The 72,089-nt window shown below is 39.5% G+C and overlaps 2 protein-coding genes across 2 annotated transcripts; both read left to right on the forward strand.

Annotated features, from left to right (window-relative positions):
* Nucleotides 1-26,446: 26,446 nt before the first annotated feature.
* LOC133798097 (flavonol synthase/flavanone 3-hydroxylase-like) lies at nt 26,447-29,240 on the forward strand. Its single transcript, XM_062236290.1, has 4 exons — nt 26,447-26,992; nt 27,194-27,521; nt 28,516-28,783; nt 28,936-29,240. Exons 1-3 carry the CDS (start codon nt 26,538-26,540, stop codon nt 28,774-28,776), a joined length of 1,044 nt encoding a protein of 347 aa, XP_062092274.1. The 5' UTR covers nt 26,447-26,537; the 3' UTR covers nt 28,777-28,783; nt 28,936-29,240.
* A 14,360-nt stretch (nt 29,241-43,600) lies between these two features.
* Nucleotides 43,601-47,619, forward strand: LOC133822358 (uncharacterized). Its single transcript, XM_062254660.1, has 5 exons — nt 43,601-44,196; nt 44,288-44,342; nt 44,535-44,730; nt 44,892-47,115; nt 47,310-47,619. The coding sequence occupies exons 1-5, from the start codon at nt 43,601-43,603 to the stop codon at nt 47,617-47,619; spliced, it is 3,381 nt and encodes a 1,126-aa protein (XP_062110644.1).
* The last annotated feature ends 24,470 nt before the right edge of the window (nt 47,620-72,089 follow it).

The following is a 72,089-nucleotide window of genomic DNA, read 5'->3' on the forward strand; positions in this document are numbered from 1 at the left end:
TTAAATAATATAAATAAATTTCTTATTAAAAATATCTTATAATAAGAAAATTATTAATCTCTCTCTATATTAATCCAAACATGATTAATATTTATTTTAACGTATAGTTTTTCAAAATAAAAACTATATAGTTAAATAATTAATTAATTTCCTATAACTATCACATAATTATTTCCTTGCCCTGGAAAATTAATTCCTTTGCTAATAAGTTCTTCTCTCTACAAATGTTCCTTATGACATCCTTACCCTTGACAGTGTACGACAGAAGTGACCTGGGAACCATGGACTTATAATGCGAAGCTCCAATAAACTAGATTATTAATCAAACTCTTTAATCTAATAATCTTATTTATTAATTCCATCGTTACTCCACTATAAGTATGGAATTGCACTCTAAATATTTATAGAATTATATTTACAGAGTTTTCTTTTTAGTCTATTGATATAATCAATAAATGTAGTTATGTCCTCCAATAATTAGTTCGTTAATTAGAGCTGGTCAAAATTATCGTTTTACCCTTCTAATTACCTCTTATTCCTTAAGTACCATTAATTCACTAGCGAATAATTAATTTATAACAAAATTATAGATTTGAGCTCAATAACTATCCAGTTCGAGAATTAACCCTTAAAGGAACTAATATTTGATATGTTAGGAAAGTATGGATTCCATTATTGTAAATCATGTTCTCAGTCATTCATGATATTCAATCTCCAAAACAAAATTCATTAGCCTCATTATACTAAGAACCCTTAACAAATGAATCAAAAGATCCAATAAGAACAAACAGGAGTTCATGACTACTCAGGATTTAGACTGATATACAAATGATCATCTATTATGATACGAATTAAGTTTTTGTGGAAAACAATAAGTTTTTTAAAGATAGTTAATTCATATCGGTCATGTCATATATAATTTGTATTACATACAGTACCTTTACCAAGATGTCTATCCACATAAGTAATTCGAAACTAGACTACTTGCATCTTGTATGCTTAGTAAACTATACAAGTAACCATTCATTAAAGATTCCTTACTTTAATATGTAACTCACTATTTTATTCATTGTATATGATCTTAATTCTCTTGTACTAATACAAGATCATATCCTCATAAATGAATATAGAATTTTCTTGCTATTCATATAAATTATTCAAATAATATTTATAACATTCAAATATAATAAAATTGTAGTTTTTTTTAAATCAATAAAATTTCTTACATGTTTTTAGTGCATAAATCCTAACAGAAATGAGGCTCTAAGGAGATAAGCTTACCGACTCGATTGAATGTTATTACGAGTGTCAAAGCCTACCGAGAAGAAAAATATGTTTTTTGAATCCCGAGGCTTGTTCTCATTGTGGTGGAGTGTTCGATAAGGAGACATCCATTTTGTCAGCTGGTAGAAACCGTCCTCCTTCCATCCACCTTTCTTAGGAGAAACTTTCATCTGGAAATGGTAGTGAAGCTCCTCGGGGATCGGAAGAACCCAATCTTTCTCTTTGCACAACACGTAAAACGCCGCTAATAATCAGTAGACGTTGGGTATGTGCTGGAAAGGTGAGATCCGAATCCACACCACCAAGTCGATGAAATATTGGTGGAGTGGAAGGGTTGGACTAGTTTCTAGATGGGCTTGGCTTCAAGCCGGGAACCCATTATAAGCGTAACATGCTCTCTCTGTCCTATAGTGCTCCTCTATAGCACCGAGCACCTCCAAAGTTGTCATTTCAGAAACGATCCTCTTTGACTCAAAGTGGGTAGCCCTGGGATGAGGTGCTCAGGAGTCCATAGTCGGGCCCAATGGTCTTTGAGAAGCAGCAGCAGGCACCGCTCGAGCTTGTTAAGGTTGAGCCATTAGACCTGGGAGTGAAACTGCTATTGTAGCATCCCAGAATTCCTAATAAGACTTAATGCCTTGATTAGTGGGCCAATAGGGCATTATTGGAATATTATTTGTTTATATGTGAACTAATTGAATATTTATGCGATTATGTGAATTGCATGGGTTATATCATTGTATGACTGATTAAGCATGTTTAAGTGTATTAAATGTGCAAAACAGGCCTGCTTTTATTTAAAGGGGCATATTTGTAATTTTGACCCGCTGAAAGTATAATTGTGATTGAATGATATTATATGATTGAGACCAAATTATTATGTGGATATATTTGAGATATTCGGTAAGAGTCAGTCGTTTTGAGCAAGATAATGGTTTAGTCACAACAGAGATTTATACCAAGCTCGAGGTGAGCCAAGGGGTATTTTGGTAATTCGATGAGTTATCGAGACTCATTAGAGTATGAGTCGTATTTTGGGAAAATAGGGATATTCTGGGATTGGCAAAATTCATTAGGAATTATAAGTGTGATTGAATGATATTATATGATTGAGAGTATAATTGTGATTGAATGATATTATATGATTGAGACCACATTATTATGTGGATATATTTGAGATATTCGGCAAGAGTAAATCGTTTTGAGCAAGATAGTAGTTTAGTCACAACCGAGATTTATACCTAGCTCAAGGTGAGCCAAAGGGTATTTTGGTTGTTATCCCCAAAATTTGAAAACGATGACGTGGCAATAGAAGTGACAAATGGCAAGGAATGGCTGGGTAATTTGGCTTAGGAGTGACTCGGTAGATCAGTAAAGATTTTTGACTGACCAGTCAAGTGTCATGACCGACCAGTCATGACCTTAGCCGACCAGCCATGTGCTTGTCCGCCCAGTCAATGCCCTTGGCTGACCAGTCATGTGCTTGTCCGCCCAGTCAATGCCCTTGGCCGACCAGTCATGTGCTTGTCTGACCAGTCAGATGCTTGTCTACCCAGTTAGGTGCTTGTCCACCCAGTCATGTGCTTGGCTGACCAGTGGAGTGCTTTGGCCCTTCATTTTTCCTCCTGAGTGTGATGTGGACCGACTAGACAGAACAGTGCTACGCAAAGGATCCCAGTAACGGTTTCAAGAAGAATCAGTCATACCTGTGCGGGAATCTCTCAGATTATCCCACAAAAATAGTGTATTGTTGTATTTTGAATATTATTATTAACTGAATATAGTGAGAATAGTGAAATATCCCGATTATGGGGGACATCATTTGTACAATCCTGAGCCTATAAATACAAGGCCCATGGCATCATAAAGAGGATTCAGATTTGAATTTTCTCAGAGAATATTTGTATCTGGAGAGAAATATTGTATTCATTTCATCTGCACTAAAGAAACTCAGTTGACTGTAGATCTATAATCATAACTCGAAGTGGACTAGGCTATTACCAACACATTGGGGCTGAACCACTATAAAAATTGTCTGTGTCGTATATTTCTCTTGAAGGTTTTTTGTCGTTTTGACGTCTACCCGTCGTTGGCCAAAAATGCAGTCAACATTTTGGTGCTTTCATTGAGAGCCTGAAGAGAAAGATAGATAATCACCGTAGCATTATGGTGCCTAAGAACACCAATGCGGCCTCTAAGAAGCCAGGTTCCTCTAAAGAGCCTGCTAGATCAGAAGGTCCTAGCCCTCAAGACCATGAGACTGAGCCTAGAGTCTTGCTCGAGGACGTGACTCCAGAGGTTGAACAACTTCAAGAATCCATGGGGGCTTTCCAGGAGGAAATGGCATAATTCAATGCCAGACAGGAGTCGTTCGCTGAAGAAATGGCTAGGCAGAAGGCTGCATTTGAGTAGCAAAGATGGGAGATGGACGCTAGGAGCGAAGAAATCAGGCGATAGCAGGAGGAGGCCGATAGGTGACATCGCGAGGTTGGACTCGCTCTAGAGGAAGCTACGCAGCTGGTCTAGGCCAATGCCCAAGCTGCAGCACGAGGAGCAACCACCCAGGAGCAAGGACCACAGAAGCTGGTCGCAAAAACACTGACAGACCCACTTCTCGAGGACCAAATAGGAGTGGTAGTAACCCACCCGGTCGGGAAGAAGATGGGGTCTGATCGGGCACTGCCTCAACCCAAAGGGGGAACTCCAGAACCCCCTCAAGGAGCCACTGATCAGAGACTTCCAGATCCGGAAGTCACAAGTCAGGCAGTAAGAAAACTCCACCTGAGCAGGAGCAAAATAGGGCTCCTCGAGGTAAAGAAACTTCACACTTCAAAGACGGGCATGGTCGTGATGAAGCTGGTAGTCATCACACTAATTAGTTGAAGGATAAGAAGGACAACAGCCAGCGAGGAGGAAAAGACCACCCAGCGCAGACAGGAAGGCCACCACTGCATCCCAACCAGCAGCGTAGTGGCAAGGAGCATTTCCCGCATGGCAAGCCTTCCGAAAAAACTCGGAGTACGGTGTTCGATTGGTTAGGGAGGCATATCTCTCAGAAGGATCTAAGAGACGTCATTGTTGACAGGAGAAGGACCGTCCCGGTCAAAGGGAGAGATCCGAACCGACCTACCAGTCAAGTAGAAATACTAGATGATGGTCTGCCGGATAGGAGAGCCCGACCAGGCGGTCCCGAGAATGAGTCCCAAGCAGTGGCCCCAGGCATCCAAGCCCAGCTTGATGCTCTGACAGCAACAGTTCAGGGTCTGTCAAAATGACCTTCTGCAATCGATCCAGTAGACCACATGAGTGGCAGCCCATTATGTGCTCGAATTAGAGCAGCCCAGCCACTAGCGAAGTACAAAGCACCGGTACTGCCAGTTTATACAGAAAAGGCAGATCCGATAAGGCATGTAGGGAAATTCGAAGACCAAATGGAGCTGCTCAGAGTGAGTGATGACTATCGGTGTAGAGTTTTCCCCACTACATTGTCTGACACTACCCAAGAGTGGTATTGGAAATTTAAGCCAAACTCCATCACTTCTTGGGAGAGTTTCAGGAAAGAGTTTTGTAGGCGGTTCAGCGCTGCACGGACCCCTCCAGTTTATGCCAATCACTTGGCAGATATTAAATAATGGAAAGATGAATCTATCAAAAACTACATACAAAGGTTCATGAGAGAAGCCAACCGAGCAACCGCGGTTGAAGATGAGGGGAAGATGGTGGCCATTTCTTTTGGCATAATCTATCGGAGTCCTTTATGGGACAGTATTCATCGCAACCCAATTTCAACGTTACAACAATTTCTTGACCGGGCAGACAAGTATATGAAATTGGATGACACGATTGAGAAGGGAGAGAAAGACCTGAACAATTCGAGCGGATCGACTGATCCTCCCAAGAATGGTGGAAATGATCAAGGTGGTGGTAAGAAACATGGGAATAACGGGTCTGACCGCCACAATGAAAAGCAGGCTAAGTCAGGATCAAATGACAAGCCAACTAAGTATGAACCTTGGTTCACCAATTACACCACTCTTTCGGCCAGCCGAGCGGAGATATATCTCGCAAGTCATCAGGAGGTCCCCTACCGGAAACCCCCACCCATCAAAAAGGAGATGAGTAAGAGAGATTTGAATAAGTTCTGTCATTTCCATGGAGACTATGGTCACGACACGAATGAATGCAATCATCTCAAAGACGAGACAAAATTTCTCCTCTGGTCGGGGAAATTGAAAAAATATCGAGCAGAAAAGACCCAAGGAGAGGGAAGTAACAATAATCCTAGGTTTAAGCGGCAATGATCCCCACCTTTGCAACCCGAGCCTGTGGAATTGACTTTAGACACCATATGTGGAGGTCCACATCTAGCTGGGGATAGCAACAAAGCAAGGGAGAGGTATGCTCGAACCCTTCGACATGAGTTGGATGCAACATCGACGTCCGAGGTCATGACTGTAGAGGAGCAGCCTCCGAAGAACCCACGATACGAAAGTGAGGGCTCACTTTCACTGAAGATGGTGCACGACATGTGAGAAATCCTCATAATAACCCTCTCGTCGTGACAATCCAAATAGCAAATATGAAGGTGAAGAGATGCCTGGTCGACACAGGGAGTTTTGTGAACATTATCTACAAATCATCCTTTGAAAGGATGAAACTATCAATCAATGACTTGAAGCCATGCTCTCAAGTCATCTATGGATTTACTGGAGAAGGGTTGTCACCAGGTGGAACGATCAAGTTACCAGTCACAACGGGGGATGCTCCCAAGCATGAGACAGTCATGACAGATTTTTTGATAGTCGACTGCCCATCCGCCTATAATGTGGTTATTGGTCGACCACTACTCACAACCTTGCATGCGGCAATCTCTATATGGCACCTTTCTATGAAGTTCCCAACCAGTGCAGGCATAGGTTGCGTCCGAGGAGACCAGAGAGAGGCTAGGAAATGTTATAATGCCTCGGTAGCTAAAGCACGAAAGGGGGCCAAAGAAAACAACATGATTGTATGTTTAGATAGAGAGGAGATAGAGGAGATGGATGTTGACCAAAGCTTTACAGTCGTAGCCGATCAGGAAGGAATGTTAGAAAAGTTTGGCCAAGAAAGCACTCTTGGTTTAAGTGAACAACAAGCCCCATCCGGTGATGAAGTCACCAAATAAGGTGTTGCCCAAAGCGAGGGAAGGGACTTCGATCCTCGCTTTGGGGATTATGATAGTGAGGTGGGACCTACAGAAGAGTTAGAGGAGGTTCCAATAGATGAGAATGACCCGACCAGAGGGGTCAAGGTTGGAAAAAAGCTGAGGATAGAAGTAAAAGCACAGCTGGTAGAATTTTTGCAGAGGAATCAAGATGTCTTCGCCTGGTCTCACAAGGATATGGTGGGTATCACATCAACTATGATCACTCACGTGCTCAACGTGGATGAAAGCTATCCAGCAGTGCAGCAGAAGAGAAGGTTGCTTGACAAGGATCGAGCAAAGGCTCTCAAAGAGGAGGTGGAGCGGCTAAAGGAAAACAGGTTTATAAGGGAGGCCTATTACCCTGCATGGGTTTCAAACCCAGTGTTAGTGCCCAAGTCCAATGGAAAGTGGAGGACTTGTGTGGACTTTACCGACCTGAACAAAGCATGTCCAAAGGACTGTCTTCCTTTGCCAAGAATAGACCAGTTGGTGGACACGACCTCTGGTCATGAAACATTGTCCTTCATGGACGCTTACTCAGGGTATAACCAGATTAGTATGCACCCTCCCGATGAGGAGCATACCAGTTTCCGAACAGACATAGGGTTGTATTGTTATAAGGTCATGCCATTCAGCTTAAAGAACGCGGGGGCCACATACCAGCGTTTAGTGAATGGCATGTTCCATGAATTAATTGGCAAGAACATGGAGGTGTACATAGACGATATGCTGGTGAAGTCAAAGGAAGCTGAAGGACATGTACAAGATTTGGAGGAAAGCTTTGCAGTATTGAGAAAGTACAGCATGAAGTTGAATCCTCTCAAATGCTCGTTTGGAGTAAGTTCGGGAAAATTTCTGGGGTTTATTGTGAACTCGCGAGAAATATAAGAAAATCTGGAGAAGATAAAAGCGCTCGCAGAAATGAAATCTCCGGCCAGAATTAAGGATGTGCAAAGCTTGACTGGGCGGATTTCTGCTTTAAGTAGGTTCATCTCTAAATCGACGGACAAGTGTGTCCCGTTTTTTAACTTGCTTAGAGGAAGCAAGAAGTTTGAATGGACAGAAGAATGTGAGCAAGCTTTTCAAGCCATAAAGGAACACTTAGCTCAACCTCCTATTCTTTCAAAGCCAGTTGATGGGGAAGATCTCTTTGTTTACCTAGCAGTCACAGAGCACGCTGTTAGTGCTGCTCTAGTGCGAGAAGAAGATAGAGTGCAGCGTCCGGTGTACTACGTTAGCAAGTGACTGATAGGAGCAGAGTCCAGGTATCCCATGATTGAGAAGTTGGCCTATTGCTTGGTACTTGCTTCTCGCAAATTGCGACCGTACTTCCAGGCACATCCCATTAAAGTCCTTACCAACCAGCCTCTACGTCAAGTCTTGCAGAAGCCAGAGTCATCCGGTCATTTACTTAAATGGGCGGTTGAATTGGGTCAATTTGCGATCAAGTATCAACCAAGATCTGCTATTAAGGGTCAGACTTTGGCGGATTTTATTGCTGAATGTACTGGAATTCCTGATAATCATGACCAGCAAGACCAGGTGACTGGGCAGAGAGAGGATTTTCCTACTTGTAAAATTTTTGTTGATGGGTCGTCGAACGAACATAATGATGGGGCAGGAATTATATTGGTCAGACCAGAGGAACATCGAATTCATTGTGCACTAAGGTTCAGATTTAATGCTTCTAATAATGAGGTGGAGTATGAAGCCCTCCTAGCAGGCTTGCGCTTGGCTAGAGATGTTCGCGCCCGGTCGGTCGAAATAAACAGTGATTCCCAATTGGTGGTCTACCAAGTCTTAGGGGAATATCAAGCAAGGGGCCTGCGCATGGTGGCGTACTTGAAAAATACCAAGGATCTGCTAGCACAATTCGAAGAGTATACTATTAAGTTGGTACCACGGGAGCAGAACTCTAACGCAGACGCTTTAGCAAAATTAGCTAGTGCAAAAGAGGCAGAAACTTTGAATATAGTACCAGTGGAATATTTAGCAGAGCCAAGCATTAATGAACAAGAAGCCATGCTCATCACAATAGCTAACACTTGGATGACACCCATTATTATTTACCTTGAGCAAGGAATCCTCCCAGATGATCGTAATGAAGCAAAGAAGATTATGAGGCAAGCTGCTAGGTACATTATGATGGATGGGGTGTTGTATAGAAGAGGGTACTCTTTGCCTCTACTAAGGTACATAGCACCCGACCAATCAAAAAACTTATTGGCTGAAGTGCATGAGGGTTCTGTGGAGATCATGCTGGGGGGCAAAGTCTATCTAAAAAGATTTTGCGGCAAGGATTTTTCTGGCCTACAATGAATGAAGATTCCATGGAGTATGTGAAGAAGTGTGATAAATGCCAGAGATTTTCTAAAGTACCCAGGGCACCTCCGAATGTATTGAAGCAAATGCAGAGCTCGTGGCCTTTTACAGTATGGGGCATTGATCTGATCGAGAAACTACCCAAAGGGAAAGGAGGAGTACAGTTTGCAGTAGTTGTTGTGGATTATTTCACCAAGTGGACCGAAGCCGAACCACTAGCAACAATCACCTCAAAGAAAGTGTTGGATTTTGTGGTTAAGAATATAATATGTCGCTATGGTCTGCCCAAGAAGATAGTCTCTAACAATGGCACTCAGTTCGATAGTGACCTATTTACCGACATCTGCACTAGGCATGGCATCACGAAAAATTTCTCCTTGGTATCTCATCCGCAAGCCAATGGGCAAGTTGAAGCCGTAAATAAAACTTTGAAAGATACTCTAAAAAAGCGTCTAGAGCGAGCTAAGGGTACTTGGGCAGAAGAATTACCAGAAGTTCTTTGGTCATACAGGACCACTGCTCGGACAGCAACTGGTCATACCCCTTTCTCCTTGGCATATGGGTATGAAGCCATGTTACCTGTGGAAGTAGACCCACCATCTCATCAGAGAACCATGTATGGCCAGGAGGAGAATCACCATTTGCTAGCTGAATCTTTAGATTTCCTTGAGGAGAGACGAGAAAAAGCAAGCTTGAGAGTTGCTGCTCATCAGCAAAAGGTGGCCCGCTATTTTAATTCCAAAGTCAGAGATCGAAAGTTCCAGGTCGGGGATTTGGTCCTCAGAAAGGTGTTCATCAGAGACCCGATGACTGGAGTGCTAGGACCAAACTGGGAGGGACCGTATCAGATTGAGCAAGTCTTACCACCCGGCACTTACAAACTCGCTCGATTAAATGGAGAGCTGATCAGGAACTATTGGAATGGCGAGCACTTAAGGAAATATTATCAATAAATACTGCTTACAGAGTAGTAGCTTTGTCTCAAGTGTTTAACTTGTTATTTAAGTTTGTTTGTGAATTGGCTATTTGCTAACCAGTCATGTTATTTTGAACAATTTTGTTTTCTTTGAGACTCGTAATTAGACACGCTCTGTACTTTTTTTTTCTTACGAGTAATAAAAGAGATCACGCGCAGCGCAGTCGAATCTTGCTACAAATTTTGCATATGTGTTGATTATTCTTGCTTTGGCAGTGTTCAACTGTCATTACAACTTAAAACAAAAAAGGTTTTCTGAAGGAAATACCGGGCAATGTTCAACTGGTCGGTATCCATCAGATGAATGACCAACGTTTAAATAGTTGCATGTTTTTGCAGTGTTTAACTGCTGAAATATCCTTTGTATGTTCAATGTGTTTCACGAGTAATAACTGCTCGGACAAATTCGGTCAAGTAGCAAGTGATCAAGGATTTTTCAACCCTCAATCACTTGGGGGGCACATAGGGTATGCTGGTATACAATTCAACACAAGCAATAAGAACACGAGCAAAGATATTTGTTTTCAGGCTGAATTGTAAATCTTTGAAGTCAAAAAGGGTCGTTAAGCTAACTTGTTTTACAAAGCTTAATTAACTTGGAATTTTTTCAAAATTTTAAGTTAAGAACAACTATTCGTGTGTAAATAAAATGCTATGCTCATAAAATGTTAGAGCAATAAGAATGTGAGAAAGTATGCTTAGTAGTAACTTATGAAATGTTTATAATTTCTAAGTTAGAAAACTAAGTACTCATATGAAAATATAAGGCATCTATGTAATAAAACTTTTAAATGATTAAGTCTAAAAAAGTGAAGTGTTCATGCCAATAGCTCAGCCATACGAGCAAAAGTACAGTAGCAAAATACAAAATAAAGGTCTACTAGTATGCTAAAGAGTCAGCTGGTTGGATGGAGTCTCACTGGTCGGATGGAGGCTCACTGGTCGGCTATGAGGCTCCCTGGTCAGGTTGATCAACACCTTCCTCAGCATCAGTTGCTTCTTCCGGTCGGAACGATAGCGTGGGGGAAAACAGTGTGGTACCAGCAGGATTAGCTGCTTCCTCAGCATCCTTTGCCTCGCATTTGGCAAGCTCTTCTGCCTTGGCCTCCTCTGTGAGAAATTCGAGGTTGATAGGTTTGTTCAGCTTCCACACCTGGTAAAAGCAATTTAAACAAATCTCCTTGTAGCGAGTGAGATCGGCTTCTTTCTCTCGCTTTAGCTCCTCGTTCTCACAAGTCAATCTCTCTAGCTGATTAGTCAATGACTTGTTGATTTGAGTTTGTTTTTGGTTCTCGTCAGCCAACCCCCCAAGAGACTCATTCCGCTCAGCCACGGTCTTCTCTGCCTGCTCCACCTTGGATTTGAGATCTTTTTCCAAGGAAGTTAAAGTCTCCACTTTAGTTTAGGCATCCGGTAGTTGATCATTTAAGACCTTGATCAATTCCTTGTAGTCTACTGCTCGATGCTGAGCGTGGCTGGTGGTGATAAGCGACTGCATGGAAAACAGGAGGTTATTACAAGTAAAAATGATTAATAACAAACTGTCTTGTGATAAAATACTTACATTCATTAGCTGAGCGAGCCCTCTTTGTAAGATGACTTCAACACTAAGCCGAGGTAAGGATTCAAAGCTTTGAATCGTTGAAGCATCATGAAGGGTTTGGTCAAGCAGTTCCTTCCCAATGTTACCAGCAGTGCGAAGGGCCTCACTCAAGCCAGTCAGGCGAGTGGGGGTTAGGCTCGCATAGGGAGAAATCGACGAAGGGGTCAGCTGCGGGATTGTAATCGGCTCCTCGGGTTGTCTTCCTTGGCTTGTCAAGGTTGTCCTTGGAACTTTGCTTGAGGGGTTTGAGCCACTTCCTTCCCCATATTTCCTTTTTTGGGCAAGAGTGGTGTTGAATTGCCTAAACATCTCTGAATCTGCAAAAGAGTAAACACAAGACTTGTTAGTAATAAGTAAAGCAATATGTGGGTAAATACTTTACAACTACCAAATAGCTCTATAAATCCCATATAACCAAGTTATTTAAAATCAAACATCTCACTATGACTATTAGACCTGAGTTTAGGATTTGGTCAAGGAAGTCATCCTCTTCATCAGATGATGAGCTTAAGTCTCTATGAAGCTGGATGGTCTTTCCTTTCCCAGGCTGTGTGGGAATAACATGTCTGTGTTGATCCTCTGACTGGAGTTCCCTAATGATAAGGTCGCCTGGTCTACGAGAGTAGGGAGACGGTCCAGGAGAGAACTGATCAGTCACTACCTCAGTATCGGTGTTTGACTGGCCAGTTGCATTCGCTTCCTCAGTAGTACTCTCTACTATGATGTTCTGGTTACTTGGTAGCAGCCCCACCATCTGAAGATTATCCACAGTAACCAATTCTATCATGTTATTCTCCTCGGTGCACATATTAGCCAATTCTTCTACTCGGGAACACATTTCCTTGGTAGGCAAGGGCTGGTGAAATGGACCCGCATGTGTAAAGGCTAAGTTGTTGGCTCTGATGTCTGAAGTAAGAAAATACTTTGTATAGTATTTTCCAGGATTTCACTTATGAGAGATACCATGGAGGTATTTAATCCCTTTATGCCTGTGGAAGAGGTGGAAAAAACCTGTATTCTTGTGGCTTGGGTTAGTCCTGAAATCAAAGAGATAATGCACTTCATGAGGAGTGGGTGGATCTCGGCCTTGTAGGAAGTAAAGGATGTATAGAGCGGACAACGCCTGAATCCCATTGGGAGCAATCTGGAAGGGAGAGACGTTGAAATAGTCCGCTACTGACCGAATGAAAGAATGCAGCAGGATGGTAGCTCCTGCGTATACGTGGTACCTAAACCAAGCACAGTATGGTTCGCCAGGCTTGTTGGCTCTCTGATGAGGGCGCAGACATATCACGTTAACCCCTCTCAGGCCCAAGGCTTGAATGTGTTTGTCGAACATGCCGGGGTTAAGTTTAGAGGGTTTGGCTGTAAACCAAGAAGGTGTTTCTTCTCCTTTTCTTGGTTTTTGAACGGCTAATCGCTGGATCTCGGTAGTAAATTTCTGAGTGATTTTTCTCTGAGGCTTGCTGGGTTTTTGTGTCTGGCGAGGCGGTCTTGAAGAAGCCGCAGTTCGGACCTCACTGCGTTCCACTACTTTTTGTGCCGCTCTGCGAGATACCTAAGGGTCCTGGTCCTGAGGAAGTCTGTTAGATTTCTTTACCCTCATTTCTGAATGGTCAGCCTGCTGATTGAGAAACTGTTCTTCGTGGAGGAGATATAAGGCTAATCAGCGAAGGATCTTTTTAAGACGGTGAGGGCAATCCTCGGGGGTGCAATGGCTAGGAGACTTTGACGAAGAGTCGCTGCTTTGAGGAGTATCGCTCGATTGCAGAATGGAAGTGTCCGAATTTGTATGGTTGTCACCTCCCCTATAGTCGAAGCGATTCATCTACAAAAAATAAAAGGGGAGGTGAGTGATCGAACAAATATAATTCAATCAATGTAAAGGAAAACTATTTGTTTACTACTCAGAAAATATTTTTTTGGGTAGTAAAAATATATCTTTACTCCCTAGAACGAACATGCATGAGGGAAAAAATGATAAGTATAAATTTGGTGCCTAAAGTGCGTGATGTCCAAGCGGATGTCTTGGGGTGTCCGGGCGGATGGCCTTGGTGTCCGAGCGGATGGCCTGGGTGTCCGAGCGGGTGGCCTGGTGTCCGAGCGGATGGCTGGGTGTCCGAGCGGATGGCTGGGTGTCCGAGAAGTGCAGCAGGCGTGTGCGTGACACCTGATCAGTGCAACTGTGTCACGCCGAGGCATCCAAGCAGCCCGTGCCTGTCCGAGGAGTGCATCAGCGTGTGCGTGACATCCGACTGGTGCACCTGTGTCACGCCGAGGCATCCAAACAGCCCGTGCCTGTCCGAGGAGTGCAGCAGCGTGTGCGTGACATTCGACCGGTGCACCTTTGTCCCACCAAGGCATTCGAGTAGACTGTGCGCGCGTGTCCGAGGGACCTTTCGTCCGAGCAGTTGATGGTGCATCCGAGGGGCTGGGGTCAGTCCGAGGTGTTCCGATCGGTGGTCACAAGGTTGAACCAAGTGTGCTTGAGACCGAGCAATGAGAGGCGTGACCCATTCATTTTGGGGCATGCCTGAATTTTCAAAAAAAAAAAAAGGCCATGGCCGATCGCCCATGAACACCTTCCTTAAACCCATTTCGGAAAAAAAAAACCCTAAATCCCATAGGACACAAACACATTTCCTCACCCAAAATACACAACAACAAGATCAAAATGGGGGATTTGAAAGGTTTCAAAGGTTCTAAGGGACCCTATCTATCATCAAATACCCATGAACACATATATGCAATTTAGGTTGAAAAATTCATTTTTCTTCAAATTTCCATGAAATTGAAGACAAAATTGAGTTACCCATAACCTAAACAACATCAAAACAGCCACAATACACATTATATACCAAAGATTCATGCACAAATTCAAGGGGAAAGTTTCTTATGGGGATTTCGGCCTAATCATTTGCTTTGAAAAAAAAAACATAAGTGGAGATGAAGAAGAAGGACTTACCCAATCTTGAAGAACCCTTGGATTTGCTTGAAGAGATTGGAGTTTTCCTTGAACTCCTTGAACTTTCGGCCAAGAAGAGAACTTTTGGGGTATTCGGCCAAGAGAGAAAAAGATGAGGGAGATGGAAATTTTTTGCTCTTATTTTTTTTTTTTTGCTTATGAGAGTATGGGTGCTTATGGGTCTATTTAAAGGGAAAAAGTGGAGATTTCCACTTATTCTTAGACCCTTGGAATTCCCTTGAGTATATTTTCTCCCCATGATTGAGAGCAGTTGACTGCAGTGATCGTGGTCTGTTATGGCGTCGTGGTTTGTTGCATAGGCGGGAAAATGAACAGTTGGATTTTTTATTGTGCCGTCAGCAGTGGAGAAAAAAGTTTATTATGTGAGAACATCATATAATAAACTTGGGGGGCAAATGTTATCCCCAAAATTTGAAAATGATGACGTGGCAATAGAAGTGACAAATGGAAAGGAATGGCTGGGTAATCTGGCTTAGGAGTGACCCAGTAGATCAATAAAGATTTTTGACTGACCAGTCAAGTGTCATGACCGACCAGTCATGACCTTAGCCGACCAGTCATGTGCTTGTCCGCCCAGTCAATGCCCTTGGCTGACCAGTCATGTACTTGTCCGCCCAATCAATGCCCTTGGCCGACCAGTCATGTGCTCGTCCGACCAGTCATGTGCTTGTCCGCCCAGTCAATGCCCTTGGCCGCCCAGTCAGGTGCTTGTCCGCCCAATCATGTGCTTGGCTGACCAGTGGAGTGCTTTGGCCCTTCATTTTTCCTCCTGAGTGTGATGTGGACCGACTAGACAGAACAATGCTACACAAAGGATCCCAGTAACGGTTTCAACAAGAATCAGTCATACCTGTGCGGGAATCTCTCAGATTATCCCACAAAAATAGTGTATTGTTGTATTTTTATTATTATTATTAATTGAATATAGTGAGAATAGCGAAATATCCCGATTATGGGGGACATCATTTGTACGATCCTGAGCCTATAAATACAAGGCCCATGGCATCATAAAGAGGATTCGAATTCGAATTTTCTCAGAGAATATTTGTATCTGGAGAGAAATACTGTATTCATTTCATCTGCACTAAAGAAACTTAGTTGACTCAAGTTCATCTGATCTTGAGTGTAGATCTATAGTCACAACTCGAAGTGGACTAAGCTATTATCAACACATTGAGGCTGAACCACTATAAAAATTGTCCGTGTCGTATATTTCTCTTGAAGGTTTTTTGTTGTTTTGACGTCTACCCGTCATTGGCCAAAAACGCGGTCAACATTGGTAATTCGATGAGTTATCGAGACTCATTAGAGTATGAGTCGTATTTGGGGAAAAATAGGGATATTCTAGGATTGGCAGAATTAATTAGGAGTTATAAGTGTAAGGCGAGACAGGAGTGTAAAATGTCATTTTCTCCCTTATGGGTTTAGAGGGGAGGATTAAGTGGCCAGGGGTAATTTGGTCTTTTTAAGACCATTATGTATAGGCTAAGGCGTAGTTATTAACTCTGAAAAAATAGAACTCTCCATCTCTCACGTGTCCTCTCCCTCTCTCTTTAAGTTTGGAATTTTTTTAGAGAAATTTGATTCCGAAGCTTGGGAGCTTACTTGCTAAGGGACTTAGGAGATTTGGGGAGAGTTTGGAAGCTCTAAAGCTTAGGATCTAGCTGGGAAATATTTTAACATAGGGTGAACTGTTAGGCTCGGGAGAAAAGGACCGTGATCGGGGTCACCATATGTAACGCCCTACCTCCTTAGAGCCGTTACTAAGTGAGTTTTAAACGTGCATTTAACTCGCTAATCGAGGTTTTTAGGTCAAAAGTGTAATTAAATCATAAACAGTGAAATAAACTTTGAAAATAATTCCATTTACTACAAACCGTTGAGAATTTGACACTTGGGATCCCAAAATACTGCTTAGAAATATTTACAACATATAATTTACAAATTTGAGTCGACTAGACGACAAAATCTAGGTTTTAATACAATCATCTCCCAAAACCACTGGCTGTGGCAGCCAGGCAGGCCAAACATGTACACGTCGCTTCACGCTCTCCGTACTCATGGTTGGTTGACTATCCCCTTGCCCTTACCTACACCACAGAGCACCCATGAGCCGAAGCCCAGCAAGAAAACCCTCACAAACAGTTAACATGTGCATAACAAACACTTAGCATATAACCAGGCCACCAATAGGCTAAACACATACGGCCATGCTGTCCCAGGCGCTTTACCAGGCCCTGGGATCGCGGTCCACACCGTGAGGATATCCCAGGTATCCTTTAGGGTCTCACCCTGGCAACTCGCACTCCACGTGCTTAACACTGCTCCCGTCCCCTTGCCGTACTCGGCCTTGCACTCAACGTGCCAAACGCTGTTCCCAACCCTTTGCCATTCCCGGCCCCTGCCGACCTCGGCCTGCACCGTTCCCGACTCTTGCCAAACATTCATCTAATCGCATTCATAGCATAACAAACATATACTGAATACTAACAAATTCAATCAAAGGGCTACGCCCTGGAATTCAGACATATTGGGCTCAGCCCTGCATACAAGCTCTATGGGAACAGTGGTTTTCTTACCTGTATCCCGAGCTTTCCGATGTACCAAGGCCGCGAGCACGGTCCTCTAACCCGAGCCTCACTGGAGACCTAGTCACAACACATATAAAACATCCTTTAATACAAACCAATCCAAAACCACTTCCCGGGACCAATCCCACACTCTCGGAATCCCCAAATTCCTAAAACAATTCATCGGAAACATCCCCTGAACCCCCGGAGCAAAAGCTCAAAATTGCAAAATTCCATGTTCAGAAAATAGCCTAGCTTTGCAGCGCTGCCCTAGAGGGCCGCGACGCCCAACAAGTTAGAGAGCACTCCCTTCCCAAAAACAGCCTCGCGCCGCGGCGCCCAAGAACAAGGCCGCGGCGCTTCTTCGCGAACCCAGAATTCTGGGTTTTCTCTTGCATTTTCCCCGAGCCAAAACACTCCCAAATCAACCCCAAAGCATACCTAAGTCCCAAATTTAATTCAAAACCCTACATAGACCATCTAACAACTCAGAAACATCAAAACACAAGCCCAAACACACAATCAAATCCCCAATTTCACAAATTGGCTTGAAACTTTATGAAACTTAAACTAACAAACTAGAAACTTGATTTACAGCAGCTAATACATAACAGAGATGCATAAAACCCTTACCTCAATTAGAAATTCGCCCTTGAGCCTTCTCCAAGTCCAACTCCAAGCAAATCCCTCTTATTCCCAAACTGAATCTAAGCAAGCTTCATCCCCAAGAATCCACCAAACAACCACACATATCAGCTATTAACCTTACTATTTCTCTGAAAAAGTCAATCAAGATACTGAATAAGACTTACCTTTGAGCCTGGGTCAATCCCCCAATTCCCAGCCTTGAATCCCTTGAACTTTAACCTAAAATCCTTCAAGACCAGTCACCTTAGAGAGAAAGAAAGAAAGCATCGATAGAGAGAGACAAAGAGATTAGGTTCCCTTTTTGTTCTTCTATCTTCTTTTGCTAGCTGATTCTAGAGTCCCTGCTCCCAAATTGAGCTTATCCATTTGCCTAAAATGACCTCAATACCCTTCCATCTAACCCATACTCTAGCTAATCCTCAAAGACAACTTAGACCTTTCCCAACTTCTTACAAATATACCATTTAATCACTTAAGGTAGTTATCCTCACTGGTTACTCAAACCACTAAAATACCATTAACCAATACTTACAAACCCCCAACCTCAAGTTATAATGTTCCCAAAATACCTCTAGGCTCCTCCCGAGCCGGGTATTTGACCTCGTTGTGGCTTTTAGACTATTTAGCTCCCTAGGATCGTCTCGGAACGTGCATCACGAATATATCTCCGTTATATCAACAATATCACATATATTACATTTATGCCCTCAACGGGCTAAAATTACCAGTTTGCCCCTAACAACCAAATGGGCCCACAAGCATATTTATTTCACCTAAACATGCATTCTAACCACATATTCATTAAGTTCACATAAATTAATACAGTTTAACAATTATTGCCCTCCAGGCACACTAATCAAGGCTCCAAACCTTATTAGCAAATTCTGGTCGTTACAACTATCCCCTCCTAATAAAAATTTCGTCCTCGAAATTTACCCAAGCACGTCAGACAGTAAACCCCGTACCTCTGACCATAATTTCCAAAGTCCACCGCTTTTACTCTACTCCTCGACCACACTCTTACAAGTGTAACAATCTTGTTCCACAAGATCTTGTCTAATAGCCATACTTTCGTAAGCCCCCTGCTTACACCATAACCCTGCTGAAACTTTAGGGTCTGCTTAGCTCACAATGACCACCTCATTGTCTTATTCTTGATTCCAGAAAGCAGCCATAGTGACGTGGGGCGTCACACCATACGTTATTCATTCAGGAATTTAGGTAAGAAAATTGCACTTGGACTATGGTTAGGGCTTGAGCCCCAGTTATCGAACATGGTTGTAATCCTACTTCGAATGTTTTATTGAACATGTTGATTGTGTTGTGAATAACTGTGTTAAATGATGACTATACATCTGATATATCAGATTGAAAGGCTCAACTTATAAGTCGAGGGTGGCAACAACATGCTGGACGCAGGCCGGTGTAGTTTATTTAGCATATCTGATTGAGAGGCTTGACTTATAAGTCATGGGCTAGAACATCGTGCTGGACGCAGGCTGATGTGGTTAAGCCAAACTAGAAGTATGATTGTAACGACCCAAAAAAAATTACTAATAAGGCTTAAGGGCCTTAGTGTGTCGGGAGGGCATAATTTGTTTATGTGTTATTTAGATGACTAAATGCATGATTATTTTATAAGCATGCTTATATGATTATTTGATATATGAAATGCATGTTTATGGGTATTAGTATGCATGTAGGCCCTGTTTAGCTTAAAGGGGCATATTTGTAATTTTGGCCCGTTGAGGGCATAAATGTGATTATATGTTATAATTGTGGAGAACACATTATTATGTGGACATATTTGCAGTGTACGGCACGAGGCAATCCTAGGGAGCCAGTTAGCGGGAAAGTCACAACGGGACCCAATACTTGACTCGGGGTGTGCCAAGAGGTATTTTGGGTATTAGATATTTATTTGGGTTATTAGGTTATGAAAATAAATATTTAGATATATATTTGAAGTTAGAGAGTTTAGGAGGGAATATTTGGGAAATTTACCATTTTTCCCCCAAGGACGTTTTTGGTACCCCGAGCCTTGGGATTAACTTAAGTGACATAAGCTAGATAAGATAAAAAAATAAGAGAAATAAGTAGAAGCTGCCTAAACCGACCCTTCTCTTTCTCTCAGCTCACTCATCTCTTTCTCAAAACTCGCTTAAGCTAAACCATTGAAACCAAAGGGAAATTTTAGCTAGAAATACAGGGATTTAAGCTGGAATTTTGGGGAGTAACTCAGTAGCAATTTGGTGGATTCAATCTTCAATTGAGGTAAGCTTTGAATTATGATTTTAGCCATTTAATTCTGTAGTTCTTGGCTGAGTTTTAATGTTCTTGGGTTTTTGATGTTAAAGATTGAATTGAAGTTTTGGATGAGGATTTAAGCTAGGTTCTTGTTGGGTTTTGCTGCTGGGAACATGTTAGGGTGTTTGTGATAGTTAAATTATGTCATTGGGATGGTTTTGGGTTAATTTGGTTGAGGTATTGTTGTTGAAAATGGGGATTTTTCTTGGCTCGAAGGGGTCGGACTGCGACTTTATTCTTGGTGTGCCACGACCCTCTAGAATAGATGGGAGCTAAAAAGAAGGGCAGGCCGCGGCATGGGAAGCTTAGGGTTGCGGCGCGTGTCTGTTGCTTGGGGAGGCTGGGCCTCTGGTTGGAAGCGGGCCGTGGCATGGAGGGCTTAGGGCCATGACTCTTAAGGGAATTTTTAGCTTTGAGAAGGTTTTAGGTGCAGGAAATTAACCTAGGGTGCTCAAGATCGATTCCACTACCATGTTTGGTGGAATTCGATGTCCCGAAGGCTAGAACTTGGTTCGAAAACCTTTATTCACTTATTATTGATGGAATCCTTTATCATGGTTGTGACTAGGTGTTCGCTAATGCTTAGGATGGGATTGTGCTCGAGGGTCGACTTTCTTAACCAAAGCATTCAGAATTAAAGGTAAGAAATTTGCACCCGGTTGTGTGACTATATTGGGACTAAGGGTTCCCTATACTTGTATGTAACATTGTATGATGGTATTATGCCATGTGAACATGAAATAAACGACCTAAGAGTGTTGGAATTAATATTGGCGCACAGGACGCGACTCGGCCACTGGTAGCTGAGGACATCTTAATATTCACTGAGCTCGGTTTAAGCGGACCGGAGTCAGTGGGATAAACAGAGGGTGCAACCTAAGGGCGTTGACCCTGGTTATTGTATGACATGGTTATTGATGTTAATTTGATGAATAAGATATGCTGAATATATGGATGCTAGATTGTGGTTTTACTAATTATTTTCACTGAATATGTGAAGGCTATGGACTGCTGAATATATGGTTATGCTTAATGAATTATTTGATTATTGATATTGATCATGCTATGATGCTATGGTTTTCTTGCTGGGCCTTGGCTCACGGGTGCTATGTGGTGCAGGTAAAGGCAAGGGTAAGTTGGACCAACCCTGATTTGGAGAGCTCTAGAGGCAAAATGTACATAGTCAGCTGCTCGACCTCCACGGTCGAGGGATGGACAGAGACAGAAGAACCTTAAATGTCTATTTTGCCCTTAGAGTTGCTTGTAGTTGTATATAACCCTGAAATTTTTGTAAACTGACCTTTAAACTCCATTTCTTTTGGGATCCCATGTATGAAATGTTTATTTAAATTAAATGTATCTTTTATGACCGAAATCTTTTAACCCTAGTTCAATAATGGTTTTAGTGACACATTTTCAACTAAACGACTTGATTAACAAGTCTTGCACCTTTATAAACACACAGTGTAATGATCTTGGCTACCCAGTGCATTACAATGATGTACACTTGAATGTCCCTATGACTGCCTAGAAAACAAAGCGCAAGATGCACCAGGCCACATCTAAGGTTGGTTAGTTAGGAATAGGGCAATGGGCCCGCAGTGTGACTCTATAGTCACATATGTGGGTTAAAAAGATCAACTTATTAAGTCAAGGGCATCTTTAGCATGCAGAAAGCAGGCCAAAATGGCAGGGCCAATATAAGAAGCTTGACTTATAAGTCGTGGATGAAATTAACGTGCAGATTGCAGGCCGAATTGGCAGGGCCAACATTGAAGCTCGGCTTATAAGCCGTGGACAACATCAGCGTGCGAAACACAGGCCGTAATGGCGGGACCAATATAGAAGCATGATATACACTTGCACGACTCTATAGCCGCTTGGAACATGGAGCGTGGTGCACGCTTGGCCGGCTCTATAGCCGTTTCTAAACGGAATAGTGCGATAGGCACCTGTGTGGCTTCATAGATACTTAAATGGATTAAATTCAAGCACACGTATGATTATTACTACTAGGCGTGTTAGTTATGATTTTGTAATTTGTTGATTAATTTCTTGTGGGCAGGTTTATGTTTTCTTGCTGAGCCTTGGCTCACGGGTTCTACGTGGTGTAAGTAAGGGAAAGGGAAAGCTGGACCAGCCATGAGTTGGAGTACCTCAGGGGCGGAGTGTACATATATGGCCTGATCGACCGCCACGGCCGAGGTTATTTGTTGGAAATAAGGTTATACCCTGATTTTGCTGCTTAGGTCAGCCTTTTGTATTCATTTCAAATCTGTAATAGCTTTAAACTCTTTTTGGGATCCCGTTCAAAGACTTAAACCCTTTTTAGTGAAATGGTTACTGTTTGACAAAAATTTTAAATACTTGAACCCTGTGTAAGTTTCAATTACACGTTTTAATTCCAAGTGACTCGTTTAGCGAGTTAAGCACTATTTTAATTACACAGTGTAAAAATCCTAGATTAGTAGGACGTTACAGTTATTCTCGTCAAAGAAGATGGTTGTTCAGAGTTATTGATTGCTCGAGTTCGTTTAAAGAAACCCCATCGTCTATCTTCTAGAAGTTCTCAAAGTTTGCAAGCCGTAGTCGCATAAGACACAACTAGGTCCTCGCGCTCTCGACTCTCCCTTTGCAACTCCAGGTTTCGCGATAAAGGAGACTCCTTGGTGGCTTATTCTTTTGGCTCATCACGGAGTAAGGATAGGAATTCGGTGTTAAAAGAATGATATCCATGTATTTGTAACTCCTGAAGTTCGGAGTCACGGGACATCCGAAACAAAAATGAGCACTTAATCACTTGGCGAAAGAAGAAACACCAAGATACTTCGATTAAACAAAAACAAAAGGAACTGCTTACAGTAATCAAGGAAATGAAAACCCAGAAAGGGGAATTGGAACCCTAGTTCTCGCTAACCCCAGAAACCGCAAATATTGGTGTGTAAATAGAAATCTAGTGCAAATCATGAACCGATGTACGATATTTAGAGCTCTATGTAAACAAATTAAGGGGAGGAAACTTACGTGCTAAAAATTGTCGGTAAGTCTGGTAAGTTTTTCTCACATGGATATAACAACGTCCTTTTACTTCAAACACCATCGCGGAACTATTGGGATGACCGATTTGCTCCAAAGTAGACAGTAAGCAAGAGGTTGGCAAGCATGAACAAGAGAGTAAGTTGCAACTCAAAAGGTAAAAATATTTTTGATAAGAGGAAGAAGAAGGCAACCGTGAGTTTAAATAGACCAGACCGAAGTTTTCGAAGGGCAAGTACCCAAGTACCATTCGACGACCCACCTTGAGAAGGATAGCCTCGAGACGCCCGTTGAGTTGACAGCCTACCCCTTGGGTCATGCGAGTAGGGGAAGTTGCAGAGTCCTTTTCTTTAGGATTTCGGGGACCCCACACTGCAGTAAAAACAATATAGAAGTTGAAGGCCGCCCAATCGTCTTAATTATCTGATAACACGTGTCAAGTGTCTTCCTCCCCCCCCCCCCCCCCCCCCCTTCTCCTTTATTAAGAATTTAATGTAATAATTCCGCCTATAAATAGCGCATGAATGGGTCATTTGTAGGGATTTGAAACCCTAATTTTTAGACTCCAATTTTACCTTGGAGCAACACAGTCCTCTGCTGAAGTTATAAAACCCTAAGGAGCTTGTGATTTAAGCAAGCTTTCCTCAATACAAGTGACTTGTGTACTAGACATCGTTAAAGGCCGAACCACGTAAAAGATCGTCTGTTTTTCTTATTGTTTTTTGACAAGCTATACTCAATTTCTATAGTTGACAGATATTTGGGTCAACACATATTTTGTATAAATATATCATTTATCATCACTATCAATTTTTTCGATTATAAAGCTTTTACGTTGCTAAATGTTGATACAACGGGGCTTATGCTACAATAATTTTTTTCATATAATAATGTTTTATATTACAATATAATTATAAATTTGTTCAATTGCAATTTTTTAAGTTTATTTGAAAATAAAATAAATAAATATTTTTTTGTGAAGGGTATTAAAATAATGCTCATTAGGATTTTTACCATCAAACTATTACCAATCTAAATTGTGCTCTCTAACTTTTTCATCCTGGTAAAAATTCTCCTGAACTATTCACAATGTTGAAATGTGAGGGCTTCCGTCTAATTAAACTAATAAAATGATGATGTGGTAGTTTGTACACTAATTTGGTAGTGGTAATGATTCAGGGGCAAATATCATATTTATTCTTAGAATGAAATTTTGTGGCATTAATACTTATGTAGTTTATTTTGCTGCACTTAAATCCACATGTAAATTTTTTGGCGACAAAAATCTCTGTCATTACATATTTGGTGCAGACATTGGTCCCTCAACCATGGAGTGTGTCAAGCGGTACATGCGATAGCACCCGATTGGCGACGAAATTGCTTTTGAGATTTGCGGCATAAATACCTATGTAGTTCATTTTGTTTCACTTTAATGCCTAAGTAAATTTTTTGTTGCAAAAAATTAAATAAAATCATTTATTCACTTAAAAAAAATATTAAAATCTAATTAACAAATTATTGAAATGCTAATTAAAACAAAAACAAACAAAAATTCATCTAAACAAACCTAAGAATTTAATAAAATTTTAAGATAGAAATTTTTATTGTTTTTGTTTTAATTAACATTAATAATTTGATAATTGGAATTTAATAACTTTTTATAGTTAGATTTAAATTAACAACTTATTGAAATGCTAGTTGAAACAAAAATAATAAAAAAACAATTTTAAAAAACTAAGAATTTAATCAATTTTTAAGATGAATTTAATTTTTTTTAAAGATCAATTATTTGTTAATTAGATTTTAATAATTTTTTGAGGTAAATAAATTTTATTTAATTTTTGGCAACAAAAAATTTAATTAGGCATTAAAATGTAACAAAATGAACTACATAGGTATTTATGCTGCAAATTTCTCAAAAGCAAATTTCGCCACAAATCGGGTGCTGCCATGTGTATCGCTTGACACACTTAAAGGTTGAGGGACCAACGTTCGCACCAAATGTATAACGACAGAGATTTTTGCCACCAAAAAACTTAAATAGGTATTTAAGTGCAACAAAATAAACTAAATAAGTATTAATACCGCAAATTTTCCTTCTTTCAATTATACGCGTAGCATTGACGTGGTAATGTCACATCAACGCCCAAACTCCACATCACTATTTATTTTGCAAAATTGAACAAAAGTCTTACATTTTAATAACATGAATTGTTTGAAAGAATTTTTAACAAGTCAAAAAATTAGGAGGACACGATTCAAGTATTAGTAATAATTTGAGTGATAAATATCTTGTTTAACCTTCAAATCATCATTAAAATCATATGATATGAGATAATTTTTATTTTTAATATTTGTTTTAATTTTATTTATTTAAGGGTTTATACATTTTTGGACCCTGTGTTTTTCCCCATTACCTGTTTGGACCCTGTGTTTTGATAAATTACTTTTTGGACCCTATGTTTTATAAAATGGTTAAAATAGAACGCTAAATTTGATTTTGGTCAATGTTTTCTCAACTAAAATCACAAATAATTTATCAAACTAACAATTCAGAACAAAAATAAAATCATTCTGCTTAAAAATTGTGTTTTTATATTCAATTTTTTCTTCATTAAAATTGAGTTTAGGCTTCTATTTTAACCATTTTCCAAAACATAGGGTCCAAAAAGTAATTTATCAAAACACAGGGTCCAAACAGGTAATGGGGAAAAACACAGGGTCCGAAAAGGCATAAACCATTTATTTAATTAATTTTATATATTTCTCCATATTTATAAACATATAGTGTTTTTTCTACTCAAGTCACACACTTTTTTTTCTTTAATTACACATTTTTTTTATATTTTTTTAGACTCTATATTTTGACAAATTACTTTTTAGAATGAGTATTTTGTAAAATGATTCAAATAGACATCTAAAACCAATTTTGATGAAGAAATGAAAAAAAATTTGAATATAACAAAACAACTATTGAATAAAATGATTGTGATTTTGTTATCAATAATTAATTTGACAAATTATTTATAATTTTAGTTGAAAATGTTTTCACCAAATTCAAGTTTAGTAGTTTATTTAAATTATTTTATAAAGCATAAGATTAATAAATAATTTGTCCAATCAAGGAGTTAAAATAAATAATAAAACAAAACATGTGTACTAGTATAAACTTTTTTTTTATTATTATTTTTTAGTCTAAATGTAGAAAAAATGAACCTCACCCCACACTTGTAGTCCAGCAGTTTTATAGTTGTACTGCCACGTTCTGGGTTATCTCTATGCTGCCAAACCTGTCGTATAACATCTGTGTGCCGCTACTTGTGTTGTTTATTACGTGACTGCTTATAACGTATCCTCTTCTAAGTTTAAAAAATAAAAAATCAATACCTGCGTGGGTAGTGATACTTGCGGTAAGTATGGGCACGTTAAGTCCACCTAAATTAAATAAATTAAATTAAATTAATTAATTTTTTTAATTTAAAAAAAAAACTCGGGATATTCAATCTATATAATAGGCATAACGTTTAGCTAATAATAATATCACAAACTCAAGCTTAAAACACTCCTCTCCTAAGTACGTGAAGGTTTGTTTCTCTGTCTCGCTTCGCTGCCGGCCGGCCATGGGAGAAGCAATAATCGATCCCGGGTACATTCAAGAGGAAGAGCACAGACCAAAGCTCGTAATCCCTCATGAGTACCTCAACGACGAAGAAATCCCTGTCATTGACCTTTCCATAGACGAGGACATTGTGCCCAGAATTGGTGGCGCTGCCGAGAAATGGGGCTTTTTCCAGGTTGTCAACCATGGAGTTTCCAATGAACTGATCGCCAAGATCGAAGAATTGGCCTTCAAATTCTTCAATCTACCCGAAGAGGAGAAGAGGAAAGTGAAGCGAGACGAGATCAACCCCGCCGGGTTCCATGACTATCCTCATACTAAGAACGTCAGGGACTGGAAACAAGTCTTTAACTTCTTTCTACAAGATGAGACTTTGTGGCCAACTTCATACGAGGATGGTAACAAGGAGGTCATGGTTCTCACTAATCAGTGGCCTGATAACCCTCCTGAACTTAGGTAAATTACTTTAATTTTTTTTTTCATTTATGATCATCATATTACAAAGACCGTATATATATATATATATACATGGTTGATTAATCAATGATTTTGAATTTCGTATATATATTTTTATTCTTACCGAATAATTATGCGGGAGATCGATATATACTACAACATGTATAATAATATATGGTTTTTTTATTTTTGTGTTTTCAGAGAAGTGTGTCAAGAGTACGCTCGAGAAATGAACAAACTAGCTTTCAGATTGTTGGGACTTATTGCAAAAAGTTTGGGCTTGCCTGAGAACAGATTTGATGACTTCTTTAAAGAGCAAATGACCCTGGTTAGATTCAATTACTATCCTCCATGTCCTGTCCCTGACTTGGCTCTAGGAGTTGGTCGCCATAAGGACTCCGTTGGCATAACCATTCTAGGCCAGGATTCTGTTGGAGGACTTCAAGTTAGGAGGAAATCGGACCAGGAGTGGATCCCAGTCAAACCCATTCCTAATGCTTTCATCATTAACATTGGGGATCTTATTCAGGTACAATTTTGTCAACTATGTATTAGAATCTCAAGTTAGTCCTTGTGGTGTACTGTGAGTATTATAATTCCCACAATTTAATATCATATCAGATTTCACATAATTACTAAAATATAGTATTCTAAATTATTAATTCTATTTTATTTGTTGAGTTCTTGTAATCTCTAAAATTTATAACAACACAACCATAAAAAAATTACGAAGATCATATAATGTAACAGTAAGTTTATTATAATTTTTCATAAATTTATAGTTGGGATTTGTATTAAATTTTTATATTTTTTATTAAATATTTATTTAATCAAGAACAATTTAAATTTGTAATTTTTTAAAAAACAATTTAATTTTTGATAAATAATGTGCATAATTTTTTTTATTATTTGTTTTTATAAAAGAAAAATGTACAACTAAAACCAAATATAAAAAATATATGGGATACAGATATAAATAAATATATATTTTAATTTATTGAAAGATGTATTTATAAATATAGCTTCTCCATAATATATTTTTGGGAAATTATTATACCGCATAAAATGTGATTGAGCACTCGTACCCCTAAGTAGTATTGATTTTATGAATGCAAATTTGTCAAACTATATATTAATATTTTATTGACATCATTATCTTTTATAATCTTATCTTAAATAGTATAAAGAAATTTTCGTCAAAAAAAGAAGAAGAAGTTCCTTTTAACTTGATTAATGTTGTGTCAAAATAATATGATTGACACGTGGCAATCCAATTTGCTTACGGCTTTTAGTGATGGGTGAAAAATTAAAGAGAGTTGCTAATTTGCACCTTAAGGTGTCCAAACACTATATGAGGTAGTAATTTATATGATTGGTCATTGATATTTCATAATATTTATTAAATTCAAATGTGTGAGACCTAAAATTGGATTGCACCAATAATAGTATATCACCTATTTGTGGTATTGAGTACCAGTGGTGCCCTTAGCCTTTCTCGAAATTAAAATGGGTTTGTTGAACAGGTTTGGAGCAATGGCAAGATCGAGAGCGTGGAGCACAGGGCAGTAGTGAATACTCAGAAGGCGAGGTTTTCACTTCCATTCTTCTTTGCCCCAGGACAAGACCTAATGGTGAAGCCCTTGGAAGAACTACTGAACGGAGAGCCCCCTAAATACAAGACTTATAACTGGGGTAAATTTTTTGCTAATAGAAACCATGGCGACTTTAAGAAAAGGGATGTGGAGAACATCCAAATTACTCATTTTACCCTACAGGATAAATAAATATTGGGTAAGAGAAAAATATGATTAATTCAACCAAACTTTTTTCTAATTTGGTTAATATTTGATTTAAATATTTCCTTATATATATATAATTGACTAGCTGATGATTTTTGTTTATAATAATCCTTATTAAGTCTTGTTTCCTCACCTATCTTTCAGGAGTAGTTGAGTGTGGTGTTCTAGACCGAGAGCATAGAACTTTGCGGACTGGAGCATCGAAGTTCTATTCAATAAGGCTGGTGGATTTTCGTAAACTGTACTTTTTTTTTTTATTGTATGATCATTATGCCCACTTATGGATGCATATGCTAATTGGTATAATAAATATCCTAAGTGTGATTGTAATAATGGTGCATAGGGAGCTATCTATGCATATATGTATCAATTTATGCATTATCTATGTTTAATATATTGGTGTCTACATAATTGTGTGGATGAGTTAAATTATGTTCTCTTGAACTTTACTATTCGTGTTGGATTTCTACGCAAATTGGATTTATTTTTTTAAAAGAAAAATTATTTGTATTTAAGAAGTAAATAATATCACTGTTGTTGCCGTGGGACACTAAAAGGTATAAGAATGAAAAAAACGTCATTTCAACATGAAAAAAATAGAGAAAATTTACATAAATGCCTTAAAAATATAAATTTATTCCAAAAATACTTTAAAACAACTTATTTTCCCATTATATCGTGCCACATCAGCATAGTATACTAGATGTTGAAAAAAAATTGAGAATTCCCACTACTCGAAATTTTTATATTTTCTGAGTTGTAAAAAATTATATTTTAATTATTTTTAATAATGATAAGATACCACTAATTGGTCATTTTTTTTATACATAAAAAAGCTTTATTCTTAGATCATATTATTTCAATGCTTTTTGGTTACTTCCAAAACTTAATTATAGACATCTTATTATATCAATTAGTTATTTTAAGTTATATTATGATATCTAACCATTTAGAGGAAATTACACCTCATGCCCAGTTTTTGAATGCCCCTTTCGCAACTACCCTAATTTTCAAATATTTCAATTTATACCAACTTTTTTTTTTTTTTAATAAAAACTCTTATTCTATCCTTTGTTAATTTTCTCACTCCAAGCTGATCCAAATATTTGTTCCAACAATCACCAGTGAAACAAAAGTTATAAATTATATCATTTATAATATATTAGGTAAAAACAATGTAAAATGCATATTTGCTTAGTTTTATATAGAAAATGTATTAATTTTTTTTTTCAACTACCATATAAAATTTAAATAAATAAACAGTGTTATATATTATAAAAGAATGACATAAACATAATTTTTTTTTAAATTAACCAAAACATTGTCTACAGTTTTTTTTTTAATATGATAATCTTATGCTTTTTAAAAAAATAAAAACTATTAAACCAAGAATATGTTACATAGACACTTTTTATTTATCAAGATATATTGAATTCTATTTTTAAAATTAAATAATTTTTTTCTAATTTTCTTTTAGAAAAAATACCTATGAATTTCAATATAATAAAATATCAAAATTAAGTCTTGTGATTTAAATTTTAAAGAGTCGTAGTTTAGATTTTTAAGGATCATGGTTTATATTTTATACAATCGTGGTTTAGATTTTAAGCCTAGTGGTTTAACTTTTAAGCATTGTGGTTTAAATTTTAAAAAGTCGTGGTTTAAATTTTAAGTCTTGTGGATTAAATTTTAAGTCTCGTTGTTTAAATTTTAAAGAGTCGTTTAAATTTTAAAGAGCCGTGATTTAAATTTTAAATGATCGTGGTTTATATTTTATATGGTCGTGGTTTAGATTTTAAGCCTAGTAGTTTAACTTTTAAGCCTTGTGGTTTAAATTTTAAAGAGTCGTAGTTTAAATTCAAGCCTCGTGGTTTAAAATTTTAAAGAGTCGTAGTTTAAATTTTAAGCCGTGTGGTTTAAATTTTGAAGATTAGTGGTTTAAATTTTAAAGAGTCGTGATTTAGATTTTAAATGATCAGGGTTTATATTTTATATGGTCGTGGTTTAGATTTTAAGCCAAGTAGTTTAACTTTTAAGCATCGTGATTTAAATTTTAAAGAGTTGTGGTTTAAATTCAAGTATTGCGGTTTAAATTTTAAAGAATAGTTATTTAAATTTTAAGCCTTGTGGTTTAAATTTTAAAAAGTAATGATTTATATTTTAAGCTTTGTGGTTTACATTTTGAAGAGTTGTGGTTTAGATTTTAAGTCTTGAGGCTAAACTTTTTAAAGGGTCGTGGTTTAGACTTTATGTCTTGATCTTTATATTTTAAATGATTGTTGTTTATATTTTAAGATTTATGGTTTACCTTTTAAACCTTTATTTTTATATTTTAAAAAATAATTTTTTATAGATTGAATACATTCCTATAAATATAGTTGTCACACACATATATATGACACACTACAATTAGAATGTATTTCCAATTTAACTATAATATGACACATATAATATACATTACAATAACACTTATATCCATGTTCTCAAATAAGGATAATTTGGGAAGTCTCATGATAATAATTGGTAAAGTTCAACTAAATATATTTAGTATCTAATTTAGTTAACTACTACTAAAAGTGGGTAGTTATCAACTTTCTCATACTATTTAAGATACACTTTCATAACCATTAAGAATATTTCAGAAATTAATGAGTTGTCATATAGTATAATAAATTACCATATAATTTATTAATAAAAATTAATTTAGTATTCTGAACAATAACTTTTAAAAGACTTTTTTAGTAACTTATATAATTTACATGTCTTATTATTTAAGATAATTTTACGTTACTTTCAAGTCTATTTTAGAAACTAATTAGTTATCGTATAGTATAAAAAGTTACTTCTATAATTCCAAGTTATCATGAATAACTTATTAGAAAATTGTACTATTTAGTATAATTCATAGTTACTTTCAAAAGCTACTTTTTTGTTGCTTTTAAAATCATTTAAGAAACCAATTGATACCTTTTGATATATGAATAAATTTTTGGGTATGCCACAAATTTAAAACAACCAACGAACTTAGCGAGTTACCAAATATAGTCATCGTATGTTCTATTTAAAAGTTACCAAACAATATCCTAAAAAATATTTTAACAATGTTACTTGAAGTGTTTCAAAAATAGCTTTAAAGTTAATTAGACTATCATATGGTATCTTTTAAATGTAAAATAAGAATATATTTTTTGGTATATTAAATTTTGTTTAAGTTTAAAATTTAGTTACTTTTTGGTTAACAAAATATAAAAAAGAAACTAAAATGTTGTCTTTTTTTATTCTGGTCATCTTCTCCAGCAACGATGAAAAAAATATACTTCCCACATATCAAAATAACCACCTTGAAGAGTAGGTCGCAACCAACAAGAGATGTGGCCGAAAAAATCTTTTGAAGTTAAGGACAAGAAAGAGAAATTGAGAACTCGGTAAACATGAAGGAAAAAAAATCAGCGAAAACCTCAAAAAACAAGTAAACAAAAAAAATATTGGTGTAAATGAAGTAACGATATTTTTGTAAATAAGATACAAAACATGGTGTTAAATGTAAATTTTTCCAATTTTTTTTTTTTGCTAATTTGTTACATTTGATAGGGAGATTCTTAAGCACAACACATTGTGTTGCACTGTCGTTTTTCGCATGTAGATAATTAGAATTTCAAATTTTTTATGACAATGTAGTTATAGAGAACATTTTGCAACATTTTGAGAAATTCCAAATAATCTATAGTGCTGAAAACAGGAGAGAAACAAGTTGTTTCACATGCGTATAAAAAAATACGTGCAGCAAACTGTTTGAACTCTATTTTCGGTACTGTAAAATATTCAGAATTTCTGAAAGTTTTTGCATGATGTTTTAAATAACTACAATATGCACCGTCATTAAAAAATTGAAATTATAGTGATCCACACGTGGAAAACCACCATTTGGGTGTAGGTACAACACAAAACGTGTATTGTATCAGAGATTTCTCTTGTATTCATAATAATTAAATAATTACATATTAAAAAAAGGAATATTTACATAAAGTGATAAAAAAGCCACTTTTAAAACATTTATACGGATGCACGTTTTTTTTAACATTTTACTATTCATTGTTTTTTTCTTTCATTTTTACGGTCTCTCCTCTCTGGCTCCGGCGGTGCTCTCGCAGGTGGGAAGTCGGCAAGGATGTGTGGGTGCTGGTGGAGGGGCTCGCGCGAAGGGACTCTCGGATGGTGGTTGCGACGAAGTGTGGGAGAGACTCAGCGTTGGCATCAACGTTTTGGGTGCTGGGTATGTGGCTTTCTGATTGGGAACTCAGAGGCTGGTTTTGCGCGCAGTAAGGATAGGTGCTTGGGGATCTAACGAATTGGAGCTAAGATGGGGAGAGGTGAGGGGTCCTGGGCTTGCGCAGAGGTTTGGGTCGGGTCGGCTTGCACAAGTGGAATCGCGTCTGTGCATGGACGATAGAGCTCGGAGCTAGGATGAGGTTGCGAATCTCAGGGGTGCTCAGAGCTTGGGACGGGATGCACCTGGGCTCGATTTTGGGGCTTGAGTGAGGATGAGGCTAGGGGTTTTGGGTACAAGGTTTGTAACGCCCTGGTTACCCCAGAACAGTTACGGTGAACGGTGAACCGGAAATTTGACTCATTGCCTGAGTCCTTTGGTTAAAATGTGTTCTAAGTGTTATTAACAGGTTAAGGTGCAAACCAATAAGAAGGAAAGGATATGTTTTATTGATACATAAAACTGTTCATGGGCCCACAATAACATTTACAAGTTATTTACAACTCAAAAATGTCATTACTATTCCAAAAGTTCAAACCCCGCCGACCTAAGCGGCAAAAATAGGGTAAACCCCCTAGTTCCTCTGAGAACTCCTTGGCCGTGGTGGTCAAGCGGCCGCATATGTACACATCACCTCCTAAGCTCTCCACTCAAGGCTGGGTGAGCTTTTCTTTTCCTTTACCTGCACCACATAGCACCCATGAGCCAAAGCCCAGCAAGAAAACATAACATTATATGTAAACATCATCAAATGATTATCATTATAATCACACAGAGCTCATAGCTTTCAAACAGATGAGTGAATATCACTTGACGTCCTGATAAACCATACTGAGTGACTGACAAACAGGTCACTAATTCAAATGGAAGAGTGGCTGCTAGGTAAGCCACTAGCCTTCAATAGGTTCTGGTAAACCATACTGAGTGACTGACAAGCAAGTCACTATTTCAAGTGGAAAAGTGGCTGCTAGGTAAGCCACTAGCCTTCAAGCGCTTATATTATTCATCGACCTTGAGGTCGGTCCAGCATTAATGCTCTTTGAGTCATTCAATGCAGAAAGTCGATTAGATCTAATCTTTATTGGCTTGCGTTGAACATGCTAAGGCCGTCCTGAGTAATGAGTCAGCGCAATGTGACCAGTGCCCAGTACCACTGCCGAACCTGACTAATGAGTCAAAACTTCACAGTTGATACTAGCACCTTTGCCAAATCTGACTAATGAGTCAGTACCATGCATAAGTGAGCAACATTTGCTAAGTATTCCATAATCAATTCATGTCCACATTTATACATCCAACATGCCTCATGAATAGCCATGCATGTCACATTTGGGGTGCAGTTTTCTTACCTCTGATTCGAGCTAGAATGAACAAAAGAACGACCCTTGAGAACGGTTTAGCTTTTAGTCCTTTAGCGGTTACCTAATCATAACACATTATAGGATACCATCAATAACATGATAATAAAAAGTTCTCAAACCAATATCTAGCCTCCAAGATATCAATCCAAACTAATCCAAGTAGTAAGGACACTCCCAAGGCCTAAAACTAGGTTCCCGGGGTCAAAACGAGCAAATGGGGCGAAAACTGGGCAAGGGCTGCGGCCCTAGCACCTTGGGCCGCGGCCCCAAGAGTTCCCTGAGGCAAGGGCCGCGGCGCCCAACAGGCACAAAAACTCCACCTGCTTCTTCAAGGCAGGGCCGCTGTAACGTCCTACGTTTTCGGGTACCTTTAAACGACTCGGGTCGGGATTTTTCCTCCGGGTTAAGAATATTATTTTAAATAATATTATATTTTGTTTGTAAGTATTCCATGAGTTATTGCTAGCCAAAATATGAATTTTGTGATTTTAAAAGTCAAGATAAGACTTTCGGTCCTGGACCGACACAAAAACCCTGATCGGGTAAAAATCTCGGAAAATAAAATGAAAAATCGTGGCAATTATATTTTGGGCATAAAATACATTCATAAAAGTTAAAGTTTGGTCAAAAATAATAAACCTAAAAGAAAATGGAAATTTTAGGGCATTTTGTGTTAAATGCCTAATTTTACCGAAATGGGGAATTTTATTCCATGAATGGACCTTAGGTTAAATTTTACTATGTGATTAATTAAATTAAATGTGAGAGACATTTAATTTAATTAATTAATGTTAAGTTTGGTGATTAAAACTTAATAAGAGCGAAAAAAGGTGTCAAAAGCCAATTTGGACTTTTCTTCTTATGAAACCTTTATTAACCTTTATTAAAAAAAAAAAAAAATGAAATGATCATATATGGAAATGGTGGCCGGCCATGTGACTCTTTTTAAAGATGTGAACAAAACAAGTCAAGTGGACAAGTGGGAGTAAAACACTTGAGTGTTTTTAGGTTAAATTAGATAGTATAAATTATTCTCACCCCCAAAACCGATCCCCACACTCTCTCTCATTCACTCATCTGATTTTTGGAGACCTCTCAAAGTGTTCTCTCCATTTTTCAACCCCAAGAACACCAAGGAAACTTTGAGGCTAAGTCTTGGTCTAGGAAGTATTTTCCCTAAGGTAAAGTTTCACTAATCTAGGCTTTTGTAAAGTTTTAAGCATAGAGTTTCAAATAGCTAATTAACTATGTTGTTGGGGGAACTTGGTTAGGGTTTTTGAAAGGTTTTGAAGGAGTCAAAGCTTATAGGAAGGTCCAAAACTTAAGCAAGAACACTAAAGAGGTAAAAAGTTTACTTTTGATGATTTTGTTGTAGGGATTTTAGTTTTAAGCATTATTTTGTATATCTAATGCTTAAAGTTTCTTGTTGGTGATGTAATAAGGTTATGGTAGTTGTTTAATAATTTTTATGATGCATGTGTATTGATTTTTGAAAATGGGAACCAAAACCCCCAAGGGTTTTGTAGGATACCCTAAAACAAAACATGTTTTGAGCTGTGACTTCCAAAGGGTCAAGCAGCCACTGTATATTGTTTTTGTAAAATTAAATTGTACTGTGATGTTGTTGAGATTGAGTACATAAAATTGAGCTTTTGAAACACTAAAAAATGTTTAGAAATGAGTAAGTTATGCTATTTCAAAGTTTAGGTAAAAAACTATTTTTTCGTATTCTTATTTTCGGAACTAAGTTTGGACAGCCACTGTATAGGGAAAATGAACCCAGTTTTTTCTAAAATTTTGTGGACATATTTCTGGCATAACCTATTATTCCACTGTAAAATTTGGTAAGAAAATATTGAACGGTTTGAAAGTTATTAACTGTCAAAGTTTGGAAAAAAAGAAGGACTTGAAAATAATGTCATTTTTACCTCATTGTTGGAAAATGATTTCACCAATAAAAAATGCTCATTTTGACCTAAGATTTTACAAAGACCTAAATGGCATAACAAAAATGGAATTGGGAAATTTTGGTAACAATTGGGTAAGTAAATTTCAAGTTGTGAACTAACGAAGTATGTAGTTAAAAATGTGAAAAATAGGTTTTTCACACTTAGTGTAAAAATGAGATTTTGGAACATAAGGTAAAAAGTAAAATTTTGCTTATTTCAATATATAAATTGGTAAGTCTTGAAATCATATTTTCACTAAAATTACCCCTTTGAGTTTAAATGAATTATTTTTATTAAAGAGTTTTTATTCTTTCTAAAAATAAGAGATTTAATTTATTAATAGTTAATAAATTAAAAGAGGGTTTAAAACCCTATATTTTGAGAAAATAATTAAATGAATTATTTTTCTAGTAAGTAAAAAAATTGATTAATTGCTTTTGGAAAATTAATTAGTCAAGATGAGAAATTTATAACGGTTTTCCTAATTAAGACAAATTAAGCAATTTTCTTAAATCGGTTTTTAGATATTATAACCTTAAGAAAACTAAAAGGAAAATTTAAAGAGTTTATTTTCTTTAAAAATAATTAAGGAATTTATTTGTATTTTCTGGATGTAATACCGGCCAAAATCTTACATATTTTAACCGACTAGTCGAAAGTGCGGGTTAATAGCGATACCTTGAAAGAATAAGATTTTTAGCGGGTTGTGGGGAAATACCATTGTGATACCCGAGCCTAGGTATCGAGACCTTAGGATAGGTCTCCCTGAGACTTAGGGTTTAGTCTCGAATACTTTGTATGCCTTTCCTTAATAGGTTTAAAACCAAATAAGGATTATAAATCCTTACAAATGACTTTTATTAAAATGACCAAACTGCCCAAAATAATAATAATGAATTATGAGTGCCATAATTAATTCGAGTATACTGTATGGATAACTACAGTATTGGCTAAGTGTAACTGGATTGAACGTTGGAGGGTGAAAACTTGCTGAGCGCTAAGGACTCCAAGTAAGTCAACTTATATTGTATGGCTGCAACATGAAATGATTATTGTCTTGTATGTTAGTATAGGGATACATGCATATACATAGGCTGTCATAGAAAGTTGCTTAGAGACGTTAGTCTAGTGAGTGCTGATTTAGAAAATATGAACGGTAGAAGTCCGTCATATCCTAGACGGTTGATCCCCGTCACACTGCTTGATTTTATTTATGTCTGGTTCATTACCGCGACGAGTGGCCATGAGATGAGGATAAGCTGGTTAAACCTAGGGGCGCCAAGATAAATGGGACCTAGGGGCCCTCATGCTTACTTAATCATTGGACGGTTAGAATCCGAGCAAGTGCTATGATAAGTTATTCCCGGATAGCAGCCGTGAATATTGGCCATTCCGTGAGAGTGCCTAGAGATACTAGGGGTTGCCAAGATTGAGTGAGGCTGAACACCCTAGGGGCAGCTGCTCACCAGCACCACTGATTAACATAGAAGTCTCCGTAAAACCGTGTAAATTGGATTACACTCTTGAATATGTAGCGATGCCCTAGGTAACACGATAGTTACCCTTGATGAGAATATTTATTGGCTAGATCTTAGTGTGGGGATTCGGTTCTCTTTTACAGATTAGCAATTATGTTGGAGGGCGCGTTCGCCTGAATTGTTGGAAATTGTTGAGCGTTGGTCTCGAATTATATTGTGATATATTATATCTGCTTGCTCTGGGATTTTCTGAGTGCAGGGATATAATTGTTGATAAGATGTAGTTGTGATATAATATATCTGCTTGCTTTGGGATTTTCTGAGTGCAGGGATATAATTGTTGATAAGATATAGTTGTGATATAATATATCTGCTTGTTCTGGGATTTTTCTGAGTGCAGGATTTTTATCTATTTACGAATTAATTTATCATTGGTTATCAGGCATGACCATAAGTTTGCCAGGACGCTTTAGCGTTCTTGAAATTGATTGTGTAGGGTCCGTAACCCTAATTCTCTACATGCTTTGTTTGAAAGTTGATCTTACTAAGCGTTTTCGCTTACCTAGTTGTTTCATGTTGTAGGTAAGAGCAAGGGCAAGGCAGAGCAGTGAGCGCTAGAGTCTTCCTTGCAAATGTACATGTGGGCCGACCTTTTGGGAAGCCTTTTTATTTTTGGAAATGTTGTGTAATTTTCCTAAACAAGGCTCACTCTAATTTTTATAAAACATGTTTGTAACTAAATGTTAAGTATGGCCATACGACTTTTTAAAAAGTTTTTTTTTCTATGGGTTTTTGAGACATTTTGTTAAATGAAAACATTTATATTTCCGCATTATTGAGTCTTGAAAATCCGGGTCGTTACAGCCGCGACACCCCAAGAGCAGGGCCGCGGCCCTCAACTCTGGGCCATTCCCAAACACGTTTTTATCACTCCAAAGCCCCCCAAAACATACCTAAACATTCCCCAATCATCAAATCAAAGTTCCCAAGCTTCCCAATGCATCAAAACCCTCAAAACCCAAGGTTCAAATGAATCGAAAACTCAACAATTCACAAAGTCCAATTCAAAGCTTAGAAACTCTAAAAACTCAAAACTTTAAACTTAGATTACCTTTGATTAGGTTGTTTTCTATCAAATCCTTCGGTCAAGAAGCTTCTAATCTTTCCTAGGATCGCTATGCCTCGATCCTCGCTCGATTCTGACTCCTAGAACTCAAGATTTCTTCAAATATGCTTCGGGTGGCAAAAATGAACTAAAGAGGAAGAACGAGAGGTTTTCTTATCGTACGTTCTATCTGATAGCTACTTCAAGCTTAAGTAACATCAAATAAAACCTAATGCTCGGGGTCCCGAAAACACCCCCGGAGACATTATAGTCAAAACCTCCAGAATTCCACCCTGATCTCAAATATTCCCAATTTATTATCAAATAAACATTCTTATTACCCCAAAATTGATCCCGTTATGAAAAAACTGCTAATCCACTAAAAATGACCATCTCATGCCGAATATCTCGAATATATCTCCATAATAATGGAATCTCATTCACAAATCACATCATGCACCCAAATACACAAATTTACCCTCAATGGGCCAAATTATCAAAACAACATAATATATCAAATGTGGACCCACATGCATGCATATATCATTATATCATAATATAATTCACATAAACATGCATATATTCATTTAATGACATAATTAAACAATTACGGTCCTCCCGGCCTACTAAACCGCCACTAAACCTCATCGGAGAATTCAGGGCATTACAAGGTTGATTGGGTAGTGAGGGCTGGGTGCAAGTTCTGGGGTTTTTTTCAATGTTGTTGTTGTGAGGTGGTTGTGAAGTGTAATGTGTTGCATTGTGTTTTCGTGGGGTTGTTGTTTAGATTTTTTGTATAGTTGTTTTCATGTTGATTTTTAGTTGTTTAAGTTTATATACATGTGTTATGTTGTTGTGTTGATGTCAATTTGTTGTTTGCATATATATTTTGATTTTTTTAAAAATAAAACATGTTAGCATGCAGTGTGTTAATGTTTAGCTGTTGTCTTATTGTTGTTTTTTATTTGTTTCATTGATACCGTAGTTTTGTAAATATCAAACTTTAAAAAACATATTTTCCAAAAACTTATGGTAGTATTTTTGAAAAAAAAATCAAGGATCGTAAAATAGTTAAAAAATACCCAAAAAAAAGTATATTTTTGAAAAAAACTCTAAAAATTTTGGCAGTAAAATTCATGACCATTATTTATTTTGTGCAGGGTATGTCCTTAGACAGATGTGTCCAGTACCCACTTAGTTGCACATCAAAAAACTAATATAGTATAAAAATATATCAAATATATCAAATATCTAAATATATTTTCTTAAAAATTGAATACTTATTAAAAATTATTAAAAGAATGAAACATTAAAAAAATCAATAAAACCTTATATAATTAAAAAAAACTAAAATCTTTTTTAAAATTAATCAATCAATAGAAGATGATGAAACAAATAATGCAAATAAAGGAGTAGAATTTTAATCAATCACAAAGCTTAAGAAATACTATGGAGGTGAGAGTAAGCAACTCGTAAGGAAAAATTATGGTACATTAGTAGTCATTAATGAAACTGACTTTATTCCTTGTTTGATCCAAAAATTTGCTGAGAAATTTTATTCCATATTTAAGTTATGGGCTGTATATGTATGAAATAACATTAAGAGGATTCTCAATTATTACTCTACTCTATTTATTAAAATACATCATTAAAACTCTATTTTTTCTATTTTATATCACATTTTTATATTATACCATATATCAATTACTCTATATTTTCTTTTACATTATTTAAATATTATATTTATAAATATTATTTAATAGTTAAAGTAAAAAAAACATATTAAAAAAGAAAAAAGAATAATAAAAAATTTACTAATAGGAGACAGAAAGGAAAAAAAGGACAAAAAAATTATTAAAAAATGTTTACATAGCTAATTTAAACTTAGCTACATTTAGAATATAATTTATTGGGTTTAGTGTTAGGCTATTATACATATATATTTAAAGGAGCTCATGGAGTAGATATTAAGTCATTTAGCTAATTTTTTTTTACATTTAAACTACTTTAAAGCAGCCATTGGGACTGGTCTAATAAGATTGAATCTATAAATGACTGGACTAATAATTCAATCATCAAGTTTTGTGATATTTGAGAAAAACCTCTTGGAGATGAGGATACCTACTCTCACGCTCAACTTAGCAAGGATTCTCTCAAAGATCAACAATAAAATATGAGGGGCTCTATGGCATTGGGCAATGGCTACAAGAAAAGTAATTTGTTGCTACCTAATATTATTGGTAGAAATTAGTTATATTTTACTACTAAATTATGATAGCAAAATCCAAAAATAAAACACCAACTATTTCTATTACCAAACTTATTAATAGGTAATTTATAATTTTTGCTACCAATTATTGTTGGTAGCTAAACTTATTGATGCCAAAAATATAAAATTGACTACTTTATGTATTATTTGCTACCATTTTATTTTTGTAGCAAAAATTGAAATTTTTAGCTACTAATTTTTTGGTAGCAAAAACTTAATTTCTATTTATTAAGTTTTGAAAATTTTACTACTAATATTTTATAACAATATAAGTATTTCAATATTATACTACTAAAATATTGGTAGTTGAATATACGGCTTAATATATCATATACTTATGGTAAAATATTTGTAATATTTATATATAATAATACATATATACACATTCGAATATAATAATTTTTTTTATCTGTATAAGATAAATCATATAATAAATATTTATTAATATAGAAAATCCAACCACCTCTTACTATATTACCAAAAAAAAAGTTTTTTTTGGGCTCGCAGTTTTAAGGGTGTGTCCTCCGCAAGCTTTCTATTTAAGAGTCTTAAAAAGTGAAGGTTTTTAAGATGCGCGTTGCGAGTTCTACAAGAATGTTTTTAGGGTGCGCAGTAAATGTTTTTAATGATCCTGTAAGATACCTTTAAATAAATTTTTTAGGGCTTTCTTCACATGTAGTAAAAGAAAGTTTTTAGAGCGCAATAAATGCATTTAAAAGTTATATTTTTAATTTTAAAAAAATTAATTTATATATATTTTTAAATTAAAAAATTATAATTTAAATAAAATATTTATATACAAATCTAAAAACTTATAGATTAAAATAATAAAACTTATACATTCAATTCAATGAGATATTTACAAATAAAAAAAAACAAATTTTGGATGCAACTACCCTAGACAATTGGAAAGAAAAAGGGCATTGCCACCAAGTGCATTACAGAATTTATCAACTTCACATATGCCTGATTACAGCTGCCCCATTTACGTATCCATTTCCACCTAAAGAACCAGCCATTGTCGGACTCCTTCGGGCTTCTAACATAATGCAACGAGACAAATTATTTGTTCAACAATTATTGTTGGTTATAAAGAAATGAGACATGTAATAAGGCAATTGGTTTCAGGCTCTTTAGTCACAAAGGACAAGTCCTTTTGGAAACAAGAACATATAAGTAAAAAAAAAACAAAGTACTAGACTGTTCAAAACTATGAAGATATTCACCCTTTTAGTTCAATTTCCATTATTAAAATGAGACCAAACTTAAGCTAATCACATAATCAAATAGTCTAAACAATGATAAAGAAATGACTAATCCCATAATCAAATAGTCTAAACTGTAAAGATATTCAAGCTTTTATTTCAGCTTCCATTATAAAAATAAGACTAAATTTAAGCTAATCGCATAATAAAATAGACAAATAGTCTAAACAATGAAGAAATAATAATGCAACTATTAAAAGTTGCCCAACAAGAGGGATCGATAATCGTACCATCTTCATAGTCTGTTCAAAGCAACACCATATATAGCCTTGATGCAACCACAACTCATAGTTCTTTAGACATATCAATCCTTTTGTGGTGTTTATACAAACACAATATTATATAGCACCATAGATAGCCATTGTAAAAAACAAGAAAATAAAACCCCATTAAGCATACACTCTATGCACAATTCATTCACAATTAGTAAACCAAAAGACATTGGGCCAAAATCAGGGATACTATTATTAGTTAACTATTTTGATAATCGAAAAGTTTTTTCCCACGTCTTTTTCTCTCTCGGTGTTCTCATCGGCGCCATGGCAAAGGGATCAAAGTTTGGGGGGAAAGGAAAATCGAAGGGCAAAGTCAAGAAAACAGGTCCTACTTCCTCTGATAGAGTCATCAAAACACGATCTATGGATGCTATTTTAGGGATTAAAGAATTGGAGATGTCAGAGGATGAACAAGGTGAAGAAGTTCTGCAAGCTTACGGTGGTTCTACTCCAGCATCGAGCAAAGGAATCTGTCAGAATGTGGATGACTGGTTATCAGCCTCTAAACAAGTCATGCAAGATGTTGGTATGGGTAAGGCTGTTTTGTCTCCGATTTTACAGACTAATCCTCTTAATGTCGTTTCTTCTGGGGCCAAAGAGAAGAATACTGTAGGAACAGGTGTAATGAGTCAGGGGAGGATTTCAGGAGTTAAAATTGATGATGAGGACATAGCAGACGAGGTGAATTACTAGCAATCCTCCATTGTATGCTATGTGCTTGGTGCAAACCCACCAATTTGAATTCTGGAAGGCTTTGTGAGGAGATTATGGAAAGATCAAGTAGACAAAGTTGGGATTCTCTCATCAGGTATTTTCATCATCCGATTTTTGTCTATGGAAATGAGGAATAGAATTTTGGATGGAGGATATTTGTTTTTTGGGAGGAAACCTCTGATAATGAAACCTTGGAACCCAGTCGATGATTTTTCTAAAGAAGATATTGATTCAATTCCGACCTGGGTTCAATTGGGTGGTCTTGATCTTAAGTATTGGGGTGAGAGGTCACTTTTCAAGATAGTGGGTCAAATTGGGAAACCAATCCAAGTTGATGCTATTACCAGGAACAGAGACCGGTTAGCTTATCCTAGGATTCTTATTGAAGTGACCATGAAACAAGAATTTCCAGCTCGAATCAGTTTCTGGAATGAATTGGACCAGGAAGTGGATATTTTTGTGGAATATGAATGGAAACCCACTATATGCACGAATTGCTCTGGTCTAGGACATGAAGCTCACATTTGTAGGAAGAATAAAGCAGTCAAGCAGGAATGGGTTCCAAAACAGAGGGTCTCAGAACCAAATGCAAATAAAGCTACAGTTGATGAAGATGGCTTTCAGACAGTTACCAAAGGAGCTAAGATACATGCATCTACAGTTAATCAAACGATTGTGAATAACAAATTTGGTCTGTTGGATGGGGATTCTGAAATTGAATTGTCACAAGGGAGTAAAACAGGAAGAGAGGGGGGAGGACCCTCTACACATAATGGATAGAATACTTACATGGAATATACGGGGGATTAACAGCCAACAAAAACATAGGGAGATTAGGCAGTTGATTCTTTCGAAGAAGGTTGGCTTGGTTAGTCTGCTCGAAACAAAAGTGAAAAATAAGAATATGGGTTCTATATATACAAGTTTATTTTCTGGGTGGTGTTTCACGAACAATAATTCTTGGGCTGATAGAGGGAGGATAATAATTGCTTGGAACCCAAGAGTTTTTTCCTTGGATATCAAGCTATGTACTGCACAACTAATTCACTGTGTTGTACAGGTTCCAAATAAAACAGGCAGATTTCTGGTCACCTTTGTATATGGTTATAATGTTGAGTCTTTCAGGGAGCAACTATGGAAGGATTTACAAGACCTGGCTGGTGGTATCACTGAACCTTGGATGGTGATAGGTGATTTCAATGAAATTCTTTCACTGCAAGATAGAATTGGCAAAAAGACTACCACTAAGTTGTCAAGTAAATTTCTACAGTGTTTGCAATTCTGTCAGTTGGAAGACCTGAAATTTTCAGGGTGCTATTATACTTGGAATAATAAACAGAGAGCTGAGGAGAGGGTGTATTCAAAGATTGATAGAGCTTAGTGAATTCACAATGGATTGACCAATTTCCTAACTCAGAGGCTGTGTTCTTACCAGAAGGAGTTTTTGACCATAGTCCGATTCTGGTTCATTTTTCTTTCGAGATTCAGGGGGAGAAGAAGCCTTTTAGGTATTTTCGAATGTGGAAAGAGGCACCTGGTTATGAAGAAAAAATACGAACTAGTTGGAATTTTTCAGTTGTGGGCTCACCAATGTTTCAGGTAGTCTCTAAACTAAAAAGATTGAAGCAAGTGCTTTTGACTATCAATAGAGAAGGCTTCTCGGACATTCAACAGACAGAGTTTAAGGCGGGGTTAGCTTTGAAGGATGTTCAGGAACAATTGCAGAAGGACCCGTTCAATGATAGGTTGATTACTCAAGAACAGCTAGCTAGAGAACAATTTCTGTTTTGCCATAAAGCTTATCTGAGTTTCTTAGCTCAGAAAGCTAAAGTGGCTTGGATGGTTAATGGTGATGAAAATACACATGTCTTTCATGCTTCTCTTAAGGCTAGGAGAATTCAGAATAGGATATTGTCTATTAAGACTGAGGCAGGGGTTTGGGTAGACTCTCCTACTGATATTAAAAAAGCCTTCTTGGATTATTACAAAAGTTTGTTGGGGACAACTATGGTACACAGGAAAACAGTATCTCGGTCAATTATGAAGCTTGGACCAATTTTAAATGCAGCTCAAGTTCATAATATCACAAGAGGTTATTCAACTCAGGAGGTTAAGGCTGTTATGTTTGGCATTCCAGGATTGAAAGCACTAGGCCCAGATGGATTTAGCAGTTACTTTTATCAAGACAATTGGACCTTGGTGGGTTCGGAGGTTACTACAACAGTATTGCCATTCTTGAATTCTGGTAAGCTTCTTAAGGAGATTAATAACACAGCCATTACACTCATTCCCAAAAATATATGCCCTGATACAGTGTGTGACTTTAGACCCATCTCTTGTTGTAATGTCATATATAAAGTTGCCTCTAAGATGATATGCTCAAGAATTTGGCAAGTGTTACCAGAAATAATTGCAGAGAATCAAGGGGGATTTGTGCATGGAAGATATATAGCTCATAATATCATGATATGTCAAGACTTAGTTCGATATTATGGGAGGCAAAGTTGTAGGCCAAGTTGCATGATCAAATTGGATTTGAGGAAAGCATATGATACTATAGAATGGGATTTTATTGAAGAAATGCTCACTGAATTTCAGTTTCCTCAGGAATTTATACAACTTATCATGGTATGTGTTCGCTCTCCTAGGTTTTCACTGATGATTAATGGCTCACTAAATGGTTTTTTTGAGGCCAAAAGAGGACTAAGGCAAGGTGATCCGTTATCTCCCCTATTATTTGTGCTTGGTATGGAGTATCTATCTAGGATTATGCTTAAAGTTAGTTCTTCTCCAGGTTATAAATTCCATGATAGATGCGCAAGTTTGAAATTGAATCATCTTTGTTTTGCTGATGATATTCTATTATTCGGTCATGGAGACTTTGTATCTATCTTATGGATGCTTAGGGGACTCAAAATTTTCTCTAAGACTTCGGGACTCTTTCCAAATGAAGCTAAATCTGCAATTTATTGCAGTGGTATGTCTGGTTTAGAGATTGATAGAGTGGTGCAGGCCTCGGGTTTCAGTCAAGCTTCCTTACCTTTCAGATATCTGGGCATCCCCATCTGTTCTAAGCGCATAACAAATGTTGAATGTGGGATTATACTAGAAAAGATGGTAGCTAGAATTCAACAATGGAGATCTAGGAACCTATCTTATAGTGCTAGAGCTATTATGATAAATTCAGTCTTGCTGTCAATACACTCTTATTGGGCTCAAATTATGGTGTTGCCAAAAAAGTTATTGAAGGATATTGAAGCCATTTGCAGGGCCTTTCTTTGGAAGGGAGTGGCTGATTCTCATAGTCCAGGAGCAGTTGCCTGGTCTACCGTATGCACACCAAAATCAGCAGGAGGACTAGGCTTCAGGAGAATATTGGAATGGAATTTAGCTGCTTTGGGAAAGTATGTATGGGCAATAGCATCTAAGAAGGATAATCTATGGGTAAGGTGGATTCATAGTATCTATTTGAAAAGCATGGACTGGTGGACTTACCCAGTGCAACAAAATTGCAGCTGGTATTGGAGGAAAATCATAGCAATTAAGGAGTTGTTCAGAGCAAAAATGGACAGGTCATCATTTATAGCACTGAAGTATAGTGTTCAAACTGGACACTCAATATTATATGACCAAAAACCAAGGTTCAATGGAGTAAATATGTCTGGGAGAGGTGTAGTATTCCGAAGCACAGATACATACTTTGGCTAGCTATGCACCAGAAACTAAGAACCAGAGAGTATCTCAGTAGGTTTTGGTACGAGATGGACAAGTTATGTTTGCTGTGTGGGGATCACAATGAAGATATTTCTCATCTTTTCTTTCAATGTACTTACAGCAAACAATGTCTAGTGAAGATGAAGGAATGGCTAGGCTGCCGAGCACAAACAGAGAATTTATACAAGTTACTGCAATGGTTTTCCAAGGTGAAATACTTCAGCAAACTCAGGAGAAGATTCTGCATTGCAGCTGTCTCTGCATTAGTGTACCATCTATGGAGAGTCCGAAATGATGCCTTGTGGTCATGCAAGATTTGGCAAGTGAATCATACTTTAGAGAGAATCAAAACAGAGTTGAAATTGAAACTTACTGTATTAATGTGCAAGGGGAAACAAGATAGAGATAATGATTGGATTCAAAAGTTGTAAAGTTAGATACATGGATATAAGTTAGGTATATGGAGTGGAAGTCATATAGGGGTAGATAACTCCAACAGAAATCCAACAGTGTACATGATTGATTTTGAGCAATATAATGATTCTTATTCACCAAAAAAAAAATCAGGGATACTGCATTTCTGTAAAGAACACAATAAAGGGAGGGCGTTTAGTATGTTAGCTGATATCTGCACTAACATTATTTAGTTACCTATTTTCTTGTTTAGCTTTAACTGTTTTAACTAACTTAGTTAGTTTGTTATTGTACAACTCATTATTTCTTTCCTCTATTCTTGTTTTGTAACTACTTACCTTGTACAATTGTCTATATAATAATTATATCAGCTCAGTATTCAATGGGCTTTTATCTTTCTCAATCTCATCTTTTTGAATATTCACATGGTATCAGGCCTTTTCTGATCTTTTACCCTTTCTCTTTCTTGAACCTTCTCTTTCCCCTTTCCAATGGCAACCCCTCCCTCTGTTCATGACGCCCACCACCCATCCACTCCGTCAACACCCACTGCATCCTCGTTGCCCACTTTCTCTGCCCTTACGGCTCCTCAACAACAATTCATGGTGTTGTCCCAAGCTCTCAATCACACTCTCCCTGTGAAATTGGATCGCACTAACTTTCTTCTATGGCATGCCCAAATGGAAAATGTGGTGTTTGCCAATGGAATCGAAGACTTCCTTGATGGCTCCAACGTTCCCCCTTCTCAACACATTGATGGTATTACAGGTCTCAATCCAGAATACATCACTTGGCGACGCAAAGACCGGTTGATCCTCAGTTGGATTTACTCCTCCTTGACTCAAGAACTCATGTCCCAGATTGTTGGCCACTCTACCAGTGTTGCGGCTTGGTCAGCCCTTCAACAGATTTACTCCTCTACTTCTACTGCTCGAGTTATGCAGATTCGTCTTTAACTTCAAACCATCAAGAAAAGAGGATCTTCAATGCTTGCCTACATTCTACGAATCAAGACTCTCGTCGACCAACTTGCTGCCTCCTCCGGAAAGGTCTCCGAAAAGGACCAGGTACTCTATCTTCTAGCTGGTTTAAGATCTGAGTACAACTCCTTTGTCATTTCTATCACTTCAAAATCAAAACCTGTTTCTTTCGACCATGTTACAAGCCTTCTATTGGCTCATGAATCTCGCCTAGAGACTCAACATACTGTTGATGAAGCTACTCCTATGGTTGCCAATACTACTTATCGACAGTCCAATCATCACTCTCAATCTTGGTCCAAGCCACCTCAAGGTCGTGGAAATAACTCTGGTACTCCTCAGCATGGCACCCCTTCATTTCACTCTCGTGGTCACTCATCAAGAAACAACAATTTAGGTCTAAGAATTGTTTGCCAGTTATGTATCCGTCCAGGACATGGTGCCTATCAATGCTATAGACGATTTGATCCAAATTTTCCTGCACCAACCTCTGTTCCTACTACTTCGTACTCTCACTCTTCAGCAATGGTGGCGAATGCCCAAACTGTAGCCGATGACACATGGCTCCTCGACTCTGGTGCATCTCATCACCTCACACCAGCAAGTTCAAATCTTGATAATGCTGACCCATACATTGGTAATGGCTCAGTCACGGCTGGTAATGGTAACTCCCTCTCCATTAACTCTGTTGGTCAATCTCATATTCATGCTTCCGCTAAGTCATTTCACCTTAATCATGTTTATCATGTTCCTAAATTAACCACTAATCTACTTTCTGTTTCTAAATTTTGCATGGATAATAATGTATTCATTGAATTTTATGCCACCTCTTTCAACATCAAGGACATCCATTCGAAGAGGATTCTTCATCGAGGTTCTCTTAATCACGGTTTATACATTCTCCAAGCTGCTAAACAGCTCCAACAGTCCACTGTTTCCCCTCACACACGTGCATATCTTTCCTTTACTACTGTTGCTGCCTCAGCTCATCCTTCTCTGGTTCATTTTCGAACTCAGTCTCACATCTCTACTGCTATTTGGCATGCCCGTCTTGGCCATGTTCATTCTGATATTGTCAATATAGTTTTACAGCAATGTAATAAACCATTTGCATATAATAAGAATCAGATTTGCACTTCTTGTCAACTAGCTAAAAGTCACAGAACTCCATTTTCTTTATCCAATTCTCATGCTTCTCAACCTTTGCAACTGATTCACATAGATATTTGGGGACCCTCCCCTATCACTGCCACTGATGGTTCACGCTATTTTTTACTTTTTCTTGATGGTTTTTCCCAATTCACTTGGATTTATGCTCTTCAAACTAAAGATCAAGCACTACCCATGTTCAAACAATTTAAACAATTAGTTGAAAACCAATTTAACTACACTATTAAAGAACTTCAATCAGACAATGGGGGTGAATTCAAATCTTTTATCTCCTTTCTTAATTTACATGGCATTCACCATAGGTTCTCTTGTCCTCACACTTCAGCTCAAAATGGTAGAGTTGAACGCAAACATAGACATGTTGTTGAATCAGGTCTTGCACTTTTAGCTCATGCATCTTTGCCTCTAACTTACTGGCTTTATGCTTTCCGAGCTGCTGTTTATATTATCAACAGGTTACCAACTAAAGTTCTCAACGGTCAATCTCCTTTTCAGGTTTTGTATCACAAAACTCCTGATTACTCTTTCTTTCGTATCTTTGGTTGTCTATGTTTCCCTTGTTTACGCCCTTATAATAAAACTAAATTGCAATTTCGTTCCTCTCCCTGTATATTTATGGGTTATAGCTCCTCTCACAAAGGTTACATATGTCTGGACTCTTCCACCAAACGTCTTTACATCACTAGACATGTCGTTTTTGATGAGAAAACTTTTCCCTCGTTCAAAAATCCTGTCACATCCTCTCCATCACCACCCATAACCACCACCAATACTGCTATTTTACCACTCCTTCCCTCTCTTTCCCCACCCACTCTCCTCCCCAACCTTTCCTCAACCACTCCACCCAACTCCACTCCTTCTCCTTCTACTTCTGTTACTGTTTCTTCTGATCTCAATAATGTAACTACACTACTCTGCAGGACTCTTCTAATCCTCTTGTGTAGGTACCCGCCTCACTCATTGAGCAGCCCTCTTCTCCTATTGCGCTACTTCCCACCACCACCAACATACATCCTATGGTTAGTCGTGCAAAAAGAGGAATTACAAAGCCTAAAGCTTACACGACCAAGACGTTAGTCGACCCCAATGTGCCTCCTCAGACCTTTAAACAAGCTCTCTCTTTGCCACATTGGAAACAAGCTATGGAAAAAGAACTCTCTGCTCTTCAATCAAATGCTACTTGGCAGCTTGTTCCTCCTCTGCCTGACATCAATCTCATTGATTGCAAGTGGTTATTCAAACTAAAATACAAACCTAATGGGTCTATAGATTGTCACAAAGCTAGGCTAGTGGCCCGTGGCTTCACCCAAACGGTAGGTGTGGATGCCAAAAATCCACCAAGAAAAAAATTGAGGTTTACCCTCGCTAGCCACGGGCAAATCAAGCAACCCAATATCCTGCCCCACGTGAGTCCCATGTCTCATAGGAGGCCTTTGCGAAGATGCCCCTAGAGACCCGAGGGCCTTCCCATACGAGGCTGCCCGACATGCACAAGTACCTGCCAAGGCAACGAGGGCCTCACTATGCGAGGCTGCCCATGACCCGTGCGCGTCTCGCGACTCGGCTGCACACCCGAGCCTCCCACGCAAGGCCCCCATCTCGCCTCAACCATGCGCATTCGAGGCTCCCACGCGATGCCCCCGTCTCACCTCGGCCATGTGCACTCGAGACTCCCGCGCGAGGGCACCATTCGTGCCCAAGGGGCGTGCCACGCAAGGCCACAATGCATGCCCAAGGGGCGTGCCACGCGAGGCCCTCATGCATGCCCAAGGGGCGTGCCACGCGAGGCCACCATGCGTGCCCAAGGGGCGTGCCACGCGAGGCCCCCATGCGTGCCCAAGGGGCGTGCCACGCGAGGCCACCATGCATGCCCAAGGGGCTTGCCACGCGAGGCCCCCATGCGTGCCCAAGGGGCATGCCACGCGAGGCCACCATCTGTGCCCAAGGGGCGCGCCACGCGAGGAAACCATCCGTACCCAAGGGGCGTGCCACGCGAGGCCACCATGCGTGCCCAAAGAGCATGCCACGCGAGGCCACCATGTGTGCCCAAGGGGCGTGCCACGCGAGGCCCCCATGCGTGCCCAAGGGGCGTGCCACACGAGGCCACCACGCGTGCCCAAGGGGCGTGCCACGCGAGGCCCCCATGCGTGCCCAAGGGGCGTGCCACGCGAGGCCACCATGCGTGCCCAAGGGGCGTGCCACGCGAGGCCCCCATGCGTGCCCAAGGGGCGTGCCACGCGAGGCCACCATCCGTGCCCAAGTAATGTGCCACGCGAGGCCACCATCCATGCCCAAGGGGCGTACCGCGCGAGGCCACCATGCGTGCCCAAGGAGCGTGCCACGCGAGGCCCCCATGCGTGCCCAAGGGGAGTGCCACGCGAGGCCACCATCTGTGCCCAAGGGGCGTGCCACGCGGGGCCCTAGGGCCGACATATTCTTGGGAGGCCATCACACCATGCCACGCCATCAGGAGCACCCCACGGAAGCTCTCACGCCTAGACCTCTTAGCCCAGCCAGCAAAGTTTAACTCTCACGCGTATTTTTTGGAATGTACCCGCAGACCTAAGGGAGTGAGTGTACGAATATGGTACCTCTGCCAGGCAAGTAGTGCGAATGCCAGGAGAGAGGAATGGCATATGTGTCTGTGGCTAGATGTCAGAGTCGACACCACTACCACCTGCACCACTCCTCTGACATTCGTACGGTCAAGTAGTGGAGACATCCCCCTGGCACCTGTCCTTGTACTGGTTGCAAGACAACAATGTCTGAAACCACTCTCCAGACAGTGTACCTATGTACTTCCTGGTCCCCTGGACCACAATGTATCTAGGGCCATTAGAGCCCACTATATAATGAATCCCAATTCCACGTGGAGAGGGGTTGGAAAATTGATTGTATGCTAAGGCTGTTAAGTAATATACAATTTCGACTCCATTGCAGTTCTACATTTTTACTCATTTAAGTTTTCTCCAGCTTCTTCTAAGATACCTTTGGCAATATAGTCTTAATTTTCTAACCTTATATCGTTGACGAGATTTCATCGTCAACAGTTTGGCGCCGTCTGTGGGAAGAACAAGCATCAAGCCAGTGTTCTTCCATCACTTCCAACAAAGAAAGATGCTAAGACGTTCAAAACGCCTACGGAAAATACAAGAGGTTAAGGTTCGCCGAGACGAAGTAGAGCGGAGGGCTTCCAAGAAATACCCCCCTCCGCCCGAGCATGGAGGTGAACCGGAAGAACCTCTTCCCCCAGGGGATGAGAGGGAAGCATCGTCCCCAGCTACCCAGCCCGACAGAGGTCATTCAGAGCCACTAGTGTATCCACTTAACTGGCCCCGGTTGACCCCACGCTCAGGCCACCAGGACCCCGGTCCCTCGACGCACTGGCCAGGCAAGGGTCCCAGGGTACGCTCGGTAAGTTCCAGCTCAAGGACGCGCTTCTACAAGGACGAGATTCACGAGTTGCATAAAAAGACTCGATGGCTGGAAACCACGATAGAGAACATGTAGGAGGTTTTGAATGACCTACTGCAAGGGAAGTCAAGCATACCCCTCCCTAAGCGTAAAGGGAAGGAGCATGAGAAAGGGGAAAGCACTGTCCCAGTAGACGATGGGGGAACCCAACTTTCCACCAGTAAAACCCCCCAGACAAAGTACTAGAGGGGACCTAGGCCAACGAAATGTCCCCAGGAGCAAAGGCGGAGGGAAGGTGATGGTCGTAAGAACAAGGCCTAAGTCCACTCAAAAGAGGCACCCCCTGGCCTAAGAAAAGAGCTCCATGGAGAGAGGTCAGAAGTAAGAGACGTACCCCCCGCGGTTCCCCCGAGGGACACAACCAAGGCAAGGGATCAGCCCGAGAACCCTCAAAACTCCTTATGCAAAAAGAGGAGGGGACTAGACACCAAAATGCGAAGCCCTCGAGGCAAGATCACCCCTGCACCTTGGGGGGGGCACATGGATGACGAAGAATTCGACTGTGATTCACCCTTCACAAGGGAGATTCAGGCTGAGCAAATGCCCACTGGCTTCAGAGAGCCTCGCATGACTCCGTACGAGGGTACTACAGACCCAAAATATCACTTAGACTCCTTCAATAACTTGATGATGTTAAGAGGGGTCAACAACAGGGCAACGTGTCATTGCTTCGTCGTTACACTTAAAGGAGTGGCGTACAGGTGGTTCAAGAGGTTAAGGCCAGGAACAATCGAGTCATGGCAACAATTCTCTGATGAATTTCTTCAGCAACACCATGCAGCGTGTGATTACGTCATGCCAACTACCAGCCTCGCTAACATAAAACAAGGCGAGAATGAAAGTCTGAAGGACTACATCCCTAGGTTCAGTATAGAAGCAACAAAGGTGGGAGGTTTAACCAAAGCGGAGCACAAGATGGCTATTACAGCTGGAGTTCGTCCAGGAAGCAAGTTGTGGGGGTAACATGCTCAAAAGAGAAGTTAGGAATTTGGATGACTTCTTCGAGAGAGCACAGAAGTACATACGTGTGGAAGAGGGCCATAAGAACTTCTATGTGGAAGAAAGCGAACCTTCCTCCAGTTGCCCTACTACCAATACATCTGAAGATTCCATATAGAAGGGGGCGTCGTGCTAGAGGGGTCGTTGGCCAAGTTTGAGATTGAACGAAGACCATCTAGCCATGAAAGTCCCGACTCGAGGGGAGATCACCTAAAAAATAGACGCTTGGGAAAAGGGTCTCCAAAGTAGACGCTTGAGAAAATGGTCTACAAAATAGACGCTTGAGAAAAGGGTCTCCAAAAATAGACGCTTAAGAAAAGGGTCTCTAAAGTAGACGCTAGTAAAAAGGGTCTCAAAGTAGAAGCTACCAAAAAGGGTCTCAAAGAAGACGCTTGCAAAAAGGGTCTCAAAGAAGACGCTTGCAAAAATAGTACTATGCCTAATGCCGAGAAGGACGCTTCTCGCAAGATATAATAAGCACGCACAAAAATAGATAAAGGGATAGCTAGAACCCAAAGGGTCAACATATCCTTATAGATACAACCAAGGTGCACCAAAGAGAGACCTATCAAACCCCCATTCGCGTGGGCTCCAAAGGACCTCGAGCATGAAAAATACAAAAAATAAAATAAAAAATAAAAAATAAAAAAACGATAAAAAATAAAAAGGAAGAGAAGAGTCTACAAGAACGCCTAAAGGCCTCCCTATAGACTGGGGGGCAAGTGTGGATGCCAAAAATCCACCAAGAAAAAAATTAAGGTTTACTCTCGCTAGCCACGGGCAAACCAAGCAACCCAATATCTTTCCCCACGCGAGTCCCATGTCTCGTATGAGGCCTTTGCGAAGATGCCCCTAGAGACCCGAGGGCCTTCCCATACGAGGCTGCCCGACATGCACAAGTACCTGCCAAGGCAACGAGGGCCTCACTATACGAGGCTGCCCATGACCCGTGCGCGTCTCGCGACTCAGCTGCACACCCGAGCCTCCCACGCGAGGTCCCCATCTCGCCTCGACCATGTGCATTCGAGCCTCCCACGCGATGCCACCGTCTCACCTTGGCCATGTGCACTCGAGCCTCCCGCGCGAGGCCACCATCCGTGCCTAAGGGATGTGCCACGCGAGGCCACCATGCGTGCCCAAGGGGCGTGCCACGCGAGGCCACCATTCGTGCCGAAGGGGCGTGCCACGCGAGGCCACCATGCGTGCCCAAGGGGCGTGCCACGCGAGGCCACCATGTGTGCCCAAGGGGCATGCCACCCGAGGCCCCAATGCGTGCCCAAGGGGTGTGCCACGCGAGGCCCCCATGCATGCCCAAGGGGCGTGCCACGAAAGGCCACCATGCATGCCCAAGGGGCGTGCCACGCGAGGCCACCATCCGTGCCCAAGGGTCGTATCGCGCGAGGCCACCATGCGTGCCCAAGGAGCGTGCCACACGAGGCCCCCATGCGTGCCCAAGGGGCGTGCCACGCGAGGCCACCATCCGTGCCCAAGGGGTGTGCCATGCGAGGCCCTAGGGCCGACATATTCTTGGGAGGCCATAACACCATGCCACGCCATCAGGAGCACCCCATGGAAGCTCTCACGCCTAGCCCTCTTAGCCCGGCTAGCAGAGTTTAACTCTCACGCGTATCTTTTGGAATGTACCCGCAGACCTAAGGGAGTCAGCGTACGAATATGGTACCTCTGCCAGGCAAGTAGTGGGAACGCCAGGAGAGAGGAATGGAATATGTGTCTGTGGCTAGATGTCAGAGTCGACACCACTACCACTTGCACCACTCCTTTGACATTCGTATGGTCAAGTAGTGGAGACATCCTCCTGGCACCTGTCCTTGTACTGGTTACAAGACCACAATGTCTGAAACCACTCTCCAGACAGTGTACCTATGTACTTCCTTGTCCCCTGAACCACAATGTATCTAGGGCCATTAGAGCCCACTATATAATGAATCCCAATTCCACATGGAGAGGGGTTGGAAAATTGATTGTATGCTAAGGCTGTTAAGTAATATAAAATTTCGACTCCATTGTAGTTCTACATTTTTACTCATTTAAGTTTTCTCCATCTTCTTCTGAGATACCTTTGGCAATATAGTCTTAATTTTCTAACCTTATATTGTCGACGAGATTTCACCGTCAACAGTTTGGCGCCGTCTGTGGGAAGAACAAGCAACAAGCCAGTGTTCTTCCATCACTTCCAACAAAGAAAGATGCTAAGACGTTCAAAACGCCTACGGCAAATACAAGAGGTTGAGGTTCGCCGAGACGAAGTAGAGTGGAGGGCTTCCAAGAAAGACCCCCTCCGCCCGAGCATGGAGGTGAACGGGAAGAACCTCTTCCCCCAGGGGATGAGAGGGAAGCATCGTCCCCAGCTACCCAGCCCGACGGAGGTCATTCAGAGCCACTAGTGTATCCACTTAACCGGCCCCGGTTGACCCCACGCTCAGGCCACCAGGACCCCGGTCCCTCGACGCACTGGCCAAGCAAGGGTCCCGGGGTACGCTCGGTAAGTTCCAACTCAAGGACGCGCTTCTACAAGGACGAGATTCACGAGTTGCATAAAAAGACTCGATGGCTGGAAACCACGATAGAGAACATGTAGGAGGTTTTGAATGACCTACTGCAAGGGAAGTCAAGCATACCCTTTCCTAAGCGTAAAGGGAAGGAGCATGAAAATGGGGAAAGCACTGTCCCAGTAGACGATGGGGGAACCCAACTTTCCACCAGTAAAACCCCCCAGACAAAGTACCAGGGGGGACGTAGGCCAACAAAATGTCCCCAGGAGCAAAGGCGAAGGGAAGGTGATGGTCATAAGAACGAGGCCGAAGTCCACTCAAAAGAGGCACCCCCTGGCCTAAGAAAAGAGCTCCATGGAGAGATGTTAGAAGTAAGAGACGTACCCCCCGCGGTTCCCCCGAGGGACACAACCAAGGCAAGGGATCAGCCCGAGAACCCGCAAAACTCCTTATGCAAAAAGAGGAGGGGACTAGACACCAAAATGCGAAGAAAAATTATATATACCTTTATTCATATGGTTCCAAGTCAATATGGTCTATTTTCTCAGTAAAGAAAAATGAAGCACAATCAACAATTTCACCATCAAATTTCTTATGTATATACATGTGTACGAATGACTAAAATAAATATAGTAAAAAATTGGGATATTTGCGGCGAAAGTTCCTAAATTATTGTGTTTGTAGCACTTAAGTACTCAAATTATTTTTTTGGCGGCGAAAGTACCTTCCGTCCATGTTTTGGTACAGTTTAATGCAACTGTCTGTTTCGTCGTTAAGTCTGCCTACATGGTGTAAAATTTTCTTATAATTTGGGTACTTTCACCCAAACATTTTTTAAATTAGGTACTTTTTCCGCAAATATCTCTTTAATTGAGTATTTTTGCTTACGTTTTACAAATGAATTAAATGGTGAGAATAGACGGTTGCACTAAACTGCGCCAAACCATGGACGGAAGGTACTTTCGCCGCCAAAAAAATAACTTGGGTACTTAAGTATTACAAACGTAATAATTTCGGTACTTTCACCACAAATATCCCTTAAAAATTCAATAGAATACAAAAAAATTAAATGATCTCTCATTGTTCTAACTAGAAACTTGAGAGAGTTAAAGATTACGATCTACATAATTATCCTTGAAAATTTAGAAACTTGTAGAGAAATTTATGAGATATAGAAAATTATATACATATATCAATACACCTATAAACTTAAATTTATGTAGCAATAACGTATAAACAATAATCCACATATATGTGGATGTATGTGTATATACATATTGTTGTACCCTACAATCTTTTGCTTAATTACTCAATACGAGGTACAATTGGCTGTCAAGTAGACAAAGGGAATCCATAAGACATGTCATGTCTTCTTGAGTGATCAGCTCGGGTATCCTCAGCAAGTTACCATAGTCAGAAAGTATCCAGGTCGCCTAGATGCCTATTTGAAGCATCAGAGATGATCCCTAACAGTCTGTGTTCTCCATACAACATCCAGCTCGAGGATTGTGTCTAACTCGGGTGCATGTGGTTATAAAGCATACTGAAGGATCCCACGACATTCAAAAATTCCTCATACGCTCATTAATGCTTAGATATTATTTTGTATTTGTTGACCACGATTTTGGCCAACGATGAGTAGACGTCAAAACTACAATAAACCTTCAAGAGAAAAATACGAGACTGATAATTTTATAGAGGTTCAATCCCAATTTATTGATAATAGCCTAATCCACTTGGAGTTGTGATATATATATCCTACACTTAAGATCAGATGAACTTGAGTCAACTGAGTTTCTTAAGTGTAAGTAGAAAAATACATAGTTTCTCTCTCTAAACTCTCTCAGAAAATGCCCCAAGTAATAGTCCCAAAGTCTCCAAACTAGAGAGTTTTTCTCAGCCTAAAAAGATCCTATCCCCTAAAATGATGCCATGAGCCATTTATTTATAGGCTCATGGATCGTACATCAGATATATCCCTTTGACCGGGTCCTTCGTTCTTTTAACAGACTTTAATTAATAAAGTATAAATAAATTTAAATTACAATAATATAGCTATTATTCTGGGATATCTGAGAGATTCACGCAGTAGTTGAGAATCTTTACCAGTTGGACAAAAATTCTACCTGGTCGGTCAAATCACTTCCAAACCAGATAAATAATTTTCATGACCAGTAATATCACAACTTCGAAGAACCAATACATTTATTGACTATAAATGTGCCATTTACTGACCATGCATTGACACTTGTCACTTTTGATTGCCACGTCATCGAACTGAAATTTTTGGGATAACATTTTCCCCCAAGTTTATTATATGATTTTCTCGTATGATAAACTTTTTCTCTAGCAAAATGTTTTTGAGGTCATCCAAAAGCTTCCATCCGGTCAGTAACTTTCACTTTTGTAGTAAACCCACGATTGAACTTTTCTTTTGAATTCTTCAAATTCCATTTTTTTATCTTGTTATAGTACTCCATGAGTAAGAAAAACATGTTTGTGTCCTAGGCCCATGAGATTTGTTGTCCCCTCGAAAATAATTTATTGGGAAAACATGTATATGGCCAATCGGTCATATTCTTTGAGAATCACCAAGGGCACCATAAGCATGCCCCCCCCCCCCCCCCCCCAAAATCCCTCAGGCATGCAACCTTCTGCTTGGATGTAATGGCACCATCACTCGGACACCACGCATCTGCTCGGACCACGCCATCTACTCAGACACTCTTCCAGCTCTTCGGACACACGCCATCTCTATGCCATCCGCTCAGACACTCTTCTAGCTCCTCGAACACACGCCATATCCACGCCATCCGCTCGGACACTCTTCTAGCTCCTCGGACACAAGCCATCTACTCTTCATCAGCTTGGACGCCAAGGCACAAACTTTCGGATGCACGCCTGGGTGCTCAGACACACCCCATCCGATCGGACACAGTACCATCATTCGCTCGGACGTAGCCCAGATATGCCAACTCCTCAGATGCCCCTCAGCTTCTCGGTTACCAACCCAGCCGGTCGGACACACGGACTGCTGCTCGGATACATGCCTCCGCTCGAACATGCACCTTGCTCCTCGGACGCACGCATCCGCTCGGACACGCACCCTGCTGCTTTGATGCACGCCTAGCCATTCAGACAGCACAGCCGCTCGGCTGCGCGCCTGCTGCTCGGACACACGCAGCCGCTCGGACGCACGCAGCTGCTCGGACACGCACCCTGCTGCTTGGACGCACGCCTAGGCTCTTGGACACCATATCTACTTTGCCGTGTGCCTGGCTGCTCGGACACCACAGCCTATCTGCTCGGACGCATGCCTTTATGTCCTCGGGTTTGCACAAAAACTTTATGGCTCATGCATTTATACTTTACTTTTCTTTGTTAACTTGAAACATTCTAAGTCTTTTTAGACTTAAAAAGTTATAATTTTTTTGTGAATAGTAAAGTTACTCTGATGTATGGCTTATATTTTTGTATGAGTACTTAGTTTTCTAACTTAAAAATTCTAGACATTTCATAAGTCCATACTAAGTATACTTTCTCACACTCTTATTGCTCTAATATTTTATGAGCATAATGTTTATTGTCACACAAATATCTGCTTCTAACTTGAAATTTTAAAAAATTCCAAGTGACTTAAGCTTTGTCAAACAAGTTAGCTTAATGGCCTTTTTGGACTTCGAAAATTTACAAGTCAGCCTAAAAACAGATATCTTAACTCGTGCTCTTATTGTCTGTGTTAAATTATATACCAATATACCCCATGTGCCCCCCAAGTGATCGAGGGTTGAAAGATCCTTAGTCACTTGCTACTTGACCGTATCTGTTCGAGCAGTTAATTACTCGTGAAAGACATAGAATATATGGAAAATATTTGAGCAGTTGAACACTGCTTGAATGTATCGAAAAGTTGAACACTGTCCATTTTTACCGACCAGTTGAACACTATTCGGATAATTAACACACATGCACATTTGTAGCAAGAATTGACCACGCTGCACGTTGTCTCTTTTATTACTCGTAAATTAAAAAAAAAAAGGACAAAACGTGTCTAATAACGACCCTTGAGAATGATCAACCTTTTAGTACCTTGACGATCACCTGGTCATAAACAATTATGGGATTCCATTAATAAAATGAGTATTAAAAGGTTGCCAGACCAAGTCCTAACCTTCGGGATGTCGAATTCTACTAAACCGGGTAGTAGGTTCGATCCCGAGCCCTAAAAATCCCATTTTGGCCAAATTCCCGATTTGAGCCGCGACCCCAAGCACTTGAGCCGCAGCCCCACCCAAATTAGGGGCCCCAAACCCTCTTTGACAACATTAGAGCTACAACGCTACAAGCTATAGTCGCAGCTCTAATAGCCCATCAACACCAACTTCTCCTCCACACAACTTGAGCCATAGCGCCCAAGAACAGAGCTGCAGCTCGACCTAGAACCCAAAGTTTTCCCTTTTTTTTCTCAAACCAAACACAACCAAACCTTCCTCAAATCATTCCCAAAATCAATACCAATCATCACCATAACACAACCAACATTCCAACAACAAAACCCAAGCTTTGAACCACTTAAAACCACACCAAACACCCAATTCTATAATCAAAACTCTCAAGCTTTCAACCAAACCAAAAACAGAGTAAAACAAGAAATTTCATGGCTGAATCTTACCTCAAGCTCAAGATTGAACCCTCTTCAATGGCTGAACACTAGCCTAAGACCTCAAGCTTCAATCTCGAAATTTGAATCCCTAAACTTGCTTCAAAAATCCAAAGGAAAAAGAGAAGGAAAGATGTACGGGAGAGAGAAGTGCTTATGATCTATTTTGGCCAACTTCTACAGCCTTCAATGGCTTAAGTATATCTTAGGGTGAAAAGTCTATTTTGCCCCTAGGTCAATTAAAGTGTTCTAAAAGCTCCCAAGGGTAAAACCGTCATTTTCCTCCTCTATCGTTAATCATAATTAATGCTCTCCAATTCCCGTTATTTCCAATATTCTCAAACATCAATAAATCATATCCCGTTACCCTTTAATTCCTAGTAACACTCTAATCACCAAATTACCTCGAGACTCGCCCCGAGCCCCGAACTTAAACCTGTTATGACCAAACCGCTACCTTGCACTCAAAGATCGTCTCATGCCAAATGGCTCGAACAAATCCACATTATAATGCAGCCTCATCAATTAATCACAAACATGCACCAAAATATACAATTATGCCCTCAACGGGCCAAATTACCAAAATGCCCCTATAATGAAATGTGGACCCACATGCATGCATTTAGCATCATATAATAATATAATTCACATAAACATGCATATAATCATTTGATGGCATAATAAATCAATTATGGCCCTCCCGTCCTACTAATCCAACCATTAAACTTCATTAGGGATTCGGGGGCATTACAGTCACCTAGGAGAATCTTCGATTGGTGGGGTTGTTATAGAACAACCAAGATATTGCTGTGGGCAGCACTACTGATGAAGCAAACACGGTTGACTAGTCAAATGCAAATACCGAAGTAGTGACTTACTAGGTGATCTTATCATTAGACAACCTTTTCCTGAAAATCCTCACCGTCCTGCCTTCCCTACCAAGCTTGGGAAAATAAAAATTATTGAGCTCCTCGTAGAAGACAACTCATCGTCGGAAGACGAGGACGACATTTTGATGAAATTTTGAACTCAAGTTTTTCCACTAACAATAATCACAGTTACATTTTGAAAGTGATTGTGATGAAATTCCGTAGAGTCATGTGGTCACAGTAAAATTTTCATTCACTTATGTTTATTTCTCGTTTCTACTGATCGAGTTTTTGCTTTACTTTTATGCAGATCTAGCCATGTTCAAGCAAGGTCGGTGAGGATTGTACCACCTAACCAGGGGAGACCATTTGACCAGGTAGTCACTATCCCACGCTTGACTCCTCCGTCTATTCCACCTTCTACCAACCTACAAACTACTTGACCCGCCGACTTAAGTGAGCCCCTTTGCATTGTTGGTGAGTATGGTAAAGATTTACTAGACCAAACTCTTCAGCATGCAACGACAACTCAGACCTTTGAGACTTTACCTCGAGAAAGCGTTGAAGTTGTCCTTCACAAAGGCCTCGCTAAAATAATGAGTGTAAGTATCTTATCATAAAAAGCACTCACTTTTTTATCGATTGTTCTTATTCTGAATACTTTTCCTATTTTTATTCCACGGACTCATCACTGTCAATCATGCTCAACGTCGAGTAGTCGACAATAAGGAGCTGGTCAAGGTCTTAAATGATCATTTGGTGGAAGCCCAGGCCAAAGATTGAAATTCTGGCTAAGTTTGAGAAAGATCACCAAGAAAAGACTGAGTAGGCAGAGAAAGCAATTGCTGATCAGGATAGATCTCTGAAGGAGTTGCCTGATGAGAACCGCAAGAAAATCCAAGCCAACAAGCAGTTGACCGACCATCTGGCAGATAAAACTCAAGAAAATGAGGAACTGAAACAAGACAAGGAAACTAATCTGGCTCGTTACGAAGAAATCTGCTTCAATTGCTTCTATTAGATATTGAATTAAACAAGCCTTTTAACCTAGACTTTCTCTCTGAAGAGGCAAGGGCCGAAGAGCTTGCCAAATGTGAAGTCAAGGCAGCTAAGGAGGCAACTCTTCCAGCTGGCACTGTGCCTGCCTCTCCTACTCTATCATTCTGACTAGAGGAGATTCCAGATGTTGATGACGGTCTTGACCAGCCAAGGACTAGTTTACCCGACCAGTAAATGTGCTTAGCCGATCAGGGAGCCTCCTACCTGACCAGTAGAAACTTTGTACCTGGCCAGTAGTTTACTTGTTTGCACATTCATTCTTTATTCTTTAGAAATACTCACCATTCTTATTGTTAGTTTTAGGAGTGTTCCAAGTCCCGCATTTGTTCTCAAATATCCCAGTTTTGGTAAGGAAAATATGACAGTTTTTATATGCTTATATGTTATGATTATGCTATAATATGTTATGTTATGATATATATGTTTTTGGGGCTTATAGTTGCTTAAATAGAAAACCCCAATACTTTTATGTTTCTTGGGGCTTATAGTTGCTTAGCTAGTAAACCTCAATGTATTTTGAGGCTTATAGTTGCTTAGCTAGTAAACCCAATTATTTACCATGTACAAGGGTTAGAATTATGATATATGTTTCATAGTATATGTTTTGATATAGTCTTATTGTAAGGACCCGAATTTGCTAATCGGGCTTAGGGCCTTGATTAGTGTGCCTAGAGGGCAATAAATGATTTAATATACTTTAATATGTTAATGGGTGAATTAATGTGGATATATGATAGTGATGCATGTTTAGTGAGTTAATTGTGCATGTGGGCCCCGTCTGGATATTAGGGGCATGAATGTGATATATGTTATATATATGTGATATGTCTGTGCAGCATGATCCGAGACAGTCCTGGGGAGCGGTTAGCCAGAGTCACAACAGGGTTGAGATTCCGACTTGGGGCGAGTCGAGGGGTAGTTTGGGTACTAGGTGTGTTATGGGATTATCGGGACATGAAAATAAATATTCGGAGATATATTTGAGGATAGAATGTCTAGGCGGGAATATTGGGGAAATTTACCATTTTGCCCTCGGGGACGTTTTGGTACCCCGAGCCTTGAGGTAGCCATATAGACTTAAGATGAATAAAACAAAAAGGGGGAATTAATTAGAAGCTTTGGGAAAACCGACATATATCTCTGTTTTTAGCTAAGGATAGCATCTTTTACCATTTTCATCTCTCTCTTTCACTCTCTAAGAAACAACTCAAGGGAATTTGGTGTAAGCTAGCTTAAGCAAGGATTTAGGCTGAGCAAACTTGGGAGCTTGAAGCTTGGGGAATTGAGGATCAACTTCAAGGATTGAGTTTAGCAAGGGGTAAGTTTTAATTATAGGATTGTGCTTAAATTTGCTGCTGGTTTGTAAGAGTTGCATGTTGGTTGAGTTTGATCTGTTTTAAGTACTTTAGTTGGGTTTTGGAGTAGATTTTGATGGGGTTTTGGTGTTGTTGTTGAGCTGGAGTATATGTGTTAAATATCTAGGTTAGATAGGTGAGTTTTGGGTGAATTAGCTTGAGGAAAGGTATGGAAAAATGGTGGAAAATCTGGGTTCGGTGGGGAGCGTCGCGGCCCTAAGAGGGGTGCGCCGCGGCCCGTGTGCGCGCACGGCCATGGGAGGCCGAGAAGGTTCATGCGCGCCGTGGCCCCTGTGGGGGTTAGTGTGGTGCTAGCCTCTGTTTTGAGGCTAGCCACGGCTCTTGAGGGTGGGGCAGCGACCCTTAGTGCCGTTTTCATTTTTAAGGGTGTTTAGGCTTGGAAATCCAATGGTTAAGGCTCAGGATGGATTTTATGACCCGGATTGATAGAATTCAAGGTTCTGGAGGTTAGGGTTTTGGCTCAAAGTTATTTGTTGGATTAGAATTTGATGGATGGACATTGTTAATGTGTTGTGACTAGGGTTTGGCGAGGCTCACGTTGGAGAACTGTGCTCGGGGAGTCGGTGCTCTGAAAGCTCGAAACTCAGGTAAGAGAACCCTTATTCCCATAAAGCTTGTGTGCAGGGCTAAGCCCAATGTGTTTGAATGGACTGGTATGCAGGACTGAGCCCAGTGTGTTTAAATAGATTGATGTGCAGGGCCGAGCCTAATATGTTAGGACTACGGGGCATAGCCCTTTATCTAATTATGCTGGAATTCTATACTCGCTTGTTATGATATGTGTATTATGATGTGAATGGTCGGCTTGAGCCGGGAACGATGTAGACTGAGAACGGCGAAGGGCCAGAAACGGCATTGGGCACGTTGAGTGCAAGGCCGAGAACGGCAAGGGGCTGGAAGCAGCGTTAAGCACGTGGAGTGCGAGTTGCCAGGGCGAGTCCCTAGAAGAATACCTGGGATATCCTCACGACGTGGTCCGCAAATCCAGGGCTTGGTAAACGCCTGGGACGGCTAGGCCGTATGTGTTTAGCCAATTGATGGCCTAATTATATGCGTGATATATGTGTTGAATATGTTATTTGTGTGTGGGTTCTCTTGCTGGGCTTCGGCTCACAGGTGCTCTGTGGTGCAGGTGAGGGTAAAGAGAAGATCAACCAACCATGAGTATAGCAGGTGTGGAGCGGCGTGTACATGTTTGGCCAGCCTGGCTGCCACGACCAAAGGATTTTGGGAGATGCTTGTAAATAAACTCTGATTTTGTCGTCTAGTCGACTTGCTTTAATTAATATGTTGTAAACATTTCTAAACTGTATTTTGGGATCCCAAGTGTAAACCTTTTATGATTTTCTATGGAAACTACTATTTCTAAGGTTTTTCCTCTGTTTATAGCTTAATTACACTGTTTGAACTAAAACCTCGATTAGTGAGTTGAAAGCACATTTTTAAACTCACTTAGTAACGACTCTAAGGAAGTAGGGCGTTACAACTTGGTATCAGAGCGAGCCAAGGTTATTGGTTTTGGAGATTGACCGAACATGTACACACGCAGTCAGTGACAGGCTTAACTCAGGGTTGGTTGGTAAGATTGGTTAATATGTCTGAATATGTATTTGAAAGCCTTGTTTTCCTGCTTATCTTATATATAGAGCATGATGAATGAGTTAACATATGCATGAGATACTGATAGGGCCTGGCCCTTGACTATTGCATGATGAGATTAAAGTGTGCTGAATAGCATTGCTATTGCATGTGGATTAATATTGGGATGATGGTTTGCATACCGAGTGTGTGTGGTTAATTGTATAAAATTGAATCCATATATAGTATCTGTTTATTGGCCTGTAGGAGGCATAGTGAAACATGAATATACTTAGTTGTGGTATAATTGGGTAGCTAAATGTATGGTGTTGTGGATTTGGCTTAATATGCTTTATGTGTGCATGAATATTGTGATTTTTGGACCTGGATGTGGTTTGGTTCGGAGTGTGAACCTCAGGGTTGAGAAGTTTGGTCAGCGGTGGCGAATGAACTCAGATTGTTTGCATTCGGGATGGTTAAGTAGATCTGGCATCGTAACACAGGAGAGTTGAAGATGGTAATTGGGGTTGGAAACTTCCATCTACCCTGAAAGTCCGGAAATGTTCGTTAGTATATGAGTAAATAGTATTGGAACAGTATAAGGATACAGACAGATAAAGAATAGTAACTGGAAGGCTTAAGAGGTGTTAACCTCTGGTGGGAGAGGAAAGTTTGGGTTGCTTAGGAATTGTTTAGTGGATGGACAAAGCTAACTTCATTTTTGGTTATATGGAGGTGAAAGGTCATAACTAAAGGAATGTGCTAAGTACTTGTGACAGGAGGACACTAGAAAGTGGTGTTCAGGTTGTGATATTGGCGGATGGGTTGGAAAGAACTTAAATGGGGATTTGATAAAAGAAATTATAAGGATGAGGAGATTAATAAATCTATGAGCTCTACTTGAAATGATAAGACAATGACAACCTGTGTTAGTAAGTGTTATGAGTTGGATACCTCACTTTGGAAATTTATGCAAGTGGTGGTGGTTGAAAATAATGACCCATGTAAGGATTAAATTTTGGAATGGTTTTGGGTGACAGGGCCGCTCCAGTGCATTAGATCTTCAGTGGTATTTAAGTGGAAGAGAGAGCCATGTTATTTGAGATCTGTGGAATGAGGTAATGAGCATGAGTGCTACGTGGCAAGGGATGTGGAAGACAGTGCTTCTATTGGTAGAATTCAGTAAGGACAAATTCTCATTTTTTAAGGTAGAAGGACCCCAGATAGTGCTAGGGCACCTGATTTGTGATTGGAAATGAGCATGATTGAAAAGGTAGTTATCAAGATGGTGACAGGAACTAGGGAGGTTATTTGGGATGCCACCTGAGAGGATGTCGGGCGAGGGCACGACCTCTAAATGAAATAATTCAGTATGTTAGGATGGATTTTCCATGGTAAGGGAACGAAAGACTAGAATGCCTCGTTACACTCGAAGTTCGAGGCTGATTTCTCGGGGATGAGTATATAACTGGATGTTTTATGTTTTAATCATGTAACGAGCTGGAGGAACTCGGTGTTGAGAATGTTCCGAGAGGGAGTTAAACATAGAGAGTTTGCCTCAAGGGTGTTATGTGTGGAGCTGAGGATAAGAGCATTTATTGAGGAGGAATAAGGAACCTCTGGCAGATGAATTGGGATACAAGTAATTAAGAAGTTCATAGTGAGAATAATAGAGTTTGTCATAAGGAAGCCTCAGTATGAGGCAGAGTGAAAGTGGATCTGTTAAGAGACAACCATGGATTATAAGGGATATTATCTCGAGTGATTTAATTGGACCGAATGGAAACTGAGCTAACCAGTGGGAAACTTGTATAGGTATATAAGGAGAGATTGGGGTTATTTTAGAGTCGGGCTACAGGTAGATTTGGTATCAGGAATGTTGTGGAAGACGGCACTGGCTGTGTAATGACCCACTACTCTAGACTTTTGGACCATTAACGAAACTATACATACAATCCTTAATAAAACTTACATTTGCGAAAATACCATAAATTTATTAGAAACTTGTAGAAATAAAAGTTACTTTCATAAAATAAGTAGGATATGGGATCCCATTGTCTTTAAAAACAAAACATGATTTAAAATGAAAGGAATTACATAAGAAGTGCGGAAAATACATGTAAAGATCATAAAAAAAAAACAAGACTACATCCTCGAAAATCGAACTCTTGACTCCTTGAATCCATTCACTGCCGATACACAATCCCAAGCATCCACGAACCTTACCGCCACTAAAGCTATTTTCCTGCACATAAAACAAAAAGGAATGAGCCTAATGCCCAGCAAGGAAAATCTAACACATACATCATGTACATAAATTTCATAATAAACATAAAGACATAACATAACACTTATTACATACACATACTATAATGGCCATTATTACTTGGGGTCCCATAGACTAAACAAGTCATATGCCCATGAGATTAGTGGGGTCCTACTAGCTAAGTAGGTCATATGCCCATAATCTATTTGGGGTCTTGTTAGTCATATGGGTCATATGCCCAAGCCTACAAACATACATATCATAACACTTATCATAACATAAGAAACATAAGATAACATATAGAACATATAACATATGCATTTCTATCCTATTTTCCTTACCAAAGTTACCGGGATAGGAGGACAGCGTTGGGACTTTTGGAACACTCCTAAAACCATATATAACAGGGTGAGTAGATTGAAGAAAAAGTAATGAAAAGAATGGAAGGAATGGAATGACTAAACCTTTGAGAAACATACTTACCAAAAACTTATGAGCAAGTTCTTAGATTTCCTAACCAAAATAAGAATGAGGTTAGAAGACTGAGTAGAAGACTATGAGAAAGAAAATAACATAATACCAATGAACTAGAGTGTGGAAATACCTTGAAGACTTGTAGATCAATCTAAACCTCGAACCGAAATACTATAGAACCTTACTTCCCAAAGTGTTTGATAAGCTTATGATTCCCTAACCCAGGTGTTTACACTCTCACACTCACTTAGCACTTGCAGTCTCTGAACTTAGAGCAAAAGGTGAATAATGGCTGGGTACTAGGTTCTATTTATAGAGTTTAGGAATGAAAGGATCTTAATTTTACTTGAATAAAAATAATAGCTTTTTAGGTGAAAATAATTTGAATAATCGTTCAGCAGAGGCTGAAGACTCGTTCAAAAGATGCTGGACTTATCAAGAGGTTGAATGGCTGAAAGGAAAAAGAATTCAAAATCTTTTGAAATATACTGAAGGAGGCGATATATCGCCCCCTGTAGGCGATATATCGCCTGGGCCAGTATGCCCGAGGCAGTCGTGCATCGTCTCGTGTTTTCCGTATCTACGTGTTGCGATATATCGCCCCCTATAGCTGCGATATATCGGCACACGCTGATTAATTAAACACGAAATTACACATTTTTAGCTAAGTTTGAATGGAGTAAACAGCCTTGACTAAGCCCTCAACGTATTCAAAGCTGCTGACTGACCTTATAGCATTCAAACTTTTACTCTTATTAAATTAAATCCTCAAAATACTTAATCCTTAATCATCCATACATAACATGTGCTTAAAATCCTATTGGTCCTTATCTAAACCTTATAGTATAATAAATATTATCCTTAATATCAGTCATATAATCAAACCTTAGGTTAAAATTAATATTCTTAAACTATAGGTTAAACTTAGAAAATTTATAAGTACTACTATGAGTGTCCAAATAATTCCCGGTCTGAACCAAAAATTCACAGTTACAAAGATAATGCTATAAATACTATAATACTACTATCTAACTAGCTAAGTAAAGTTCTTGGACTCTACAGGCTGACAGAAAGAATTACCTGAAGCAATTAGAGAAATTTGACCTTGGATTAGTCAGAGCATTATATGGTGGGAATTGTTGGCATCAACGGCTCTAGTTCACGAGCAGTATATGTGGACCACTCCCAGACGAAAATGGTGAGCGAAGGATTATTATGCTCAAGACGTCAGTACCCAGGAAGCAGGGACACAAGTAAGATTCTACGAAGTGTCAGTTTGGGGTTCATTGGAAGTACTCAAGTAGAGCTATAGGAAGAAGGAACAGGTATGAGAAGATTTGATTTGAAGTCACGAAGAAGTTAATGAAGAACGTCTGAAGAACATAAAGCATAACAAGGCTGGCAAGCGCGTCATCTATCGCATAGGTATCTCCGCAGACAACTACATCAGAGATGGGAAGAACAGTAAAACTTGGGGTTAAACGGAATGAATGGTGTCAAATCAGAATTCAGAAGACAAGGCAAGAGTTGATTGGTATCTGGTGATGCAGAAATATGTGTGTGTTGTGGTTAAGTATAGAGGGATAGCATGAAGGACCTGATCTATGATGAGTGTATGGAACCGTGGGGGTGCACCACAGGTTGGGCACGCTCGGGCTTAGATTGGCGCGAGGATGGGTCGAACCTCGCGGGAGGTGAAAGAATGGAACATGGTTGATATACTTGGAATGTTAAGTTGACAATTATGCATAGCATAAGGTACTTGAGTGTTGGGTTGTTAGTAAGAAAGATAATCTTGAGACTGGAATTTAGTGGAACGCAGTAGATGGAAGGTTGATGTTATAAGTCTTCGACTGTGCGAGGAGGAGATTTATTATGAGGTGGATCTCTTACTTGGAAGGTGTGTATTAGTTAGAAGAGCGCCACAGGTTACAATGGAATGGACAAGATAACGATTGAAACTGGTATAGTGTTAGTGTGTGGTGATGAACACATATGTTTTCTTTGGATAATGGAATCCAAAGCTTGGGTTTTGTGGAAAAAGGGAAGAACCCTACGAGTGTTATACAAGATAAGGTACAAGAACCAGATAGATGGGCCAAAGAGAATTTGGTGTGGAGATGGGAATTATAAGTGGGTGTTGTTTCACCTCCTAGGGTTTGTAGTACTGGGAGGTTTTGGCTGATGGTAGAACCTGGGATACTTGAATATTGAAAAGTAAAATAATACAATGATGGATCATAAGAATGGATCACATTAGACTGTAAATAAGGTGATGGATCAGGGGAGGAGTTGTAACTCAGCTGAATATGATAGCATACTTTGGTTTGTATAAATTGGTAATGAAATAGGGCATTGGTAATGATGAACTGAGACCCTATAGTTTCTAAGTTATGGAAAGGGACCTGAGATCAAAGAAAGCAGGGTAGTAATTTGGAATTACTGATTGATTGCGGAAATGATAGCAATCTGAAGGCTTAACAGTTATGTTAAGGGTTTAAGCATTGAATGTGCAACTTTTAGAATATCAAGGGAAGTGTATTCTTTGATGAGACAGTCACGGTATCGGATGCCGGAGTACAGCTAAGGTGAGATGGCATAAGACTTGGTAAGATCAAAGCAAGGAATTAAGAGTTAGTGGACACTGCAGTTCAGTAATAATTCAGAGGAAAAGCAAAGAGGATGTTGGAATTCTTAGGGCAGGGGATGTCTGTCTACTTGAAAGTTTATAGGAATCTGTAAACTGTTAACTTTGGAGTACGGGGTTCCAGAATGGGAGTTGTATATTCCTCCGAGTTAAGCATCGAGGAAGAGTATGATAGTGAGGAAAGAAAAAGGGAGTATGATTTTCGTTTCGACAAGAGTTCTAAAGTCGTACTAAGGATTTGGCCGCGAGCCTATAAGTTGATCTTATCCTGGTAGGATGATGATTCATAAGTATTTTGACATAGAGAATAATCAACGAAGAGACTGATGTGAATCAAGCAGACACTGAAGTTCTGTAGATTTAAATGTATAAGTAAATGTTAAAGAAAGTATGGTTGTCAGACAAGATCTTGTGGAACAAGA

The sequence above is a fragment of the Humulus lupulus genome, chromosome 1 (assembly GCF_963169125.1).
Source record: "Humulus lupulus chromosome 1, drHumLupu1.1, whole genome shotgun sequence".
Taxonomy (NCBI): Eukaryota; Viridiplantae; Streptophyta; class Magnoliopsida; order Rosales; family Cannabaceae; genus Humulus; species Humulus lupulus.

Bases quoted from the DNA above. Each gene is read 5' to 3' on its own strand.
- LOC133798097 (XM_062236290.1), top strand. From the start codon at position 26,538: ATGGGAGAAGCAATAATCGATCCCGGGTACATTCAAGAGGAAGAGCAC. The intron at 26,993-27,193 runs GTAAATTACTTT...TTGTGTTTTCAG, and splicing joins GATAACCCTCCTGAACTTAG to AGAAGTGTGTCAAGAGTACG. The intron at 27,522-28,515 runs GTACAATTTTGT...TTTGTTGAACAG, and splicing joins ACATTGGGGATCTTATTCAG to GTTTGGAGCAATGGCAAGAT.
- LOC133822358 (XM_062254660.1), top strand. From the start codon at position 43,601: ATGAGGAATAGAATTTTGGATGGAGGATATTTGTTTTTTGGGAGGAAA. The intron at 44,197-44,287 runs GTCACAAGGGAG...GGGGATTAACAG, and splicing joins GGGGATTCTGAAATTGAATT to CCAACAAAAACATAGGGAGA. The intron at 47,116-47,309 runs GTTCAATGGAGT...ATGTACTTACAG, and splicing joins TTATATGACCAAAAACCAAG to CAAACAATGTCTAGTGAAGA.